Source organism: Propithecus coquereli, unplaced genomic scaffold, assembly GCF_000956105.1.
Source record: "Propithecus coquereli isolate 6110/MARCELLA unplaced genomic scaffold, Pcoq_1.0 Scaffold766, whole genome shotgun sequence".
Lineage (NCBI taxonomy): Eukaryota > Metazoa > Chordata > Mammalia > Primates > Indriidae > Propithecus > Propithecus coquereli.
Window position 1 is genome coordinate 86556 of NW_012153796.1, and position 59859 is coordinate 146414.

General features: G+C 49.3%; 1 pseudogene; it reads right to left on the reverse strand.

The window, feature by feature from the left end:
* Window positions 1–31550: 31550 nt before the first annotated feature.
* LOC105824850 lies at window positions 31551–32862 on the reverse strand (annotated as a pseudogene).
* Window positions 32863–59859: the final 26997 nt, after the last annotated feature.

Genomic DNA, 59859 nt, shown 5'->3' on the forward strand with positions numbered 1-59859 from the left:
GGCTGCCAGAAAGAGTGGGAACTGGCCCTGGGGACCTACAGCAGCTGCAGGGAGGGGTGTGGGGAGGGAGGCTGAGCAGCTCCTTGCCCACAGCCCTCCTGGTTGGCCTTTCTGGCCGGCCGCGGGGCTGCGCAGGGATGGGGGCTTAAGCACCTTCTCAGTGCCTAGTCCCTCTTACGGCACAGTTTATGACCCACCGACACCGGTGTGAATGAGTGTACTCTCTCGCTGTGGGCCACCATGGGAGCTTCCTGAGGCAGCCCTTACAGGGCTCACATGTTAGAAAGTGTCACCACGGACGGCAAGCTGCGGGAGGGTCATTTGAGCAGTACTGGAGAGGGGCTTTCTGCAAAGCGGCAGGCGGGCTGAAGGGGAGCCACAGAATGCAGCTCAGCACCCTTGGTGGCCACAGCCAGCCGGCATCTTTACCCCTAGGGCTGAAGGGGGGAGTAGAGAGAGTGGGTTCCAGCACCTGGACACAGAGAGGGCAGGGCAGGAGCACCGTCTGTCCACGGCGCAAGGCAGCCAACCCTGCAGCGGGGAAGAGGGGAGCACAGACCCCGACCTCGCTGTCCCCGCCCTCCTGGCAGCACTCCCCATTGGCCGGATGCAGCAGGAAGCTAGGGGACAAGGGAGCTCTTTAATATGGCAGGTGGAGCAAGGGTGTGGCAGGACACATGGAGGTCACCTCCCACAGTGGGTACAGCAGTCCCCAAGAGAATCATGGCAGATGCACCTAGCATGCGCCAGCTTTGCATTAAGCACTTTATTTGTATTAACTTATTTAATCCCCACCACAACCCTTTGAAGTAGGTGCCATTACTAAGAACATCCCTATTGTGCTCACGGAGAGATTGAGGCCCAGAGAGCTTAGGCCCAAGTTGCCCAGCTACGCAGAGGCAGAGCTGGGACCTGGATCCCGGCCGCCTAGCCCGGGGTCTGGGGTCTGAGGCACTCCCCTGCACTGTCCCTGCCCTGCTTCTGGGAGCTGCTGGGAAATGTGACGCCTTCCCATGAGGCTCTGCTGGGAAATGTGCCAAGGCTGGGATGCATCCAAGAGTGAAGGCAGGACCCCAAGTAGGATAGGATCCTACTCAAGAACTTTACTGCGGTGAATGGGTAATGAACCGATGCAGAAGCGTCAAACCATCAGCAAATGGAAAGAACAATCGGTTGTCTGTGTCAGCTGATGGCTGGAGGTCCCACATGTGTTTAAACCAGCCTTTCAGCTCCCAATCCCAGCAACAACCTCGGGTCCCAGGGCTGGTCCTGTACCCCAGGGTGAGACAGGCGGCCAGACCCCCGGTGTGGATCCCAGCTCCATCACGTTCCAGCCGGACAGCCCGAACAGCCGCTCACCTCGCTCTTCTCACTCGCAAATGGGAAAAACAATAGTTCCTATCTCATGGGATGGGGTGAGGCTTAAAAGGATAAAGATGAGTAATTAGATTAGTTCTTAGCACATTGTAAGCCCTATGTAAGTGTTAGCTATTGTTGCGAGTGTATTATTATTATTATTATTATACAGAGATCAGCCCTCTGATCATAGGCCTCCAGTCCTGGGCTCAACCCTGGCTGCACATTAGGAGCTACCAGGATGTTTTAAGGATCCCCGTGCCTGGGCCTCCCAGCAGAAGGCTGGATCAGAATCTCTGGGGTGGGGGCCCAGGCAAGGGTAAGAGGAAGTTGCAGCTTCCAGGAGCTGAAATCCAGCAGGAGGGCAAGACAGGAGGAACTGGAGGGCTGGGTTAGCTTCTTCATTTGAATGTGGAATGTGGTAAGGAGTGTCAGGATCAAGGGCACATGTCACCAGGGAAGGGGAGGGAACTGGGGAAGGTCTGAGGACACATTCTGCAAGACGGAAAGGAGGTGGGCAGACAACTGACAGCAACAACAGCAAAGCAGAAGGTGCCTGCCACGTGCCATGCCCGCTGCCTTGGACAGGGCTGGGCACAGGTTGGCACTCAGTAAATATTGGCGAAGGAGCAGATTTGCCCTTTACAACATTGCACTCATAGCTGGAGACTTGTGCATTCTGTTTGTATTGGTTTCCTAGGGCTGTGTAACAAAATGCTGCAAGCTGAGTGGCTTACACAACAGAAATTGATTGTCTCACAGTCCTGGAGGCTGAAGCCCAAGATCAAGGCGTCTGCAGGGTCGGATCCTTCCGGGAGCAGTGAGGGAGCATCCATTCCAGGCCTTCCTTTCAGCTTCTGGCAGCCACGGGCGTTCCTCGGCTTGTGGAAGGCGTCCTCTGTCTTCACATCCCTTCCCTCTGGACATGTTTCTCTCTGTGCCCAGTATCCCTTTTTCATAAGGACACAGTCATACTGGACTGGGGCCCTTCTTATTGACCTCATCTTGATCATCTGCAAAGACCCTACTTCCAAATAAGGTCACATTCACAAGTATTAGGGTTAGGACCACAGCATCTCTTTTCGCAGGGGGTGGGAGGGGCAAAATTCAATGCACAGTATTTCTATTCTAGCCACCATAAGAGCTTAGACATTTTGTCACTCCCTCTACACATCTATCAAGCATCTAACGTGGAACATACCCTGGATGCCGGGAAAGCAAATATGTGAGGGTCTGGTTCCTTGACGTCAGTAGTGCTCGGCCTGGAGGGGCCAACCCATAACTGGGAGGGAAGGGATCCTAGGGGCCGAGGGCAGGGAGAGGGTGGAGGCGGAGGGGAAGGGCTGCTGAGAGCAGCTCTGGCTGTTCTCAGGGCCCTGTTCTAAATCCTGTATAAACAAGCCCTCGATGAATCTATTTGCATTTATTATCGAAGTTCGCTGGCCTGGAGCTCCCCAGGCATTTGAGGAGGTGCTTCTTTTCCCTTAGTGAACAAGAGGCTTTTAAAAAATAACAGACTTCCAAATAGATTCTCCTAATAAATTATTAAAAAAATTCTCTCAGAATCTGAACCTCATGCCCAGGTATCTCAAAATCTCTCCTCCCGCATTCTAATTCTGGCTCACATCTTGCCCATAGGAAAAGCCCGAGCTTCCCTATCTGATTCTACCCCCATCCCAGCATCCGGAGAGTAGGGTTTTCCTTCCAACCCTCAGCCAAAATTCTCCCAGGACAAAAGTCCCTCTGCCCACAGATGCAACTGCACATGGGGCCAGTGCCTGCCAAGCTGTGGGTGACGTTCTTCTTGAATTCTCTTTCCCAGCAAGGTCAAGAAGTCTCTCTGGCTTCCCAGAACGCCTAATGACACAGCTGGACCAGGAACGCAGGAAAGCTGGGGACCCCTGGCATTTCTCAACTCTCTTCCCTCCCTGTGCCACCAGATGGAATGCTGGCTCAATCTATTTTAGAGTTGCTGCTTGAAGTGTGGAGGAAATGCCCAGTCCCAGGGTCGACTGCAGCTCCTGGCCCAATCACATTGCTGTCCTTGTAAGTGTACCACTGGTTCTGGTCCCAGGCCCTCCAGCCTGCTCAGCTCCCTCTGCGAAGGCTATTCATAGCCCACCCTGCCAGAGGGCCCAGGCAGCCAGCCAAGGCCCGCATTACTCACTCTCTTCTTGAGAAGGCCGCAGCTTTCTTCCCAAACGCTTCCTGATGAGAAGATCTCATGCGTCGTGTGCTTTCGCGCTTCTTGTGCTCTTTCCTGGTCCCCGTCTGAGTTGCTTCACCATTCACTGAGCTCTTACCTCGAGAAAGGTATTGGCTATTTGGGTATTGGGGGTTGGGGTCTCTACCCTCAGAGCCCTTATGGTGCAGTGGAGAAGACAGAAAACAAGCCAATAGTTACAATAAAGCCAAAAAATAATACAATAAATACAATAAAGCAAAAAAGTTAGAGTGAGATGAGATATCTTGATAAGGGAACATATGTCTGGGAATACTGAAAAAATGGAAGTAACACAGATGTTGCCCTCCAAGCAATGCACGGCTGTGCAGCCATTAAACAGGGCGTTGAGACGGGCATGGTGTCATGCACCTGTACCCTCCCGCCCTGGGAGGCTGAGGTGGGAGGGTCAGTCGAGCCCAGGAGTTGATAGCTCTAGTGACTGGTATGGAAAGATGCATGAGATACTCCACTTTCAAAGGCCATTGACCAAAGGCCACCAGGAGCACACCCGTGGTCAGAGGTAGGTTTATCTGGTTGCTGCAGTAAGGCAGAGTGGCCAGAGGAATGACAGGAGAGTGCTAGTAATGGGGGGAGGTGAAGTGCCGTGGGGGTTGGGAGAGTGTCTTAGATAATTTGGGTTTGATTTGGATGATTCTAAGGTAAGAATAAGGAAGCAGATTCTGAATTGGATGTTGTCAAGGAGCAAGGGCAATTCGGTGATTGGGTGTCTTGAGCAACCATTCACATTAGACAAAGCAAGGGGATGTTTAGTAGTTTATGCAGCCACAGAATAGCTTTGTCTCTGTCTTGTTCTCTGCAGCGTGGCCCAGCCTGAGCCCCACGGCAGTGGGGCTCAGTTATATTCTGTTAGCACTGAGCATTTTTATATTCAGATGGGAACATCACCGTCTGGCTGCCGGCAGAGCCATTTTATACTTTCCCATTGTTAATAGAAAAAAAAAAAACGGGTTTCAAATTTTGGGAAAAGTACACACACACACACACACACACACACACACACGTATCCAAGTATGATATGTGTGTATGACAGAAATTAAATCAATGATTTATTTTTTTTTTTGTATTGGCAGGGTTTGTTGTATTTTTAAGATCTGGAAATTTCACATAAAAATAAGGATTTCTGGCTTCTAACTGAAAAAATGGGACAATTTAGCAACATTGGGCTTAAACCAATTTCGTTTCTAAAACAACATATACCAGGATTTTCTGGAAAGGAAGGTATTGGAACCTCCCCATCCATGCTCTCAAATATTTAAAAATTAGAAAATCTCACTGGGATGCCTCTGACCCGAATCTACTAGTAATGCCCAAAGAAGAATTCATCAGCAAGGAAAAGGGTGTCTGAGTTCATGGGCTGAGTTCATGTGGCTAAAAGCCCCTCTGGACCCAGGCACCCTGACTTGCGGTGGTGCTTGAGAAAGAAGAGCTGAATGTAGGAACGTGCCCCAGGAGAGCTGAAATCGGGTGCCTAGCGCGGGGTACGATGGCGGCGTCAACAAGGAGGGTCTGACCCTCAGGGCGCATCGCTACGGTAGACGCGTGCATAGGACTGTGCACCAGCAGTGTTCAACAGCGACACCTTGTGGCAATGACAGGAGCAGCAGCATTTGTGTATGATTAAATCCTTGTTCCTCTTTCTCCCCATGGTGTTTTGAAGCAGGACTTCAACTCCTTTGGACTAAGAAAGACTTTGGGGTCCTTGGACAACTCAAGGAGAGTGGAAAGGCTTCTAAAGGCAAGCTAGTGTCCATATCTATAGCGGAAAAATAAAAGATGTTTTAAGCTGGTGAAACGAGTAGTACCAGGCATGATAGTAGAAGAGTGAGTGGGTCAGAGGCCAGGCAGCCCCCAGTAAGCAGATAGCCAGGGTCTCAGGCCTAGTAGCCTTCTCTCCTGCCCCAGCAAGCGGGCAGCCATCCAGCTCCCAGCATGAGTGCCCAGCGACCTTCTCTGTGGTATGGTCAGCCCTGGCCTCATCCCCAGATACACAAGGCCCTCCACGAGCTCCCCTCCACCTCATCTTACAGTGCTTCTTCCTCACTCTGCTCCAGCCACACTGGTCTTCTTGCTGCTTCGTGAGCATGCTAACCTCCTCCCCACCTCAGGGCCCTTGCACTTGCTGCGCTCTTGGCCTGAAACACTCCTCCCAGAACTCTAATGTGGCTGGATCCTTCTCACTGTTTTCACCCTCCATGACCATTCAGAGGCCTTAGATGACCCTGGCTGGTCTCCTAGATTTCAGGTCCTCTTTTGTTCTGAGATGCCTGGCTTAACTTCCCTGGGCAGAATTAACTGCTCCTTCATTAGTACTCCTGCTAAATTTTGCTCACACATCTGTGAGTACTATCATCTGGTTGTACAGTTGGCCCTTGAACAACACAGGTTTGAACTGTGTGGGCCCAATTGTACCTGGATTTTCTTCTGCCTCTGCCACCCCTGAGACGGCACGACCAACTCTTCCTCTTCCTCCTCCTCCTCAGCCTACTCAGCGTGAAGACGAGGACAAAGACCTTTGTTGATTCACTTCTACTTAATAAATAGTAAATAGATTTTCTCTTCCTTATGATTTCCTTGACAGCATTTTCTTTTCTCTAGCTTACTTAATTGTAAGGATACGGTATATAATACATATGCGAAATATGTGTTAATTGACTATGTGATCAGTCAGGCTTTTCTGGTCAACAGTAAGCTATCAGTAGTTAGTTTTGGGGGAGTCAGAAGTTATAGGAAGACTTTCGACTGCTCAGGGGGTTGGTTCCCCTAACCCCTGCTTTGTTCAAGGATCAGCTATATTCATATTTTTCACATGTTTGTCTCCCTTCTGGACTCTGGACTCTCGGGGCATAGCAATGATGACTTTTCAAGGTAAGTCCCTGGGCGGAATTAGGCAGGACTCTTTCTCCAGTGCTCCCACTAAATATGGCTCACATATTACTGATAGCAATTATCTGGTCAATTGGAATTGTTTATTCCATTGTTTAAAAATTTGGGTTTGATTTGGATGATTCTAAGGTAGGAATCGGTAAGTAGGGTGCCTCTGTTGACCTGGAGGGCGGTGGTCATATATTTTCATCTTTGTGTCCCCAGCTCTTAACACATAGAATGTACACCCAATGAGGGATAAAAGAAGAATAAAGATGACTTGGTGGGATTCTCACTCATATCCGTCCTATGGATGGACGCACGATTATCACTCTGCCCGTGACGCCTCCCTCTATAACCTTATGTCAAAAGGTAATTAATATAAGCTGATGTTTTGAAGAATTTCTTTCCTTTCTTTCAGGTAGTAGGAGTCATCATCTATCGAGCTGCTGTACTGACAGACATGATCTCGTATATTAGGTCATATATCAGCACAACTCTTTCTCTGGTTGATGGAGAGGACAGCTGAAGCTCCAAGTGGTGGGGGAGCCAGGATTTGAACCCAGGTCCAAGAGAGGCCAGAGCCAGACACTTCTGCCTGTGTTAAGCCACCCCAGGGGCAATAATAAACCTTTATTCCCAGGACTACATAGCAGGGTCAGATTCAGTGGCAACAACTAGAGTGATGTTCCACCCTGCTCCAATGCAGGCTGGAAGCCTCGGCAGGCCCAAGATTCCTGAGGGGAGGTTGGGCGGCACCCGGGCGGGATTGTGGGCTGTCGGCCAGCGTGGGAAGCCACCGGGCACAGGGGGTGCTGCCGGGAGGCCTCTCGTTGCCAACTAGTGATTGGTGTAGCTGCCAGGGCCCAGACTAGCAGCGGGAAACAGGCCTCCCTGTGACCTTGTCTCCCAGCAGGAGGCACAGCTACGCCGCCGTATTCCCTTTGGGACACACACAAAATGCGGTCCTCAGGGGCTGGCATGGCCAGAAGAAAAGCCCCTGGTCCAGTCCCTGTCTGCCCTGGCCTTGAGCAAATCCCCCATCACCTGCCAGCAGCGGGTGCCCCTTGCCCAGGCTGTGATCCTCCAGGCCCCAACTGCAGCCTCTCCTCTTGCCCCTGAGGATTTCGCCCGCAGCCCAAACGGCATCTGGTCCCTGGACCCCTGTTAGAGCTGTTCTAAGGCCTTTCAGCTGTTTGCTAGGACTTTTTCCCCAGGACTCCCCCAGCACGCCCTCCCCGTCCTTCCGCAAACCTGCCAGGTAGGGGCATGTAGCGATGGCGTGGGCTGAGTACCGGGCACTGCGAACGTTCAAGCAGAGGCTGGAGGGGTCTCCCTTTGCCACTCCGGGCCTGCACTTCTAGGGTGCCCGCACTGCTGACATCGGTGAACCCTGCAGAGGGCTCTCTCCTAGGAGGCTGTGGATTGCGGGCAAGCCACTCACAGATCGCCACGGCCGCCAAGCCCTCATTTGTACCGTGGGAACGTTGACATCTCTTCACAGGATTAAATGAGGGTGAAATGAGGGGAGGTTTGTAAAACCCGTAGTGCAGTGCCAGACACATACACTGTACTTGTTCCTGTGCCATTTGGGCCACCGGTAGATCTGCTACCTTGTGCCGGAGCCGGGGCCCTGGGCCTGAACAGAAACCTGAGGATGGACAGGAAGCCCGTGGCCCCGCTGGGAAGGGGCCCGAGGGCCTGCTCCTTTGTCTCCCTTATTTCCGTGTTCCTCAGGTTTGGGTTTGCTGTTCTCCGACATTTCCAACCTTTGCTTCTGCTGCTCCTTCCCTCCGTACTTCCTCATGCGTCCATTCAACAATTCTTTACTGATTTCCTGACCCTGACTTTGTGTCAGGCACTATCGACAGCGCTGGGAATACAGCTGCGAACAGAGTTTTCATGCCACTTGCATTCGGATGGGGAGAGAAATACAGACATTAACAGAAAGTACCGCAGTGGTGTGAAGTGCTCTGAAGACTGCGTGGCGTGGTGATGGGACCCTGTGACGGGCGGGCAGGGGCAGGGCCGGCTGCTTTGGGAAGAGAGGTGGGGAATGGTCTCAAACCACAGAAACCAGCCGTGGCTATGGACACAGAACGGGAGCTGAGAGGAGCCACTGGGTAGCTGGTCGAATCTCCAGGAATGGAGAATGAGACTCAGAAAGGGGCAGGACCCAGGGAGACCTAAACCAGGCCAGCCTCAGGATAGCCTGCCCAGGAGGCTGCCATCCCACCTGGCACCCTCACTACTGCCCTGACAGATTCAGGACTTGAGTGCTGTCACCTCTAGGAATAATTTCTGACCTGTTGGAGAAGCTGAGGCTGTGCCCCAGGCCTACCCCATAAGGGAGAGAGAGGGTATCCATCCCTCTTTGTAAGGCTGGTTTGACACTGAGTAGCTAGGAAATAATAAATGTCTGAAGAGGTGACATCTTATCTGATGCCTAAATGATAAAGAACCAGTCATGCAAAAATTGCAGGGAGGGAAAGCATTCCAGACAAAAGGAACAGCAAATGCAAAGGCCCTGGGGCAGGGATGAGCTTGAGGAGTTCCAGGAACAGAAGACCATGTGTCAGGAGTGCAGTGAGCCAGGGCGAGACCAGGAGAAGAGCTCCGCAGGGAGCTGTCTCACTTTGCAATACTGAAGTTGCTGCTGCCACAGAAAAGCTCCTCTCCTCCCATCTCCCACCTCCCCACATTCAGAAGAAAGTGCTAGCTCTGGATTCTTTCTGCATCTCAGTTGCGCTCTCTCACACCACATGCCTTCTGTCTGATCTGCCAGGCATTTATGGGCACACTTGGCTCTGGGAGCTCCCACAGTTGTGTTTCCGTCTCTTTCTCCGGGGCCGGACACTGCTTGGCACAGGAAAGGTCCCGGGGTCAGCTGAAGGATTCAATCAGCTGCCCACAGCAAGGGGCCGAACGAGTTAATAATGTAGGAATCTGTGTCAAAAAGCGCTAGTGTTTCCAGCTCTCACTTAAACATTGTGAATGGTCAGAGCCACAGGCCACGAGCAGGTTGTGAGAAAGCACCTAGTATTCTCTGGTTGCTCAGTGTTTGGTCAAATCTCCCATCTCAGAAACTTCCGGCAGGTGGTAAACATTGCAGGGTGCCTGCTCCACAGTCAGTGCCCGTCTTCCTTGCTAATGAAACCCCAGTTTTATGCAGCTGGCAACATATCTAGCCCCGGGAGATGAAGCATGGATAGTCTAAGCTGAGTGGTCTGGTTAACTCCAGCTGAGTAACAAATTACCCCAAACCACAGCGGCTTGAAACAACAATCGTTTTATTTTCTCACATGCTTTCTGTGTGTCAGGAGTTGAGGAAGACCTTGGGTGGGCTGTCCTGGCAGTTTTAGTCAGACATGTCTGGAGATGGGGACACTTGGGGCTGATCCGATGTCTCTCCCTCCCTTCATGAAGGTGTCTCTGTGTGGAATCTCTGCACGGGCTGGTTGGGCCTCCTCACAACATGGCGGCTCAAGGCTCTGGCACATGTGTTCCAGTGAACCAGGTGGGAGATACATTTTTTTTTAGGACTTGGTCTCAGAAATCACACGGTGTCACTTCTGACAGGTTCTATCGGTTGAGTTCCTAAGGTTGGCTCAAATTCAAGGGGACTTCACCTCTCAATGAGAATAGTGACAAGAATTTAAGGATATGCTTGAAAACTGCCACACATGTCAGCCCTACCCTCTTTTGCCACTGATTGGTCAAGAGTTGGTCATGTGACCTTTTTCTGGCCAATGAGACATAAAGGAAAGTCTACTGGAGGTTTCTAGGCGAACTTTCTTGGAACAATAAGACCATCTCCCTTTCTTCTCTCTTGGGATACATTCTTGATGCTTAGAGCTGTGGCAGCCACATTGCAAGCATGAGAGAAGATACTGCTGATAGAATGAGAGGGCAGAGTGGGGAATTGGGAAGCACATGAGTCCTTGATGACATGGTTGAGCTACTACCTCTACCCTGGAATCATTTAAGACCAGACTTGTTGATGTCTGAGAATAATAAACCTCTGCAGTATAAGCACCTCTGCCTGCTGTTACTTGCAGCTGACCTCATCCTAATGCTGACTAGTGTAGTGATTAAAAGCACAGACTTTTGAACAAGACCCTTTTGTGTTTACATTCTAGCTCTACATTTAGTCACTGTGTGACCTTGGGCAAAGCACTTCACCTCTCTGAGCCACACTGAATAATGAAGGAAATAACTGTGCCTACCTCACTGGGATATTGGAAGGATTAACAAGATCATGCATAGAACACAAGACACAGAATCTGGCATGTAGTACATGCTCAGCAAATTCTAGCTAACAGCATGCCATGACCCAAGTGACAGGAGCCACCACCTTCATGATCTCAACAATTCTGTGAGATGCAGGCATTTATTAACATATCCCTGATTTTGAGACAAGGAAAGTGAGGGTCAGGGAGGCAAAGTGATTGACCAGAGGTCGCATGGCTGGGGCTGGCGCTAGGGTTTCTAGGTCTGGCTGAGTCCACCTGTGCCTTCACCACTTTAGTGTTTTATACTGATTCTTACTTTGTTTCTGTAGAGAATGAGCCTGTGAAGCTCTCTCTGAGATCCAGTTTTTAGCAGGTACCACACTTCCCAAGGCCACCCTCTCTCATCTGTGCCCTCCTGCCAACTCTGCTCTGCTAGATCCTGCCAAAAGGTGCCACTTCCCCACCCCAAAGGCCACCCCTATCCAGGCCACCATCCTCTCTCACTAGGGTCACTGCAGTGACTCTTGGATGGCCTCCTTGTGTCCAACTGTGTTCCCTGAGTCCAGACGACTCTTTCTGTTAAGTAGCACACAAACAAGCTTACATCCCTCCAATGGCTTGTCATCACTCTTGGAGTAAAGTGAAAGCTCCCTGCCCAGACCTCCCAGGCCCCCAGTGCTGAGCCCCACTGCAGTCTGTGACCCTCCCACTGCAGTCAAAGCCTCCCCGCGTGTGCCGGCACCGTCTCTTCCCCCTGGGGGCTGGCCACTCTCTCTTCCTTCTAGTCGCACTAGATTGTTGCTTTTGCCCGCTACTCCTGTCTCTGGTCCCTGTAACTTCATGCCACAGAACTTTTCAGTTTGTAACTCTCCACTGGTTTCTTGAGTGTTTTCAAACCCACATTCTCCCCGACTGAGGCGAGGCTGTGGACAGCAAAGGGGTGCAGCTTCGTGGGTAGAAGGATGGGCCCTGGACTCAGACCAAGTTCACGTCCCTGTTTACTACTCACTGCAGGCCCGTCCCAGGGGCAAGGGGCGTAGCTTCTTTCTGCCTTATTTTCCCAGTACGTAGGAAGAGGGTGATGAGAGAATCCATCTCATTGTGTTGATATGAAAATTAAATGAAGCGAATCCATGTGATATTATTGGAGCAGAGCCTGCGTCACAGGCAGGGCTCAGTAATGACGAGCGGCTGACTTCCCTTGTTCTGCTGGCTGTCCCATCCCCCGCCCGAGACTGTGCCCCCGTGCGGTGCTGGCTCCAGAAGAACTTGCTGGGTGAGGGACAAATGGATGACATCCCTTGCTGTGTGCAGTGGCCCCGTGTGGCAGGAAGGTGGGATCATTGCCCCCATTTTGCTGAGAAGCAAGCAGGCCCAGAGTGGGGCAGCAGCCTGTCTGTGGGCACACAGCAAGTGGGGCAGAAGCAAACATTGGCTCACGGCTCTTGACTCCCAGCCAGAGCTGTCCAGAGCTGTCCCCGCTCAGGGGATGGATGAGGCCCTGGGGAGGCCGTGCCGAGTCCTCGGCCATTCTCGAACAGTCAGCAGCAGGGCGTGAGCTCAGGGGCAATGCCAGAAGCTTTCAGCTTATCAAGATGTCCCTTCCCTCCTGTTCTCCCTGGGCAGGGGGCCAGCGTGGTTAGGAGGCATCTAGCCCTGCCTGCAGATGTCCCTGGGGACAGAACTGAGACGGGGAGGCTGCAGGCTGGATCAGGAGGCACCACCCTGAGATCCAGACTCCACGGCATTATCTGAGCACCCAAGGTGTGCCCGGCTGTGTGCTGAGAGTGCCACCCAGCCCGTGGCAGCAGCTGCCTCCGGCCTCTTCCCTCCCACCATAGAGTAAGCCTCTAAGATACAGATCTAACCCCATCCTCCTCTCCACTGCCTCTGACTCCTGCCTGGCATTCAAGGCCTTTCTCCTCATTCATCTCCTTGTCCTCTGAAGCTCTCTTCTTTACCTGTCTACCTGTTTTCTTGTTTCTTGCCATCTGCGTCCTCCATGCTGCAAGCTCTGTGCCTTGTTCGCTGCTAGGCCACAGTGTCTGGAGTCTTTTGGTGCTCAATGGATATTCACCGAATAAATGAATAAATGGATGAGTGAACCATTTGTCCCCTGACGGCTTCTCCAGGAACATCTCCTAAAAGTGTCCCTGCCATGCCCGTCCCGGGTTCTATGCTCCAGCCACACCAATCTGTGCCTTTGGCCACAGGGTTGTCAAAACCACAGGGAGTTTCGGTCTAGGTCCAGTTGCTCATCACACAAAGATCCAACTATTGACACAATGAGAATTGCCAAGGAAGAAAGGGATTTTTATTAATCATACAGCAGGCGTCTTATTAGGAGAACAGAAGATGCTGCCTCAAATCTGTCTCTCCAACTAACGGAGATCATGGGATATTAAAGGAGGGGCCACACTTGCCTTGGGGCGGTCATGGTGCAACTAACAAGGGGCTACGAGCACTGGGGGCAGGTTGTGGGGGATGGTGAGTCTCAGCATCAGGAAGTCTGTTGGGGCCTTCAGAATCTCGGCTCCTTCGTCTTGCAGAAAACCCACCACTTCTTCGAAACCACTCAAAAGGTCAAAGGAGAGGTTAAGTGAGGGGATTATACAGGGGTCACTGAGATTTGTCCAGTGGGGGCCAATTACAACACTGTTCCCTGACAGGAACAAACTTTTCTTGGCCTGCTGACTTTCTCCTATTGATCCCTCAAGTCTCAGCTCTTTCTTTTTTTTTTTTTTGAGACAGAGTCTCACTGTGTTGCCCAGGCTAGAGTGCCGTGGCGTCATCCTAGCTCACAGCAACCTCAAACTCCTGGGCTCAAGCGATCCTTCTGCCTCAGCCTCCCGAGTAGCTGGGACTACAGGCATGCGCCACCATGCCCGGCTAATTTTTTCTATATATTTTTAGTTGTCCAATTAATTTCTTTCTATTTTTAGTAGAGACGGGGTCTCGCTCTTGCTCAGGCTGGTTTCGAACTCCTGAGCTCAAACAATCCGCCCGCCTCGGCCTCCCAGAGAGCTAGGATTACAGGCGTGAGCCACAGCGCCCGGCCCTCAGCTCTTTCTTGACCTTTCCTCACCCCGCCTGCCCCAACTTCCGGTCCCTCCCTCCATTCTCCATGACTCTATCCCACTGCTTTGGGAGTTGCTGTCACCCTCCATCCTCAGTTCCTTGAGGATCCCATGTCCGATTCGCCTCCCGAATCCCAGAACGCAGCCAGGTCCTTGGACGTAGCAGACGCTTAGTAAACACTTGCGGCTTCGCTCTTCCAGCTAAATTCATCTAACGCTCCCACACCCGCGAGTCGGGGCTCCTTTGTGCTTACTGCTGGTGAGCCGCAAGGCACCGTTTGATCCCAGGCGTGGTGTCCGGTGGTCCAGAGCTGAGGCCATGGAGTCTGGCAGTGCTGGGTTTGAATTTTGGGCCTGCCATGTGCCAACTGGGACCCCAGGACAGTTTTCCCACCACTCCATGCCTCAGTTTTCTCACTTGTAACATGGGGATAATGATAGGTCTTTCTCACACGGTTGTTGAGAGAGTCGAGGGAGAGAATCCCCGTAAAACACTTGGCAAAAGTCTGGTACATAGTATGTGCTCGTTAAACGTCTACTGTTAATATCGTTGTTGTTATCTTGACCCCACATCTCATGCACTGTTCTAGCAACCAACTCAGTTACAGCCACATCGAGTAAACTGCCAGGCAATATTAACAGAAAGTACCAGCCCTAAGTCAGACTGTTTTTGACCTTTGGCTGGGAAGGGAAGGTTGGTGACATTTGGGATAAGCTCTGCCTGTGGCTTTGATTTGAGGGCTGGGCAGTTAGGATCTCTGATGGGATCTTTGCCTTTGGGGAGGAGTAGGGAGAGATGACATGGTTGTCTCTGCCGGGTTTATGTCAGTTTAGCCCAAACTGCCACAGCAGCCAGACCCCTAGGGCCTGTCCAACCCCGGCTGCCAGTTAGCAAGGAAGCCCCACTGTGAAATAGCACAAATGTCAATAAATGTGACATTTCCAGGTCATTTCCAGGGACAACCACCTGTCTTATCAAGACCAAAGGGCTTACCAAGCAAAACAGAGGCTTGGTGGAAACAAAAACTCTGGGTTTAGCAGTCACCTGCTCCGTGGCTGGAGTTTTGATATACACAAGCTCTTTCGGTTTTCCCAACAACCCACCGAGCCAGAGGGCCTGCGGAGAAGACCGCTGGTGCTTGCCAGGTAGCACACAGACAGCTCCAGCAATCCCGGCAGGCTGGAGGAGCCACGTGACTACTTCTGGCCAGTAGGGCATGAGTGGGAGTGACAGGGGTCACTTCTGGGCCACAGCAACTGAGAGCCAGTCAGGCACTTTTTTCTCCCCCTGCCCTGGTGACCTTGGAGAACATGCGCTCTGGATGACCGGTTACAAGGCAGAGCAGCACGGCGAGTGAGGACGTAAGGGGTAATGAACTTCCGTGATGTTAGGAGGTATCTGTGACCCCAGCAAAGCCTACGCTAATCCTGACTAATGCAAGGTTATTTTACCTGTTTCCAGATGAGGAAATGTAACCTTCTGGACTGGAAGTGATTGTTCAAGGTCATCCAACTACCAAATGACAGAGCTGGGAATGTGTTAACGGTAGTTGGACTTACAATTTTTTAGGACTCATTCCACATGAGTATTCTGGGCTTCTCTAGCTCAAGATCTAAAGCTGGGATGCGTCAAGAAAGCACAGCCAGAGGCCTCAGGCAGTGGCCAGGGGAATAGGGGCAGATACGGTAGATGATATACGTAAGTAAGGGGCCCCAGCCTCAGCCCAAGACGTGAGGTTCAGACCTAACGCTCAGGATCCAGGTCAGAAGGAGGTTTAGGGAGGGTCTGTCGTTATCCAGACATGAGCAGAATGAGTCCCTGTTTGGCTAAGAGATAAGATCAGCTCTTGCTGAGGTCATTTCCAGGGACAAAATTTCAGAGCCTGGAAATTCAATCAAGGCTTTGAGGAGGGAACAGAGGGGGGCTGCCCAAGGGAGGTGTGCTATAATAAGAATATGTCTGGTCTTTTTTCCCATTCCTGGCACAGAACTAAAAAAACCCTTTGGAATTTCCTGAGTTATAAAAGTGTCTTTGTTATGCTAAGGAGGTGACCCAACATGGCCCCTAGATAGCTTCGGGATGGGGGCTGGTCACCAGAAAGACTAACCATGGGATTAGAGGTTGGTATTGTGGGCCAACCTAACCTCTAGGGAAGGAAGGGTGTTGGAGATCGAGTTCAATCACACGTCAGTGATTTAATCAATTATGCCTACAAAATGAAACCCCAACAGAAAGTCTGGACACCGAGACTTGGTGGATCTTGCTGGTTGGTGAACACACTGCTGTGCCAGGAGAACGATGTGTCTGGATTCCACAAGAAGAGGTCACAGCAGCTCTGCATCCCCCTCTTCAGACCTTACCTGCTTTGCTTCTTCACTTGGCTGGTGCTTATCTGCACCCTTTATAGTAAAACCTTAATTGTCAGTATAGTACTTTCAGTGAGTTCTGTGAGTCTTTCTAGAGCAGCGGTCCCTAACCTTTTTGGCACCAGGAACCGGTTTCATGGAAGACAATTTTTCCATGGACTGGGGGGTGGAGGTGGGGGGCGCAGAATGATGCGGAGGGGAGCAGCTGTGAATATGAATGGCTCCCCTTTTCCATAGACGGCAGTGGGTGGGGAAGCAGCCCAGTCCCTAACAGGCCGAGGACTGCTATAGGTCCGCAGCCTGGGGGTTGGGGACAGCAGTTCTAGAGAATTACCAAACCTAGGGGGTCGTGGGAACCCATGAATTTATAGCCAGCTGGTCAGAAATGTAGGTGGTCCCTGAAACTGTGGCTGGCATCGGAAGTGGAGGCAGTCTAACAGAGTCCTAAGCTCTTACACCCGTGAAGTCTGATGCTGACTTCAAGACATTTAGTTGGTGTTGGAGAATTGGTATCAGAGCATTGGTGGTAAATAGAGCTACAAGTATTAGTCCATTTGGAAGAAGAGTTTGAACAGAAAGATGGTGGACAAGGAGCCCAGAAGAGGGGATTAGGTGTCAGTGTTCTCACCCAGAGATGCTGGGATCTGCTCCTTTGGCGGGTCTTCCTTGCACTGGCAACGGGAAGGACCTGTGCTCAGCCAGAAGGCCCCAGCCAGGGGGGCCGTCCAGTCACTCTCTGTGCATTCCTTACAAGATAATCCTCACCATCACATCACTATCACCATCGCCATCAGCATCACCGCTTTAGCCTGCTTGTGCTGCTAGGACAAAACACCACAGCCTGGGCAATTTATAAACAATAGGTATTTGTTTCTCACAGTTCTGGAGGCTGAGAAGTTCAAGATCAAAGTGCCAGCAGTGCAGTGTCTGGTGAGTCTCTGCTTCTAGGATGGCACCTGTTTCTGCATCCCCCAGGGGAGGAATGCTGGATCCTCACATGGTGGAAGGGGTGGAAGGGGACAAAGGGGTACACTCCCTTCATCAAGTCCTTTCACAAAAGCACCTGCCATTTATGAGGGCAGAGCTCTCATGACTCAATCACCTCCCAAAGGCCACATCTCCCAATACTATTGCGTTGGGGATTAAGTTTCAACATGAATTTTGGAGAGAACAAAAACATTCAAAACATAGCAACCACCATCACCATCACCATCATCATCCCCACCATCACCATCACCATCATCATCATCATCCCCACCATCACCGTCATCATCACCATCACCATCACCATACTCACCATCATCATCGCCATCATCATCCCCACCATCACCATCATCATCACCATCACCATCACCATACTCACCATCACCATCACCATCATCATCCCCACCATCACCATCATCATCACCATCACCATCACCATACTCACCATCACCATCACCATCATCATCCCCACCATCACCATCATCATCACCATCACCATCACCATACTCACCATCACCATCACCATCATCATCCCCACCATCATCATCACCCCCACCATCACCATCATCATCATCATCACCATCACCATACTCACCATCATCATCATCATCCCCACCATCATCATCATCCCCACCATCACCATCATCATCACCATCACCATCATCATCATCATCCCCACCATCACCATCATCATCACCATCACCATCATCATCATCATCCCCACCATCATCATCACCCCCACCATCACCATCATCATCACCATCACCATCACCATACTCACCATCATCACCATCATCATCATCATCCCCACCATCACCATCATCATCACCATCACCATCACCATACTCAGCATCATCACCATCACTGTCATCACCATCACCATCATCACCATCACTGTCATCACCATCACCATCATCACCATCACCATCATTAACACTGATCTAGTGCTTGCCATGCGCCAGGTCCTCTCCTGAATTCTTGTCACACATCCTGTGGCAGCTCAGGGAGGTAGAAACCATAATTATCCCCATTTTACCTGAGGAGCCTGAGGGCAGGAACAGTGAAGTGACTTCTCTCCAAATGCCGGCAAGGAGCCAGCGGGTCTAAAGCCCAGGCTGCCTTGCTGCAGACCGATGCTGTCTTGTCAGCTGCCATGCAGAAGTCATCCGCCTTCCCTTGTCCATTCCAGGCTGGTATGGACTGTTCGTGTCTCCCCAAAATTCCTTTGTTGAAGCCGTAACTCCCAGTGTGGCTGTACTTGGAGACGGGGCCTCTAAGAAAGTGATTAAACGAGGTCGTAAGAGTGGGTCTCCGATCCTGTACGATTAATGTCCTTGTAAGAAGTGATACTAGAGCGCCCACTTGCTCCCTCCCTCTCTCCACACACACAAAGAAGAGGTCATATGTGCACAGCAGCCACCCACAAGCCAGGAAGAGAGGCCTCACCAGAAACTGACCACGCCGACACCTGGATCTCAGACTTCCAGCCTCCAGAACTGCGAGAAGACACATTTCTGTTGTTTAAGGCACCCAGCCTGTGGTATTTTGCTGTGGCAGCCTGAGCAGACTAACACACATGTACACCCAGCAAAGGGAAGGGGCAAGGAGGGAAGTCCCATTCCCTGGGCACCTGCTGACCCACCCGCCAGGCACACGGGCACAGTGCCTAGGGCCCACAAAAACATTTTAATTTCTTTTAAAAATCATAAGATAAATAGTTACTTCTTTCCACATTTAAAAAAGGGCATTTCTAGGGCCCACAAGCATCTGTTATGGTGAGAGGGACCCACGAACGCAAAAGCGCCCAGGGCCCGTGAAGGTCATGGCGAAGGCTGTGTGTGCCTGGCTCCGACCGGGCGATTCCCTGCAGGCGCAGCAAGCCCAGCCTGCTGCCTGTTTCTGCAAACACTCACTGCCAGTGGCCGCTTTTGTGCTACAAAGGCGGAGTTGAGAAGGTGTGGCAGAGATTGTGCGGCCTACAAAGCTAAAAACATTTACTATCTGGCCCTTCGCAGAAAAAAAAATTGCCAGCCGCAGCTTTCTCTCCATTAGCTGAGTTCATCTGTGCCCTGTGAGGCTGGGCACTCTATCCTGTTTCTAGATAAGGAAACTGAGGCTCGTGGAGGCTAAATGGCTTGCTGCGGACCCCGCCGATTTGCAGCGAGGAAGCTTTGACTTCACAGAAAACTCACATTCTTTCTCCCACAACCATGACCCGCCAGGGTATTTGTTTGGTTCGCCTCTTTCCTGAAATGGCCATCTTTTCCTGCTAAATAGGCTGAATGAATCTGCAACATGGGAGGAAAACTGGTCACCACCATTAATTTCAGCTCAAACAATGTTTTCTGGGCCTGGCCTGTTCCTGGGCTTGGGACCACCATCGATACAAAGACAAAAAAGACACATCTTCTGGGGACTAGCACAGGGCAGTGACTATTGCAGGGGGTCAGTGCTGGCTGGGATCGCCCTGCACATGCTGCTCCCTCTCTCTGAGCTTCAGTTCGCTTTTCTAACAGTGCACCCAGCCTGGCTGTCAAGAGTGGGCTCTGGAGGCGACAGATATGAGTTTGAAAGCTGCCATGCAACTTCACCTCTGTCTCGTCTACAAAATTGAGGTGCTAATAGCTCCTACCTTATAGAGCTGTGAGAAGCAAAAGAGCTAAAACAGGCAAATGCGCAGAGTGAAAGCCTGGTGATTATTAGCTATCGTTGTCATCATTATTATGCACCACTCAGATAACTGAGCTTGGCGAGAAGGCCTCACGCACAGTAGGGTCTGCAAGAGACTTGGGATCTAGTCCCAACGTGTATGGCTAGCATGTGACCCTACACAAGTCCCTTTGTCTCTCCCAGCCTCAGTTTCCCCACCCAATCTTTAATTTATCTCCACCCAGCACGGATTTTCCCTTTCCTGGAGATGCCTCACCGCTCTTTCCCTTCTAGGCTGTGTTGTGGCCCCACTGCCCATGTGGTGGGGGCCGCCCTGGCCCACCTGCAGATGGCTCGACGACAAGGTCCTTTGAAAGGCCAGAATCCAGGGCAGAGCCCAGCAGAGCCTGGGAAGGTAAGTAGGAAAGGAAATGAGAAGGATTTGTCGTTGCTTACTCAGCACTCAGGTACGTGCATTTGCCCAGAGGAGAAAACAGAGCCCTTTGTAAATCTGGAGATTAACCCTCCACTTGACACAAAGGGGACCCAGAAGAGCAAGTGCATTATATATCACAGGTGTACAGCACTCTACAGTTTACAAAGCTCATTCGCAGCCAGGACTCTTGATGTTTTATGTTACTTCCTTTCTCAAAATCCTCCAGGGACCCTCCTTCTCAGCAGGAGCAACATGTGAACCTGCTCCCTGGCTTCTGGCCCCAGGACATGCCACCTACCTGCCCACTTGCGCTGTTCACCACGCACCAGCCATACTGGCCTCCTGCCTGTTTTCCTGAAAAGCCAAGCTTATGTGCACCACTTTGGCTTTTATTTCTGATGCAGTGATCTTTGCCGTTCTTTTAGTGGCTGGCTCCTTTTCATCCTGTAACTCTCAGTTGGAACATCACCTTCTCCGGGGAGCAGCGTTCCCCAGATACCCTTGACCTTATTTCATATTCTTTGGGGAACTTATTTGTTTGTTTGTTTATTTATTGTCTGTCCCCCACCCCAGTGGAAGCTCGATAAGGCCAGGGCCTGGTCCATCCCGTCACGGCTGCATCTGCAGGGCCAGGGCAGTGCCTCAAGCGTAGGAGGTGTCAGTGGTACCTGCCGAGGGACTAAATGAATGGTATTTACAGACAGCTCAGAATTGGATCTTCGTTTTCTACGAGAGGAGGCTGAGGCCTGGGAGGAGAAGAAACGTTGAGAGCTTTGGTGAGGGAGCCGGCAGTGTGCCTCTGGCTCCGGGCCAGGCAGCTGAGAGGTTGAGAGGTTGAGTGCACACTTTTGAAACAGGTGCCTGGGTTTCAGCCCTTGCTCTATGCTTTTCTAGCTGTGTGATCTTGGGCAAGTGACTCACCTTCTCTGAGCCTCTTCTTTATCAATGAAATCATCACTCAAATGGGCAGCATTCTGGAGGGAGAATCTGGCGAGTGGATGTGAGTGCTCTACGTGCTAATGAGGGTGTGGCGACGGCAGTGTTCCTGTGTGTCTCAGACCCTGTGCTGCCTTCCCAGAGCACTGGGCCAAAAGGTGGTCAGGTGCTGCAGACTCCACACCTGCCTAAAAAATAACTTACAGCTCCACCTGGGGTCTTCTTGGAGTTTGCAACCATGGTCTCTAAGAAAACATAAAGGGCTCTGGGCTAAACTTATGTATCTACACTTTTAATTTCAGTATAATACATACAACATTTACCATCTTATCTATTTTTAAGGGTACAGTTCAGTGGCATTAAGTACATTCGCACTGTTGTGTAATCATCACCACCATCCATCCCCAGAACTCTTTTTACCTTGCATAACTGAAACTCTGTACCCATCAACAATAACTTCCCATTCCCCCTGCCCCAGCCCTTAGCAAGCACTGTTCTACTTTCTGTCTATGAATGTGACTGCTCTGGGCTCCTCAGATAAGGGAACCGTATGCCCCGCGGAACCTTACATACCCCAAGCCTTTTGTGACTGGCTTATTTCACATAACATAATGTCCTCAAGGTCCATCCATGTTGTAGCATGTGTCAGGATTTCCTTCCTGTTTAAGGCTGAATATGTTCCACTGCTTGTACATCTCACATTTCGTTTATCCATTTATCTGCCAATGGACACTTGGTTTGCTTCCACCTTTTGGCTACTGTAAATAATGCTGCCATGAACAGGGATTACACATATCCCTTTGCGTTCCTGCTTTCAAGTCTTTTGAATAAAGACCCAGAAGTAGAATTGCTGGGTCATACGGTAATTGTTTTTTAATTTTTTGAGGAACTGCCACACTGTTTTTCCCAGTGGCCGCATTATTTTCCAATCCCATCAACAGTGCACAAGGGTTCCAATTTCTCCATATACCTGCCAACACTTGTTATTTCCTGTTTTTTTTTTTTGATAGTAGCTATCCTAATGGATGTGAGATGATATCTCATTGTGGTTTTTATTTGTATTCACTTTATAATTAGTGATGTTGGGCCTCTTTTTCTGTGCTTGTTGGACATTTGTATATCTTCTTCGGAGAAATGTGTATTCAAGTCCTTTTCCCCTTTTTTAATCAGATTGTTTGTTGTTGAATCATAGGAGTTCTTTATATATTCTGGATATTAATTCCTTATCAGATACATGATAAGACAAGTATTTTTCTCGTTATGTAGGTTGTCTTTTTTACTCCGTTGTGTCCTTTGATGCACAGAACTTTTAAATTTTGATGTAGTCCAAGTTATCTATTTTTACTTGTGTTGCCTGTGGTTTTGGGGGTACAGCCAAGAAATCATTGCCAAATCCAATGTCATAAAACTTTTCCCGTGGGTTTTCTTCTAGGAGTTCTATATAGTTCTAGACTATTTTCAAAGCCAAAGAAACGTGTTGAAATGTGAAACGATCTCAGCTCAGCCTGGAGCCCTCTGACTCAGATGTCCAGAGCCAAGAGTCTGGTGACTGGGAGACCGTGCGTGCTTTGCAGGCAGATCAATGCAAGGCAGGCAGTGAGCGTCTTTTCCACCAGCTCCCGGCGTTCCCGCCCGAGGAGCCTCGGTTTCCCGTCAGTGAAATGCGGCTGCCTCATGGATTTGCTGTGAAGGTTAAATGAGAAAGGATGTAAAGCGCTGAGCCCATCTGGTGCCCGAGCCTCCTCCCCACACCTGCAAGCTCAGAACCTTGACTGCCCTGAGCTGTGCGGGTCTCGGCTAGGTCACCGAGAGAACCCGCAGGGCTTCCAGACCAGCCCAATCTCTGCAAACAATTGCTTCCAGAGACGTGCAGCCCAACGCTGGCAGTGTTAAAAAAAAACAATTCTAAACTTTGCAAACAACACTGGAAAATATGAAAGCGGCTGGGACGGATAATCTGACACTTGCTCACGCCGTTCCCGCAAGCCCCGCAGCGCACAGGGCTCGGGTCCCTCGCTCCAGACCCCTCTGCTCAGCGCCCACGTGTCCTGCCCTCCCGCGCCTCGCAGCACTGGACGCCTTTGCTGTCCGATGGGCTCTTTCCTTCGTGCTTCTCCCTGGGACTGAATCGCGTGAGCTCTCGCGAGACCGGGGAGGCCGAAAACGCAAAGCCGGCGCTTGTTGCGGCCGCGGGGTGGTGGAAAGAACCCGAGTTCGTAGCGTTTTAAAAATCCCTTCGCGGAGCACGAGCGAACCTTGCGAACACTGGGCTGAGGAAAGAAGCCAGTCAGAAGAGGCTACTTACGAGATGACAGTCCCGAACGGGCGAATGTAGACGGACGAAAGGGAGACTGCTGGCCACCCACATCGGGGCAAACGGGGACAGGCCAGGGCTGCAGGAGTCTTCCCGGGCTGGGAACGTTCTCCGATGGCGGCGAGGGGCGCACAGCCCTGCGGACGCGCCAGCAGCCGCTGCATGGTATATTCGAATGGGTAAATTGTATGGTATTCAGACTTTACCTCGATAAGCTGTGAAGAAAATCCCTTCACATGCCAAAGACGCGACCAGGCTCTTAGAGGTGAAGTCACTGACCCGGGGTCACAATCCACACGTGACGAAGCTGGGACCGAAGGCTGTCCTGCTCGTCTCGGCTGTGCCGCCTCCCTCAAGGTTGCGGTGAGGAGGCGGAGGTGTGGCCTCGCCTCTCTGAAAATTACGGGGTGTTCGCTAATTAAGAGTATTATCTCTCGGTGATCAGATTTGCTTTCTTCTTTGTTCTTTCTAGTATTTGAGTGTTTTAATATAATTTTTTTTAAAAAGAACTTTTTGAAAAGAATGCATTATTCAAGGAACGTAGGTGACGGTGAGTCCAATGGGCGTCAAGAGGACGCGATGGCTGGCCAGGGCGGGTTCTTTCCGTGCGGTGGGCGCTGCGCTCAGTGCACGGCGGATGCGGTGGAGGTAGTTACTGTCCCATTCCACAAGTGAGAAAACAGGACTTGAGAAATGAAGTGACCTGTCCAAGGAGACACAGCAGGAGATGGCAGGGCAGGGATTTGCTCCCAGGCCTGTGAGTTCCAGAGTCTGCTTCTGACCAAGAGAGACAAAGGTCTGGCTGCTGGCCACACTCATTGGCCATGGTGGTCAGTTCCAGGCTCTGCTCTTGTAGATGAGAGTAGGCAAGGAGAGCAAGTAGAGAGGTGAAGGCATAGAGGGCTGTGTTGTGTAGGAACAGATGGGGGTCCGAGGAGGCAGGGGTTGAGGCCGCAACAGAGTCACTGCTTCCGTTGCTGCCAGGCTGTGCCGGGGTGAGGCCAAGGAGGAGGAACAGAGGGAGCTAGGACTGATGGTCATACTTGGGTGGGAGATAAGTTATGCTCAAACTGTCCAGAGATGGGATGGGGCAGATTTGTGAAGTAGTGAGCTCCCCATCACTGGAGGTATGCAAGCTGAGGTGAGATTTCAATTTGGCAGAGATGGTGAGGAGTGGCTTTATGCATTGGGTGTAAGTTGGATCTGATGATTGCATTAGTTAGCTTGTGCTGGGTAAAAATCCCCTCCCCCCTCCAAATCTCAGTGGCTTACAACAGTTACTTCTCACTTGTTGGTCTTCTGGTCAGCTGTGGCTCAGCTGGGCTTTAGTTTGGGTCTGTTGAGAAGGAGGCGAATGTGGCGATGAGCTGGCACCTAAGTGTAAGTGTAGCCAGTGAGAGATTCTCCATGGTGGGCAAGTGGCAGGTGGATTTTAGGATGATAATGGATTTTAGGATAATATTCATTTTGAAGCAGTTGCCTGTGCTCTGTGACAACAACCACCCTCCATCTCCCTAAAACTTTAGCTAAGTTCTGTTATGTGTTCTTGGCAGTTTGGGGGAAGGAAGTGACCAGGCCAGTGTCCAGTGTGGGGCAAAGACGTGGGAAGCAAAGGCAGGTGGGCGTGAGAACTCAGAGGGAGCGGGAAGCGAGAGCCAAGCCCGGCTGGGAGAAAGGTAGGTATCTACAGTGGGGGTGTGAGCTATTTTCGCTTAACTATCGAAGAATAGACTTAGCCCGACAGGCTGGAGGGACCTGGGGCTCCAGGCGGCTGCCCTCTGACTTGCACGGGGGGTAGTTTTGTACTCTGTGGAAATCCTGTGCAGCTTGGGCTGACCACCAACCTAGCGCTGAGACAGAACGGTGTCCTCACAGTGTTGGGGCGATCAGTCCAGGACTGGGGGACCCTCAGAATATACCCCAAAGCCAGAATGGAATTGAGCGACGTCTGAAATCAGCTCTAAAGTCTGGGGTGTGGACTCCCTCCGTTTGAGGCTGGACGTTCCAGGCAGAGTATGATGGCACCTGCAATGTTGAAAGAACTTTCTAGAATCTTTCAGCCAAGCAAGTCCCCTGAGGCACGAGAAGCCCGGGCAGCTCCCTTGTGGGTGTGCTAGAATACAGCATGCTGGGGTCTGGAAGAAGGATGTGCGCAGTCCAGGGAGGCAGGAAGGGAGAAGTGATCGACTCTGCCTTGGAGGCCCCAGAAAGGCTGCCTGGAGGACAAAACCTTTTCATGGGGCTTCGAAGGGTGGAGAGGAGTTTATCACATGGCGACAGGGCGGGGTGGGGGGTGGGGGAGCTTCTCAGGCAGAGCGAGGAACGTGAGGTGGAGTCTAAAGAGAGATGACACACAGCTTCGCTGGTTAACAGGAGCTTTTTCTCTCTTTTCTCATGTATTTCTATTTCCTGTTAAAAATGGAAAATGTATTCAGATGTATGCTAATTGCACACCCCGCACCCGGAATAGAAAAAGTCGTAGGCAGAGGCTGCAGAATTGTCACTCCTGCGGGAGCTTCTCGCGGTGAGAGATCACAGAGGCTGTGGCTTCCGAGGAAGGAACTCAGGCCCTGGTGCTTTATGCCACCCCTGGGGCAACCACGTGCTGCGGAAATGTCACCGGTGGTGCAGTCACACGGAAGGAGGTTCCAGGCCTGATGCTGTCACTTCTGGGCTTCGCGACCTTGGGCCAGTCATTTTGCCTCTCTGTTTTCGTTTCCAAAATCTGAAATAGGGATGGAGACCTGTTCTCGCCTTGCTTTGTCCCCTCCAGTGCCAAGCACATGGACTCTCCAGGGAGTTTGCTAGCTGGAGCCCCGGCGCAGTGTCTTCCTTGATCAAGAAGCTTCCTGGCTGCCTGGCCCAAGGCACAAGATCGCTTTGATCCCTCTTTCACTCGTTGCGAAAAAGTCCTTTCCACAAGCAAGAGCAAGCCAGTCTGCAAACACGCCCGTCCGCCCTCCCAGGACTCAGGCAGCTTCCTGGGAACATGTCACCACGGCCCACAGCACCAGCTCCATCACCGGGGCCTGGATGCTCACGCCCCTGGCTTCAGGGCAATGCCCAGAGTGGACCTGTCTCCCTTCCACCTCAGGCAGAGCAGGCGAAACTGTCCCTTCTTTGGATCTGGAGGGCTGTGGAATGTCCAGATGCTGGGTTGGAATCCTGGCTGGGCTATAACAGCTTAGGCAAGTGTACTAACCTCTCTGAGCCTCAGTTTCCTCATCACTAAAATGGGAAGGGAAGCATTGACCTCACAGAATTCTGATAAGGGTGACATCAAATGTGCTAATGTATGCGAAGTGACAGATGCATAGTGAGTGCTCATAAACAGCGGCTGTTCTTACTTCCCTAAATGCACCTTCAGACTGTGTCAGGTTTTTCTGAAACTTTCGGCCACAAGAACGCTGACTGGGTATGAACACGGCCTCATGGCGTACGATCTTGCTTGCTTCTCCCAATACCTGTTTTGCTTGTTTGCCCTCTTTTGGCATATGAGGAAACTGAGGCTTAAAGAGGTGAAGTATAGCTGGGTGCAGTGGCCCATAACTGTAATCCCAGCACTTTGGGAAGCTGAGGTGGGAGGATTGCTTGAGGCTAGGAGTTCAAGACCAGCCTGGGCAACAAAGTGAGCCACTGACCCTAAAAAGATGAAAAAAAAAATTAGCCGAGTGTGGTGGTGCATGCCTATAATCTCAGCTACTTGGCAGGCTGAGGCAGGAGGATCACTTGAGCCCAGGAGTTCACGCTTGCGGTGAGCTGTGATTGCGCCACTGCACTCCAGCCTGGACAACAGAGTGAGATTCTGTCTCTAAAAAAAATGAAAATAAAAATGTTATTTTACATGGAAATTAATTCTGATAATTAATACATTATACAGTCAACCCTGATAGAGGCAGCCATATGTTCTTGTTTTGAGTGTAAATTTGTAAGGATTTGGAATCATTCAAGCTCAGTTAGGGTGAGTTTTATGTTTCCAACCTCTGCCATACTGTATATTCCTGTGTTTGAATAACAGATTTGAAATAAATGATAGCACAGTAACCTTAAAGGCAAAGAAACAGAACTTGAGTTTCTTTAATTCTGTCATTCTACACGATCACTTAGAGCTTTAATTTGTGTTTAAAATTTAAAACAGTGGAACAAAGTACACACTATGAGGTGTAATATTTTTGTTTGAGAGTACAAATTTTAGTTTATACATGAAATATATCACTTCCACTTTACTATATTTTTCAGATTATTACAATTTTTTTAAGAGATGGGGTCCCACTATGTAGCCCAGGCTGGACTCGAACTCCTAGGCTCAAGTGATCCTCCCATCTCAGCCTCCCAAGTGGCTAGGACTATAGACACGTGCTACTACACCTGGCCACATTACTTTAATTTAATACTCCTCTCATGTAGAGGAAGGGGTGCTAAAAAATGATCCACTCTGGGTCAAATATGGTAGGTACGCCCCTATCAAGGAATGAACCAGACTGAGGTGAGGTCCCTGGGGGAGCCAGGGCAGCTTCCACCTCCCCTCATCTCAGGTCAGGACTGTCCAGTGGTCTGGGGGACTGACCCTGTGTGCTGTGGTCACATGAAGGAGGCAACAGCTGGTATGACATGAAAACACAGGCTTTGGAACAAAAAAGACCAGGTTTAAATTCTAAAGAGCTCTGTGACCTTGAGTAAGTTACCTCACCTCTCTGAGCCTCAGTGTCATCATCAGTGAAATAGAGATGACAACAATACTTGCCTCCGGGTTTGACTGGAAGGCTGAAGGGGATGATGTGGCTGAGCTCTGCGTGACCCACAGTCGGTGTGTGAGGACTGACGGCCATCAATGATGTCATTTCCCTCTGTCGAGGGCTGGCGAGGAAGGAACAGGTGGGAAGCAGAACAGAGTGTGAGTGGGCATTTCCAGTCTGACCGGTGGTGGCGGGGTGACCGGAAGAACAGAGACTCTGAGTAAGGGCTCAGGCCCAAGTTCTGGAGAGTCTGATTTCTCAAGAGAAGCTGGAAATGGGGGGGTTTCAGTGAAATCTCTCATTTTGAAATGTTGGCTCAAATACTTCTAAAACATGGGAGGTTCAAACAAAATGAACCTGCAGGCTGAATTTGATCCATGGGCCACTAGTTAGCAACCGGTCTAGGAAAAGGTAGATCCTGAAATACAACAAGAAGGAAGTCTGGTGCTCTGAGGAACAGCAGTCCATCTCTTTCCCCCTTCGTATCTTGCTCTCATTATCTACTCTGCGTTTCATCTGCAGATATGCCCAAGCGTGCCGGTAGTCATCTCCGAAAGATCAGAACTCTTTATAAACATAACCACAGTGCCACTACCATACCTAAATATTAACAGTATTTCATCATTTCCCCCATTGTCTCATGTATATATTTTATTAACACAATTTATGGGTTCTAATTTGGTGTTTTCAAAGCATTTTTCATTATGGTCCCCCTCAGGAGCTTTTTCAGACTTTTTTTTCCCAGTCATAACTCCCCGCCTTCATGAAATTTTAATCCCACAGATACACTGTATATTTCTGTAGGTATCGTGGCCCTTTGGAGGGCCACAAACCATTGTAACAGCTAAGATTTTTTCACCCCCCCCAAGAAGCAATGTTTGCTCTACTGGGGGTGGTGGCCCCCCACCCCTAAAAATCTGTGTTCCACTGGGATGCAAGTAAGATCCACACATAACGCTTGGCTGACATGTTCTCTTAGACCCTGCTGTGGGAAAAACTCTCACACTGTGTTTTCCCTCTGCTCTTAAACCGCAACAGTCATCAACACAGAAGGCTTCGGTGGCCAAATGTGGGAAGTTTCCCCACACACCAAGCAATGGACACCAGCTGGGCATCTCTAATTCAATTCCGACACTTCCTGGAGAGAGCACTAGATTCCACAGGGTGAGGGCTCAGTCTCCAAGACTATGCGCCCCCTCCCCCGAGCAGTCGTAAGTTGGGGCCTCTGGACTTCTGAACAATTGGCTTCAAGTTGGGATTCCCACAGCCCCTTCTTTGGGCTCGATTAATTAGCTAGCCCAGCTGACAGAACTCAGGGAAACATGTTTACTGGTCTGCTACTCATACAAAGGATATGGGCCCCAAAATGAAATCATAAGCCCCCCAGCCGATTGAATGGGCCCCCTCTTGGCCAGGAGGACCCCCAAAATACCCTAACGCTGAGTTGCTGGCCATGAAAAAGGGGGTCAGACGTGCCTCATCGTGCCCCCTCCCTTCTTGGAGACATCCTTTGTAGCTCGGTGACAGGCCTAAGGCTTTGCAAGACGAGGCTTGAAGCACACCTGCAGGTCGTCCATTTACTTACCAGATCACTGAGTCTCACTGTATGTCCGGTGACTTCTCTCTGATTAACAGACTTTCTTAGCTTAAAACTTTCCAAGCCTTGAGACAAAGCTTCATTTCTTTAACCAATTACAAATCAAAGAATTTTTAAACCCACCTATAACCTGTAAGCACCCCCCCATTCACCCCCTCATCAAGATGTCCTGCCTTTCTGGACCAAACCAATGTATGCCTTCCATGTGTTGATTTATGACTTTACCTGTAATTCCTGTGTCTCTGAAATGTATAAAACCAAACCATAACCCAGGCAAAGCGAGACCACTTGCTCAAGGCTTCTTGGGCGTGGCTCACTGGGCCATGGTCACACATACTCAGCTCAGAATAAACGTCTCTCAATTATTTTGCAGAGTTTAGCTTCTTTTCCATTGACAGATACCACAAAGGATACAGATGAAGAGACGTGTAGGGTAAGGGGTGGGGGAAGGGGCACGGCTTCCATGCCCTCTCGGGGTGACCACCCTCCAGGAAACTCCACATGTTCAGCTATCTGGAAGCGCTCCAACCCCAGTCCTCTGGGGGTTTTATGGAAAACTGTGTGGACAGGGTATAGGACGGGACCCTCCCTGGGATGAGGGTTTTATGACCCACAGTCAGAAAACTGGGGGAAGATTAGAGTCCTGCCTTGGGGCAGGTCAAAGGAGGGCAGGAGAAGGTCAGAGAGATTCTGTTTTCTGAGGCCTGCCACACCCAGCATTGCAACGAAAGACTGTAACAAGGGTATGGGAGTTATGAGCCAGGAACTGTGGACAAAGACCTATATATGCACATCATGACACCACAGACCCCTTTTCAGGTTCCCCTTCATCTCCTCTCTCTCTGTCTCTCTCAAGTTTTAAAAGCGTTTCTTGAAAAGAAATGCACCCGTTTGTCTCATAGAATTTCACCTAGTCTGAATTTTGTCCACTGCATCTCCCTGGTGCTGGTTAGCATGCTCCCCTGTCCCCTGCATTGCCTGTGCGGGTTTAGTCAGGATGGGGGTGGCTTTTTTCTTCTTTCTTTAGCAAGACTACATCTCTGATTGATGGGAGCAGAGACTGAACCTGGTCCAGACCCGTTAATTCTTTAGGGGTTTCTCTTCCTTTAAGGTAAATGGTTTCTAAGAGTTAATTCCTCAAAAGACTTAAAATTTTAGCATTTCTTGTTTTTTTTTTGAAGCAAAGTTTTAATTTTTATTTTACATATTTATACATAAAACTTTCAAGGAACCTTCTGGATCCAACGGAATGTTAATAGCACATCTAAGAAGGAACTTCAGGTAGTCAACATTCACAAAATGTTGAAAACTGATTAAAATATATATATTACGGAGAACTGCAGCATCACTACGAGGCAGGCGTGTATTTTTTGACTTGTATAGCACCGTCATTTACAGCTCTTCTTTAAAACTACAGCAAAGAATGGAAGTAGTCAATGGGAAAATACTGCTCCAACTTAAAATCTCTGAACGAATGAAAATAAAGTTAAAACTACTCTCTTTGATTAACCATGATTTGTGACGGTGTCAGTACTGTACATTTTTGTAACAATATTTTATTAAAATGCCTGATATTAAGTGGCACAAGTAGAAAATTAAAACAAATGATGACGCAAAGGCCAATCACTGGACATTAAGCTTCAGACATTATCAATGACTAACACTGATATTTGTTTCTGTGCCACCTTTAGCAACAACAATTTTACAACCACAGAAGAAAAATAAATTCTAGCTTGTTCTCTGGTTGGATGGCTTCATTTTACTTTGCAGGCGTTTTCTCTGCCATGCGCTTCTGCTAACTTTCAGCATGTCTGGTCAAGACTTCAATGTCCGCCAGCGTGGCATCTTGCTCTGTGTGCAGCTCATCTCGGATGAGAAGCAGCTGGACCAACTCTTCATTCAAGCTTTCTATCTGGGAATGGAGACCATTGACTATCACTTGCAGCTGCCCAGTAGTCATGTCTCTCAGGTCAGTGGGTTTTAAACTTCTTTTCATCAAGCACTCACTTACATGAGGCACGTGTGGCAGAAGATCAGCAACGGGAGACTTTTTCCCGTTCTGTTTTTCCACTTCTACTTGCATTTTGGCCATTGGTTTGGCCACGGCGAGGGCCATTTTGGCTTCAGCTTGCAATTTCTTTTGCCTTGTGAGGAAGTCCATGTCATCCGAGGATTCAGAGTCCTCTTCAGTAGTGTCTGTATCAGAATAGGAAGAACTCTGTTTGCTCATGGGGGACCAGCGGGTGTCCAAGCTGGTTTCAGTCTTACTGTCATCAGCATCACCGTCCTTATCACTGCCACTGTCGTTGACAGAGCATGTCTGCAGGTTCGTCCCACTCTGCAGTTGGGAGGAAAGGCTGGCTTCCCACTTTTGCTACAGCTGGTATAAATTCCTGGGCCATCATCAAAGAAGCTTCCAAGTGCCAATTTCTGTCTGATAGACTCTCTCATTTTTCTGTGCCTCCTGCTCCCGGAACTGCAGCCCGGCCAGATGCTTCTCCAGTGCCTCCCAGCCCATAGGGGGCCTTGGGAGCTCTTCGGGCACGCACGTCTGCTGTCTGGGGGCTGAAGGCAGAGGCCCCCAGCTACTGGGCAGCGGCCACCTCGCCAGCCCCTAGCCGGCTGGGGCTTCTGGATTGCCCGACGGGAGCCCCGGGAACTGTTTGGCCGGCCACCACCACATTGCCTGAGGTCCTGGGGGTCTTGCGTGTGGAGGTTGCCACTGGGCACTGGGAGGGACATGGCAGTGGTGGTGCTCCTGCCCCCTCTGCCACCGCCACTGCCGGTCCTGGCGCTTACGTACCCTGGCTCCTGGGCCCGGGTCATCCCGGTACCCTTGCTCGTCGTGCTCATCCTCCTCTTCCTCCTCCTCCCACTGGCACCCACTCATCAATGACTTTCTTCTGGTAGCCCGGGAAGGGCTCCTCATAGTCCTCCAGGGCAGACGCCAAGTCCAGGCTGCCCCCTGGTGACGACAAGGACTTGCGCTTGGAGCCAGGGGTCACTTTGGTGGAGCTGGACTGCGAACCGGCGCGGCTGCTGCTGCTGCTGGCGTCACTGCCTAGATCCATCTAGCATGTCTTTAGAGTTTATTTCCTGCAAAGAGTATTTTAAAGCCACTTAATCTAAAATACAAAAGCTATAATTAAAAGCTTAGCTCTGGTGAAATAATACCTGTAAAATTTACATATTTCACAGCCCACTACAAACGGGAAAGGAAGACCCAATCAGAAAAATGCCGTTCTTCTGCCTTCTCTCCCTCCTTTCTTCCATTCACAAGGTACCAACTAAGCACCTGTTGTGAGTGCTGGACTCTCTCCTAGGTGCCTGGGATCCTGGGGTCGAGCCAGCCAGGCAAAGCGGGGCGTTGACCTTCCCAGAATGGCCCTGCTCCTTCTGCTCTTGCAGGTTTTGGTTTTTTTCCTGCGGCATGGACAAGAACAACAAAATCAGACCCTTGGCTTGGCCAGGAATCCAGAGGCATGTTTCGGGAAGAGCCCTGGCTTCTACTCTAAGCCGGTCCAGGCTGTCTGCTCTGGGTCCCTTCTCGTGCCCTCCCTGCACCACCCACGCCTATAAGCAGGCATGAGTGACCGTGGCTTGTTGTGAGAGGAAGGGCCAGCAGTCCCTGGCTTAGGTCCACCCGTAGCTTTTGTTCTCTCAATGCAAATGTCCTCCCAGGATCGCCAAGCGGCCAGTGGAGATGCCGTCTGGTCTGTATTTCCATCACTTGTAACTTCCTTTTGCTTCCTTCTCGCAGATGCCTCCGGTCAGGTCCTGGGGGTCAGGACTCCATGCTCAGCCCCAGACAAGGACAGATTTGGTCCTGGTCTTGGTATCTCCAGTCCTGTTCTGTGCCTTCTCCTTACAACAGGTCTCCAGCTCCCAACACCACCAGGCAGGGAAGGAGGCTGGGTAGGGATCTGCTGAGGAAACTCTTTGGGGACTGACATTCTAGATGTATCTTCAAGGTATTTTCGGGGGTGGGGGTGGGGGGAGGATAGCTCCTTAAAAGCCAAATCCATACTTGGAAGGGAAATAGATCCACCAGAGGCTGCAGGGCTGGTTAGAGTGGAATCTTTAACACAAAGCCATATGGTGCAGGGCAGGGTTTATTTAGCCCAGGACTTGCTTCCAAATGCAAATGGAGCAGAACTCCATCCTGAAGGGTGGAGGGAAGTGTGGGGATCCAAGTGGGGCTAAGAACGGGCATCTGTCTTTCCCCCAGGGCTGGTGTCTCCGGTGTCTAGTGGGCGCTCGAAGCCAATTCTTTGAATAAGTGAAGATCAATTAAGGTGATGTATAGAAAAGTGCTTTTACGATATATAAAATGCTATAATAGAATAAAGGATTGTTTTTATTAAGGTGAATTTTTACCTCCACCTTGGAGGATGAGGGTGGAGTCAAGAATGTAGGGAGGGAAGGGACCTGTTGTGTGCCAGCTACTTTGGAAACATGCGCCTTGTTGAATTCCTATAACCCTTATATGAAGTAGGAATTCTTATTCTGTGACTTGTCAGACTCTACAAATTCGTTTTGATTTTATACATTCCAGAAATATACTAGATTGGGTGCCGGAGTGAGGAAAGCCTTCCAGACAATTCTGCCAATCTGTTTGTTTCTTCGTTGATTCGTTCATTCAGTAAACACGCATCGAGTGCTTGCTCCAGGTCGCTTTGCACATGGGGCATTGGAGCTAGAGAGCCGGGTCTACTGCTGGGTGCCCTGGGCAGGTCACCTCATCTCGTAACAGAGAGAAGGCCTGAAAAGGGTGAAAATGTTTTCTGTCTCTTCAAACCGCCTCACCCTTTTTGAGAACTAAAACCTGCATCCCTGCCTCAGGCCAGTGGTCGGGAGGGGCAGGGGAGTGTCCTTTGTTCTTTGTGCCACAGGAGATGGCTCAGGGGAATTGCCTGGGTGCAGGGCACAAGATTGTCATAGCCAAAGATGCGATTATGGAACTAATCAGAATCTTTAAAAACTCTGTACTTCTGCTCAAAAACAGGACATTGGAACTTTGAGACAGGAGTCTGCCAACCTCCTCATTTGCTGGCAAATTAATAAACTTCTCCTCAAACCACTTGCCCTCGTTCTTTCTATGCGGCCTTGAGGACAAGTGCCGAACTTTCGGTAGCAACCTCTCTGGACTTCGGCTTCTTTACGTGTGAAACGAGAACAGTAGAACTGGCTTTACTGGTGTGCTGTGAGGATTCACTGAGAACCTGGCACATAGTAGGGATTCGGTAAAACAGCAGGACAGGACAGCCCAACCTGAGTTTTCCTGTACTGTGTAGACCTGGGGTTCTCATCTGGAAGATACCATTTTCTTGAGGGGCATTTTGGAAATGGGGGGCAGCGTTTTTGTTGTCACAAGAATTGTGAAGGCTTTCAGCATTTAGGGGAGGGGGAGAAGGATACCTGGGTCCTGCCATAGGCACAATGGTCCCACACAGCAAGGCACAGGAAGAATTGTCTGCATCTCTCCAGACTTTAAAATGTCCCACCAGTCTAAATGGTACAAAAATAAATCAGTAATACTGCAATGTTTTTAAAAGGAAAAGGTTATACAAGATGTTATGTGAGCTCTCAGTAACTCAGGAGAAGGTTCTTAGGGGGAGAGAGAGGCTTAAAATGAAGAAAAATGTTGTCCTGAGTTGACTGACCAACTTCTCTTTGATGTGCACCTGTCTACTCACCATAGACCGTGTTTCCAACGCTGTATTTAGTTGAAAAGGGCTTCCAGCCTGCAGTGCATTTACTGCAAAAGTCATTATTGAACATTTGTAGCAGAGGAGATTTGATATTTCTTATAACAGACTTAGAACCAACTTGTTTTGAATTAGTGGAGATATATGAAATGCAGAAATCTCACTAAATTTCATTTAATAAATATTTCAAAAATATTTAAGATTACTGCTAGTCAATATAATTTTTATTTTCTTGTGGGCTAATAAGAAATCTATATTCTAAAAAATTACACATAAAAATGATGTAGTTTGGCGTTGCCTGTTATTTTTCATTTTTATTCTGATGGGGTTTTCAGGTGACCAAACACTTTTCTAAAGTCTCCAGCTTTATTGTTATTTTTCCTTTTCCAATCCATACCCCATGTGCCATCTCCTGTTAAAAGAACAACTTCAGACAAATTAACTTTAAGAGAATTTAACTGAGCAAAGAACGATTGTGAGTTGGACGGCACCCCAAACCAGAGCAGGTTCAGAGAGACTCCGCACCGCCGCGTGGCGGGAGAGAATTTATGAACAAAAAAGGCAAAGGAGGCTCAGGAAACGCGAGCGAGGCGCGGAAACAGCTGCCTGGGTACAGCTCGGTGTCCGTCTTGTTTGAACACAGTCCGAACATCGGCCGCCTGCGAGGGGCCGGAGCTGGCCGCTGGGACGGGCGGAGACCTGGCTGTCTGGTACAAGAGCAGGTTACGGTGTGTTTGCACGTGCAGGCGGGTCACTGTGTCTGAGGACACTTAAGAGGGGTAAGGAGACGGCTGTCGGCCACACTGAATCTGCCATCCTCTCTAAGGAGCCAGAGCCCCAGGGCTTTGGGACCGAATGGGTGCCTCTGTGTCACTGCGATTTCAAGACAGGAGTTGTGTTCGCCGGGGCACTTCCTCACCACCCTGTCCTTCGTCACACACAGGGAATCGCCGTGACACTGCACTGTGAACAAGGCCCGCCTGCTCTGCGAGGATGTCACGTGTGCCCGTTTTGCCCACGTGTCTTGGCATGCTGACCAAACGTCAGTGAAGGTTGTTTCCCTTCTCTCCCTGCGCTGGCGCCGGCTCCCCCAGGGCCGCTGTGCCGCGGCCCGCCATTGCCCTGCACCGCTCTGTCTCACGTGAGGATTCTCAGCACCTCGTGCTCTTGAACCCAGATCCGTACATTAGAAACAGGGACCAGCGTCTCACTCCTTCACTGTGTCTTCTTCTGTGTCGTCGTGCTCGAGCACTTGCCTATCAAAATATGCACTATTGAATTATTATTTTTTAATATTTTCTTATATATGTGTGTATATTTTTATGTGTGTGCATACATAAATCACATGTATAGGTAAATTATATTATCTAAAATTTCAGGATAGTAAAGAGAACACTTCTTCTGTTAATTTTTTTTCCTTGATACTTAATAGATGTCCATATTTTAAGGATACACATGATCATTTGATACATTCAAATAGTGTGTAAAGATCAAATCAGGGTAACCGAGATCTCTATCACCTTAAATACTTAGCTTTTCTTTATGCTAGGAACATTTGGATTGTTCTCGTCTAGCTGTTTGCGAATATGCAGTAAATCAGTGTTAACCACATTACTATGGTTATTGATCTGTTGAACTAGGTCTTATTTCTTTTATCTAATTATTTCTTTTATCTAATTAAAGGGAGCATTTTTTAAAAACCTCAAATAAATTTAACTTACCCTAAGAAATAATCTTCCCTGACAGCACAGATTGTTTATGCTCCTTTTATATTTTTCTGATTCACTATCAAATATTAATTATAGAAAGGGAAGGACTGTGCGTCACTGTGCGGAAGAGGCCCGAGCGCCACAGACCTGGACGATCCTGATGACACGGTGCACCTGGGACAGAAGCTTCAGCAGCAGTCCCAGCATCCCTCCTAGGGACACGTCTCCCCCTGCCCGGCCTTTCCGGCCCCAGGGTGACAGGCTCACTGCGTCCCTCCCTGCTTACCAACAGTCAAGGAGAGCATTCAGCGTAGACAGTGTGGCCACTTCATGTTTGGACAAGACGGGCCCAGCCACCAGGTCCCTCTCCCCTACTCCGGGAAGGCTCAGTGGTTGGAGGGACCCAGATAGCCTTTATATCAAGCCCCTGCCTCAATACTTAGGAGCATTTGGGGTCTCGAAATGGCTGAAGCAAGAAGGATGCCTTGCTCAGTGCTTCCGAACATTCGGTGTTTGGAGGACCATTGTGTGATATTTACCACATCCTGTTGATACCGTGGGAGGCTGTTCAGAGCACAGAATCTAGATCGGGGCTGCCTGGGTTCAAATCCTCCCTCTGCCACCTCCTGTGTGACCATGGGCAAATTACTCAACCACTCTGTACCTCCGCTTTTCCATCTGTGAAACGGGTATAATAACAGCACCTACTCCAATAGGGTTGTTATGCAGCTTAATGAATTAATCCGTGAATGGTGCCTGGCCCATCGTAAGCAGTATGCAATTGCTGGGTGTACATTGTTTAATTGCCATTTTATTAAGATCAACTTGCTTTTGAAAAGCTTAAGTTTAGCTTCAGCCTAAGAAATAATTCTCCATAGCAGCACGGATTGGATATGCTAGTCATACATTTTTCTCATTCACTTTCAAATAAATGCATGACTATTAAAATGGGGACTGTCAGTCTGCAATGTCACATGTCGAGAGGGCAGAAAAGCCTGGTCCCTTCCATCCCAGAGAGGAAGGCCCACCTTGGAGCCCCCAGCGTCTGGAGCCCGGGGAGGAGCAGGCACTGCTGAGCAGTTCTCAAATAACTGATCTGACAGCTGAGGAAACTGAGTCCTGGGGCTTGTCTAAGGCACCACCCAAGTCCCCATCTCTGCCCACAGGCCGCCTTACCCCCCACCCCCACCCGGGGTGAGGGGTCACCTCTGTATTCATCACCACACTCCCAGGTGCCGCCTGAGCTTCTGAGGCGAGATTGTTATTCTGTTTTTGCTGAAGTCATGCATTTTGGAGCTATTTGGCTTCTTTCACACCCACCCCTAGTGGGGGTGGCTGTGGGAATCGTGCTCTGGCAGATAATTAAAATTTCAAATGAGTAAGGAGCCAGGAGGCCCGCATCTTCTGCTAATCAGCTTGGAGGGAGGGCCACAGCTGTGTGGCCGGGGAGAGGGCCTGAGAGGACGGGGCACCCCTGGACCTGCTCTTCTGCCTGCCCCCATCTGCTCCTTTCCCCGGGCTGCGGTTGGCCTCGCCTCTGCTTGAGCCCCCTCCCCTCCCGCATGGCCTGCGCCCGGTCCTTGCCCAAGGATGTGGGACTCTGCCTGTCCTGGTGGCTCCACTGCCTCCCCCAAGGGCCCTCAGAATCAGGTCCCCAGACTGGCTGCAGCAGCAGCACCAAGAACGTGTTAGAAAAGCAAACTCTTGGCCCCACCCCAGACTTACTCAGAAATTCAGAGGTGGGATCCAGAAATCTGCTTTCAACAAGCCCCTCAGGGGTCCTGATGCTGGCTGCAGACTGTGGTTTGAATCCAGCCTGCTGATATATTTGGATTGAACTTGACAATTTTGAATTTTTAAAGACATGATTAGACATTTACATATTATGAGATTACATAAAAATAAATCTAGATTTCCAGCCTCTCTTGCAAACTCAGGAGGTCTGACAACCTGAGCTCGCATTCCACGTGGCGACTTGGGCTGGAGCCAAGTAGCTGCCCTCAGTCGGTCCCCGCCGCCGTCCCTGCTCCCGCGGGTGGCCGGCAGCTCCCCTGTGGACGTCCGAGCCTGGACACTGCACCCAAGCCTTTTTAAGGGAGGCTCTGCTGTGCCCAGACTACCTGCTTTGAGGAAAGCCGACCTAGGGACCCTGTCCACTCCTGGCGCTGTCAGTGCTGGCGCTGGTGAGAGGTCAGGAGTCAGAGAGCAGCTCTCCAGAGTGGGCTGAGGCACAGCTGTGCACCCCCAAGCCTATCTGTTGCAAGCGAATGTTAATCTGCAGTGGCACCTTGGGGACCCTGGCAAGACAAGGTCAGCTGCCAGAAACCTTGAGCTGTCCCTTACTGAGCGTCTGCCGAATGCTGCATCTCTTGGACCCAGACCCCATTTTACTGGAGTTTTTCAAAGTGTAGTGCGGAGTCCATCTGTATCAGCACCACGTGGGGAGCTATTCAAACTGCCGCCTCCTCGGCCCCATTCTGGAACTATGGAATCGAACTCTTCTGCACAGGCCCAAGGACTCTGCATCCCAGTACACTCCCCCGGCTGGTTCTGACTACACTACAGCTTGGGAGTAGCCGTGTTACTCAGCCCTGCGGTGGGGAGCAGGCCAGGGATCTGCTCCTCGTAGCTCTCCAAAGAAGGTGCAGAACTAGTAGAAGCCCTTAATCCGGGGGCTGCTGGCCCTGCAGGGCTCCGGTCTGAAAGGCAGTTTTGAGGCAACTGCTGCCAGGGGCGTCTCCCACATGCAAGGCTAACCCTGGACTGCAGGAGGGTCCTTCCCTTAACTACCCTTTTCATTCAGTGCAGGGAGGGGCAACCAGCATGGAGAAGAGAACCAGTCACACCGGGCTCCTCCCCGCTCCTCCCTGGGCAAGCTGCCTGCTCTTGGATCCCTGGTCCCCTCTCCTGTAAAGTGGGCGGTCATTAGTGTCATGGGTGCTAGCCGTCTTGTGTCATCTAAACGCTATCAGTCTTTACACTATTTCGCCTCCTCTGGTATCAACACTTCCCTTTCCTGGGGGAGCCCCTTCCCCATGTGCAGCCCCTCCCCCAGCACGCACACCAGGACGGGCATCTGAGCACAGGTCAGACGAGGCCAGCGACAGCCAGCACTGGGCCTTGGGTTGAAACCATGGGAAAAGAGACATTCTCCTCCGTGGTTGGGAGCTGTGGGGATGAGGGCTGGTGGCCAGCTTGTCCCCACAAAGGGAATTCTGCCTGGGAAGGAAGCCAGCATGGGAGAAAACAGGCATGAGAGAAGAGAGATCAAGAGAAAGTCCAGATGACGCCCTGTGAGTCCCCGGATCCAGTCCAGCCTCAAAGCCAGGTCTCCTCCAGGACCAATGTGCCAGTGCAACCAGCTCCAGGAATCCCTATGTGTTTTTTATAATCCCCTCCCCTAACTAAGAACTTGACCTTTGAGTTGTTTCCCAGAAATGGTAGAATCCTGGCCTCAAGTGATCCTCCTTCCTCCGCCTCCCAAAATGCTGGGATCATAGGCGTGAGCCACCGCACTTGGCCCGAAATGATGGATTTTCTGCAAGACAAAGGAGCTGAGATTCTGGAGGCCCCAGCAGACTTTCTGATGCCAAGACCCCCGCCGCCCCCCACGACCTGCCCCCAGTGCACGTGGCCCTTGTTAGTTACACCATGACTTGCCGCAAGGCACGTGGCCCCTCCTTTAAAAACCCATGATCTCCTGCTAGCCAGAGACAGACTGAGGCAGTTTCCTCCCTTCTCCTAACAAGATGTCTGTCGTATTAACAATTCCTTTCTTCCTTGGCAATCCTCATTGTCTCAATAATTGGATTTTTGTGTAAAGAGCAACTGAACCTAAACCTAAACCCCCTTGCTGTTTCCACACCACCAGAAGATTCCCTGTTTCTGCTAAAGTTAATCTGAGTTGGCTTTCTGTTGCTGAAGGAATGAGAGAAGTCTGATACACCTGGCAGCTCCCAAGTCTGAAGCCATGTTTGACATCGTATTGCTGTTGCACACTCAGCACCTGTGACTGTATCAGGTCCTCTTTGCTACTTCTAGTTCGATGCTGGGTACTTCTCTTTTCCCCTTTATTGTTTCACTCCTTACGGCTTGACCCATGGTAGGGCTGCAGCCCGCTCAGGCTGCGTGGCCAGCTGCGCAGAGAAGAGCCAACACGCTGAGGCCGCAGCAGTTGCAGTGGAGAAAGAGTTTAGTATTGCAGTTGCCACGCGAGGAGATGGGAGAATTTCCCAAATCTGTCTCCCTGAGAATCTGGGAGAAAGGGTTTTTAAAGACAGTTTGGTGGGCAAAGGGCTAGGCAACTGGGTCTGCTGATGGGCTGGGTTTGGAGTAGAACCATAGGGGTGTATAAATTCCCTTCTTGTGCTGAGTCAGTTCCTGGTGGGGGGGTCACAAGACCAGTTGAGTCAGTTCCCTTGGTGCGGGCCACTGGTCTGGGTGGGTCAGCTGATCCACTGGACTGCAGGGCCTGGGGGACATCTCTGAAGCTAGCCTTGGGTTTCACAAGGTGACATTACTTATGGGGAAATTAACAATTTTTGTGACCATCGGCTATGTGACTTCTGATTGGAATTATAAAAAGCAAACTAGGGGACAATGGCTGATTATTATTATTATTTTTAGCTATGCCTGTGCCTTTGCAGAGTTTTGGCCCCTACCATAGTTCTCACCTTGCACCCCTTTATTAATTTGTAAAGGGCCGTTTCAGCGGCAGACTGCAGCGTTGTGTGCTCGTGCTGAGAAGGCATGTAGTCGCCTGAGTGACTGGTTGCTTTTAATTGGCTGCCTGGAGCTCTGGGTTAGAAATCAGAGACAGAACACCGGGTTTGATTAGCGATGTCTGCCATGGGCACTGTGACTGAGTGCAGGTGCGCAGGCTACATCCTTGTCAGTGTGAATTACTCTGATTGATGTTATCCATTCCAAATCAATAAAAGGGAATTATAATGACTTCCCAAAATTGGTTTCCAAAATTGGTGCCACTTCTCTGCCCCATTCAGGAATTGGAGCATGGGGAGATTTATGGCCAGAGGTGACTGAGGCACCTTTGGTAGAAGGGAACTCACAAAGGACGTGGGGCAGGTGACCGGAGGTCACCTCTAGCCTCTGCCACTTGCTGGCTGATCTTGAGCAAGTAACCTCTCTATGGGCCCCACTGACTGAGCCCGCATAGGAGGGAATTGAACTGGAGCCCTCTGAACTGTGTGCCGGAGGCACTGCCCTGTGCTGTCCTCCCCCTGGATTAACACTCTGGTGACATCAATCTACTTGTCATTCCCCAGACATATGATTTTGCCTCTGTGCCTTTGTGGATGTTTGTCCACTTGTGAGATGTCACCCTGACCAATTCCTCATCATTCTCCAAGACCCTGCTCAAATGTCCCCTCCTCCTCCCCGTCAGGCAGAGGGTGTCAGAGCCTGCATTTGGGTTGAGGCTGTGCCGAGACTGGATCTGTCGCCCCCACCAATCTGTGAGTCACTTGACGGCGGGTGCAGGTATGATTCTGCTCATGCCCCGGCACTTGGCATATGACCTGGCACAAAACGAGTGCTCAGGCAGTGTTTGTCAAATGAATTAATGTATGACCGCTTTACAGAGAAAGGAGGTGGCTGAGCAACTGAGGGAAAGGGCAAAATCCCGAGAAATTATTTCTTCCTCCTTCCCTTCCTCCTTTCCTCTCTCCTCCCTCCTTCCTGCCTCCCTCTCTCCATCTTTTCTTCCTTCCTTCCCCCTTCCTCCCTTCTTTCTTTCCTCCCTCCCTCCTTCCTCCCTCCCTCCCTGCTCCCTTTCTTCCTCCTTGCCCTTCCATCTAGCATCTCCCATAGAATTTCCAAGCAGAAAGAGCCTTTGCGATCAATGTCGCGGCCTTTGGAGGTAAAATCCCTGCCCCGTGGGACTGGCCTGGGCTGTCTGGGCTGGAGAAGGTGGGAGGCAGCCGGGTCTCCGGATCTGCCTTCACCTTGGAAGGCTGTGCAGCTGCTGGTGATTCTCCGAAGAGTCAATCAGAGGCACTGTTTACATGCTAAAGCCTGTTTTTCTCTGAACTTCCTGCAAATTGGACTGAATGTGCTAAATACATAATGAATCTGCTAAACTCTTTAATGCACTTGCAGTACTTATTGATTTCCTTGTTGATTACATATAATTTGCTGAACTGATTTGGCTGTGTGACTCGAAAGGCATTTGGGAAAAAAATCTCTGTAATTTGTCACTCAACTCATCCTGGACTTTGCAATGAATACAGAATGATACATCTTTTTCAAGTTTCAGGGTTGTCGTCCAGATTATCTTCAACGGATGGCACTGCATTCAATGCAGCAACATTTTCAGTGAGCTCCAATTCTGGGCCAGGCCCTGTGGGAGCCCTGGGGTTTCGCAGATGAGCAGGAGTGCGTTCCGACCTGGGTGTGCGCGTGGTCTAGTGGGGAAGGGAAGTGGTGGATAGACGAGCCTGCGACTGCTTCCAAGTCAGAACAGGAGCACGGAGAGGAGCAATTCAATTCAGTGGTGAAAGTCAAAGAGATCTTCAGAGGGAATTTGCCTTTGAGCTGGCAGGCAAGGCACAGCGGATGTCTGCTGCTCCTGCCTGCCCAGCCTGCCTTTGCCCTTCTCTAACAATTGCACCCAGGTTTTCTTAGAGAACGCCCCTGCCCACCCCTTATCCCTTGAGGTGCTAGTGGAATCAGGTATGCGCCCCCCACCTCACAGCCGAGATGTGGCTCCTTCAGACCTTACCTGGGGATCTCAATGTGCCACAGCATCTTACAAGGACAGAAGGCAGTTGGAGCTGCGACGTCCCAAGACTGTCCTGAAATTTCTGCCACTGAGATTCAGGCTCTACCTGGGTTCTTTCCTTCTGGAATCTCAGCCAAGAGTCCTTTCTGGGGTCTACGAGCTTCTCGGTAGCCAGGGTGGGTTTCCGTTGCTCATAATCCAAAGCCCCTAAGTGATACATTAGGTAGGAAGCACCTTTCTCTCCACTCCCCTTGAGGAAGAATCGATCCTTCCTCCCTGGCAAGACCCGTGGCTATCTGCCTGTCAGGGCTGCGTGTCCATGACTCCCGTGTTGTATCTCCATCCCTGCGTTTCCCACTGAGCTCTCAGCTTGTATGTCCAACTGCCCCACTGCCACAGCTGCTCAGGTGTCCAATGCACACCCAAACTGTGTGCCTCAGTTCCCACTCCCTGCCCCCCAGATAGCTGCTTCTTCCCCTGTCCCAGTAAATGACACCACCATGCAGCCTTCAGCTCAAGGGGGTTGTCCCCTGTCTACTTGGTCCCCTCTCTGCCGATCCATCCCCATGCATGCACCGGTCCTGTGGTTCTACCCCTACTTCCGTTTGGAACCCATCCTTTTCTTCCCACGTCGATTCCACCAACCTAGACTGAGGCTTCCTCTTACCTGGGCCCTGCAAGGTCTCCTTAAATCCAGTCTTAGACTCCATTCCCCCATACACTCTTCTGCGGACAACCCTTCCAAGGCACTCGTTGTATGTGAGACACAATTTGAATTTCCCGCTGTGGCCTGAGCGTCTCACTCCATGTAGCCCCTTTCTGCTTCCCTGTCTTCACTTCCTGCCCCTCTTCTCTGTGTCCAACCCTCAGCCCAATGGTCTTCCTGTTCCTGGAACCCACAGAGCCCATGAGGAGTTTGCACTGGCAGGTCCCCCTGCCTGGGGTGTTCTTACAAGCGTTCTTGGATCTGGCAGGGGGTTGGGACAGACCCTGCTGCTGCAGCAGTCCCGACACCATGAAGACAGTTGCCAGGAGAAAGGAGCCCAGAGCCTCTACCGCTTGCATGAGACCAGTCAACAAAGCACACACACAAGTCAGGCAAGGCAGGTTATTGCTCACACATGGCAGCAAGGATAACCAGAAGCCAAGGATTCGTGGTGAGCCAATCTCCCAAGGCTCTGGAAAGCAAGAGCCCTCAGGAGATGCAGGGCAGAGGAAGTGTCACCTGTGCATGCCCCACTTTGCACCACAGCTGAGGAACCCCAGAGCACTCTGCCCGGGGTTTATATACCCTGGGTGCCACTGGACCCTCTGAGCTCAAGTGTTGCAGGACATCTACTCCAGGAGGAATGAAGACAGAGCCCAGGGTGTCCTGGATCTGAATCTCAGGATTCTGCCTTCTCTGTGCGTTCTGTTGGAGACTTGCAAGCAGGAGGGGAAGAGCTGAACTGGCCAATGTCGTTTGGGGCCCTGCCCACCTGTGCTTCTCCCTCATCTCCTCTTGGTGACTCCTTCTCATCATTCCGGATTAGCTGCTCAACTCAAAGGTCATTTCCTTAGCGAAGCCCACCTCGATCACGCCAGGCACATCTCCCACCCTGCTTCCAGCAACTGTCTCACTTTATGCTGTTTTACTTTCCTCATCACACATATTGCTCTCAGTTATCATCGTGCTCATCTGTTCAGTTGTCCAGTGTCTGTCTTCCATTAGAATGAGGGCCCCAGCAGCAAGATCTTGTCTGTGGGCCCACTGCTATATCACCGTCACCCTGAGCATCATGTGTGTGCAAAAATTTCTGTCGTGCAAACCAGTGAGTGAGTGAATGAACAAATGCGTGACTAGCACATCTCTCAGTGTTTTGCATTTGCTGGATTATTTTATGCAACCATCTTTCCTACTAGACTGAGCTCCTTGAGGACAAGGATTGGCTCTTTTTAAAAGTTCAGTATTCTTAGCACTCAGCTGACGGCTGACATATAGCAGGTGTTTGCCTAGCGTGTGTTAAAGGGATGCAAGAATCAATGGCATTTGTGGCAAAGGAATAGCATGCAGGAAAGGATGGAGGCTTAATTTCTGTTAAACAAATTTACACACTCCATTTTTGGACAAGCACCGAACACAACTCTTTTTGTGGTACTAAGAGTGCGTGCAAGCAGGCACACACAGTGTTGCAGGGAATGGGTGAGGCAAAGTTCTGTTTGATTAAGTTCTTACAATAAACCCTCCCCTCCTACCCAAAGCAACACAGCAGAAATGATTTCCAAGGATCAGAGTCCTTAGGGAAAAAAGATGGAAGTCAGGACTTTCCAAAGAAAGAGAAATGGTAGGAGGGGAAGTTGAGAACTCTGATAAAAGTCCAGACTTTGTAAGATTGAAGGGTTAAAAGGACTCAATGTTCTTCTAGGCTAGGGGTTCTCAAAGGTGCGCAGGCATTCAAGCCACCTGTAGATCTTAATGAAGGGGCACATTCCCCAGGCTCATCCCCAGAGATTCTGGTTCTGTAGGTCCAGGGTGAAGTTTAGATCTGTGAATCTACATTCCTTAAATCACCTCCTGGTGATTCGGATACAGGAGGTCATTGACCCCAGAACATAGAAACCATGAGCTGAACCAAACCCTATTTGATGCCTTGAATTCTCCTTGTACAATCACTTCTGAAGGCTTTTCATCCTCCCTGTGATACTTCTAGTGATGGAAACTCACTGTCTTTGGACATCTAAGGCTGTGAGAAAGTTTTATTCCTATGGAGGGAGGGGCTGCAGGGAATGTCATTTGAGGCAGAAAGTGTAGCATATATAAATGCTTCTAGTAAGGAAAACGACTGGTTTGTTGCTGAAGGATGAGTGATATAAAGCAGCTGGAGCATTAGATGGCAGGAAGATATGAAGAGCCTAGAAACCGAAATCGCAGGTTGAAGCTGGACCAGGGAGACCTTGGATGCCAAATGGTGGAATTTGAACATCGTTACCAGACACCGAGGACTTGTTGAAGAGTTTTCAGCAGGCAACATCTTACCTAAACCAGTATAGGTTGGGTAAGATTACTGTTTGGCATGGCTTGATCCAGGACCCAGTTTCTTTCTCTCTGCCTTTCTTCTTCCTCAGTGTTGACTTCTTTACCAGGCCTCATATTACAAGATGGCTACAGCAGCTCCAGCTCCTCCACTTTCTCCCTTATTCTTCTCTAGGTGGGAAAAGCCATGTAATATTTCTTAAATTCACAGGAAGGGTCAAAGGGCATCTCATTTGCTCTACCTGGGTCATCTCTGACTCAATTACCATGACTAAGGGAATATGATATTTGATCAGGCTTGAGTCATATGTCTATTGGAAGCAAGGGTGGAGTCAACTCTACAGGCAACAAAGGGACTGACCATGAAGGATGGCTGTTGCGTCCCCTAGAAGGAGATCTGATGAGTCCATTTAGAATTATTTATTAAAAATCTGAGACCCACTGTGCTCTTAGATGTTTGTGTTAGGTGAGGCAGGGGTGGAAGGTCCCCCTGTGGCAGGGGACCCAGGTGCCGGGGAAGGTGAAGGCGCAGACTAAGGCAGTGGAGTAGCAGAGCAGGAATGTTCTGGAGACAGATCAGAGTGCATGATGCTTACAAGGTCAAATCTTGACTCAGGCATTTACTTCCCAGGCGACCTTGGGCATGTACTCACTTCTCAGCACCTCATTCTTCACCTGTAAAGTAGAACATGAAATGTTTCCTTCAGAGTTGCTGTTGGAAATTGGTGAACTTGAGCACGGTCCCTGGCCCTTAAAAACTACTCAGTAAAAAGTAGCAATTATAAAATTCCTTGATTCTATGGCAGCATTGATTACAAATGAACCATTGGTTTGATAAATTTTTGGAGAGGAAAAAAATAAAGCCGCCATATGAGTTGTAGGAAATACGCTGATTTCAGAAATGTTAAAACGTTGTGGGGCTGAGTGGGGGGTGAGGTGTCTTAGAGTTGAGAAAATGAATGATAGTGGTGATGATGATGATGATGATGATGATTTGGAGGCGGGTTGTCAGTGGGTGAGAGCACAGGCGTGGAATCCACAGAACGGCACATAAACCCCAGTTCTGGCGCTCACTAGCTACCCAGTGTTGAGAAATGTAAGCCACAGAAGCGATTCGCCAAGTGGTGGCTTTCAGTCCTTGCCCTTTCTGTGCCTCAGTTTCCCTTTGATTCTCTTGTCCCATGATACTAGACTGCACATTTTTTGCCTTCCTTACACATATTTGTAGTCACCTATTTTTCTATAATTTTTTTCATAATCAAATTGTTTTTGATAATTTGGGAAAATTTCCTCCAGAAAAGTAGAAGGGAAAACATCATCCATATTTCATTTCTACCCCCGAAGACAACTCCTTACCATTCTCTTTTTCCTTTGGATTTCCTTCTGTCATATTTTTCTGTGTGTAAGGTTTTGCTGTTGCTGCTATTGTAATCATCCTGTAACTCCAATTTTGTATCCTCTTTCCCTCCTGGTGATTACCAGCCCTGCCTAAATAGAAATTTAATGACCGTAAGATATTTCATCATGTGTTCAGAATTGGTTTACTTAATCATACTCTATTTTTGAACACTAGGTAATTTCCAAATTTTCACTAGGGATTTATAACATAGCAATGAAAAATTTTCTGGGCAAACTTATTTCATATTTCTAATAACATCATGGGGAAACAATCTTGGATGCAGGAATATTGGGACAAGGGTTGAGGTATGTTTTAGGTCCTTGGTTGCCAATGAGCTTTTCCAGATCATTTTAGAGTGCTATAATCTCGCAGACATCTGTAAGTCCTGCTTCAAATGCTTAGCATGTGTGCAAATTCACTTGCACACACACTCACGTGCAGACACATTTAACATTTGCCATGAGTCACTAGGACTAGGAAGAGTGGGTCTTTGTAACTAGGGAAACTACCCCTCAGAAACATGCCACCCCCAGCTCCCTCTTAAGGCTTTAAGGAGGAGGCTAGAACAAGAGCAGATTGGAAGTGAAGATGCCTTTTATCTTTCAAATTCTGGCTCAGACATCGGATTTCAGCTTTAACCCTGTGCTTTCCTCTTAAACAAAACGTGGTTCCTGAGCCCCGAGTCTTCTCTCCTCCCTCTCTGCAGAGCCCCCCCGGGCAACTTGCTTGGGCTTCTCTGCCCATTTCCCCTCCCAAGCCTTCTAGAGCTTTCGGCAGGCACCCTCCGCAGAGCAATTTGCTCCTGAAACGCCTCTCACAGGGTGCAAAGAAATACATTGGGATGTGAGAATAAATATTAAAAGTTCTCATATTTTTAAAAGCTTTTTGTGAAAAATAACACATATTCAGAAAAGTAGATACAATATAAAAGTACAACTTAATGAATTATTCTAAAATGAACATCCATGTAACCACCATGCAGGTCAGGAAATAAAAAATAGCCAGTGCCCCAGAGGCCTCCTGCACCCCTCTCAATGACAGCTGTCCCGCCCTGCTAGCGGTCACCACGGTCCTGACTGTCATGGTGGCAGCTTCGGTAGTTCTCCTTGTGCTTTGTGACCAAAGCATGCACCCCAAACACTGTAGTTTAGTTTTGTCTGGTCTTGAGTTCTCTATAAATTAAATTAAGAGTGTGTATCCTTTTGTATCTGACTTCTTTAGCTCAAAAATACCTTTTTAAGATTGATCGAGGCCGGGCACGGTGGCTCATGCCTGTCATCCTAACACTCTGGGAGGCTGAGGCGGGAGGATCTTGAGGTTAGGAGTTCAAGACCAGCCTGAGCAAGAGCAAGATCCCGTCTCTATTAAAATAGAGAAAATTAGCTGGGCGTGGTGGCACACACCTGTAGTCCCAGCTACTCGGGAGGCTGAGGCAGGAGGATCGCTTGAGCCCACGAGTTTGAGGTTGCTGTGAGCTGTGATGATGCCACTGCACTCTAGCCCGGGCAACAGAGTGAGACTCTGTCTCAAAAACAAAAATTAATAAATTCTTATCCAAATATTAAAAAACAGGTTTCTATAATTTCTTCTGAAACTTTTTCTGTTGGATTCACTATACACATATGTATGTATATGCGTGTGTGTGTGTGTGTGTGTGTGTGTGTGTGTGTGGCATCTTGGTCCTTTACACAGTTCTGTGCAGTAGATGTTTAGGTTCCCAGCGTAGATGAGCAAGAAGTCCGAGAAGCCGGTGGCATGCCCGAGGCGGGGCAGCTGGGAAATGCCAGAACGGGAGTCGGGCGGGGGCCTGCCTGCCGCTCTCCAGAGCTCTGGCTCCCGAGTCCTCTGAGGCCCACCGGTTTGCTTCCTTCTCGACAGACTGGAGACCAGCACTTGTTCAACGCCACTCTCCAGCAAGGGCAAGTGGAAACTCAGAGAGTGGAAGTGGGCTCAGGCGGCTTGCCCAGGGTCCCCTGGCCAGTGACAAGCACCTACTTCCCCTCCTGCCTGTATCTTGGTGGTGGCCAGGCTGGGAAGCACAGCGGTGTCACAGTGACCCATCTTCCTCCAGGTTCTCAGAACACTATGCCTGGATGCCAGGCAGGCCCGCTAGCTTCCTGCCCAGCAGGGATGTTTTTCGGCCCTGGCCGGATGTGGCCGGGCCTCTGGGCTCCCTGGATTCAGCTGCAGACAGTGCACTCACTGCTAGGCGGAAGCCTTTCTAAACATCCTCTTTTTTTCCTAGAAACTTCGAGCCCTGCCTTCCAAAGTGCCTGTGCCATAGCAAGGTGTTTGACGTGCTTCCAAGAGGCGCTTCACTGGTCTTCGTGACTTTCTTGGGAGAATCCATTTTTGGGTGGCCAACAAGGACTCAGACCCTGAAGACTGGACTCTAGGCCTGGGACACAGCCCCGGGTAAAGTGCAATGGCATCATCGTAGCTCACTGCAACCTCCAACTCCTGGGCTCAAGCAATCCTCCTGCCTCGGCCTCCCAAGTAGCTGGGACTACAGGTGCACATCACGACACTCGGCTAATTTTTCTATTTTCAGTAGAGACGGGGTCTCGCTCTTGCTCAGTCTGGACTTGAACTCTTGAAATCAAGCGATCTTCCCGCCTCAGCCTCCCAGAGTGCTAAGATTACAGGCGTGAGCCACCGCACCCAGCCTCAGATGTGTTTCTTGCCTTGGATTTCTCGCTCCTGGGGTTGTGATTTGTGATGCAACACCAAGTCCACAAGTATCTGGGCCCTCTTATGGGGTTGCCTTTGATCACAGGACCTAAATTCAAAATTTCCTATGGAGATCCAGTATTCAAATATTCTCCTCAAACCACAAAAATGCCCCCTGTGACTTGGCCATTTCACCGTATAAGGAAAGAAGCTACCATTTGGCCTCTGCACACATCATCTGACCAAATTCCCACAAATGGTCCCATTCTACAGATTAGGAAATAGAGGCGTCAGGGCTGGGGGAAGCAACTTGACAAAAAGGGCGCATCTTTGCTATGTGGCAGATGCACAATGATTCGTTGATATTCACTTGACACACACTTACTGAGATCCTACTGCGTGCCAGGCACCATGCTAGATCCCTGTTCTGGGAAGCTTACGTTCTACAGGCGGAGAGCGGAGAGAGGAGACAAGCCGAGTGCAGGCTGTGGAAGTGAAGGAGGCACACACGGCGAAGAGCCAGGGAGAAGCAAGGAAGCCACTGCCGAGAGCCCGGACCGGGTGGCCTCTCAGAGGAGGCGACGTTGCCTCTGACACCAGAGAGAGGAGGGGCCGCCTACGACAGATCTGTGGGGAAGTTGACCTTCGCCCCCGAGATGGGGACAGGCTTGGCAGCCTGAGGACCAGAAAGAAGCCATGTGTGCCTGGGGGAGCAGCGGATGAGGGCACGAGGGGAGGTCGAGGCAGGTGGGGGACAAATTGCGCAGGGCCCTCTGTGCCCCGGAAGACTGAGTTGGATTCCAAGTGTTGGAGCACTTCACCTAGGGCAGGGACACCGTGTGATTCACGTTTCGAAAGGAGCACTCTGGGTGCTGCGTGGGGCGAGACAGGGCGCGGCCAGGCCAGCTGATGGCTGTGGCTTCAGCTCAGGGGCGGCCGCTTGGCCCAGGCAGGGCACTGGAAGAACAGGCAGGCAGGGCAGGGAGAGCCCCTGCAGCTCCTGGGGTGCTTTTTGCTAAACTGATGTACAAATTACATCCCCTAAAATTCACCCTCCCTCAGTGTGTGTTTCAGCACAATTCGGTGTGCAGCCGCATCCTGTGAAACCCACCTCTCTAAGGGGACAGTTAACGGTGCAGCCATCACCACCAGCTAATCCCAGAACCTCTTTGTCACCCCCAAGAAACCGTACGCCCATTAGCGATCACTACCCATTCCCTAATTTCCCTACCCCTAGTAGCCGCTAATCTCACCTGATCTGTCACGGACATTTCATATATATATACAAGTACACAGTGATGGCCTTTCGTGTACGGCTTCTTTCACTTCGCACTGTGTTTTCAATTCATCCGTGCTGTAGCATAAATCAGAACATCGTTTCTTTTTATTGCCAAATAATATCCCATCGTATGGACATCCCGTTTTGTTTATCCGTTCGCCAGTTGATGGACACTGTGTTGTTTCTGCTTCTTGGCTATTACGAATAATGCCACTACAAACATTTGGACTCAAGTTCTTATGTGGCATGGGTTTTTTCCCCCTGGGTGAAACATGTTTATTAAGAAACCACCTGTGCACACCTGACCAAGAATAAGAAATCCAATGAAATTACTTGCTGTCACAGAGAACAAAAGCTTCAAGGAAATGACTTTACACACTTACTTGTAATCACGATTCCATGGTCCCTCTGCAAAACTTGAAAATCAACACTGATAATCTCCCTCCTAAAAGTTTTCTTATTATGGGATAATGTTTTCAGATATGGTACTTTCAGAACAAAAGTTAAGATGTTATTTTTACTTTCATGACATTTAGGTGTATTAGTGGAGGTATCATAGGAGATGTTTGGACGGTACAGCAAAAATACCTTTGTCTTTTTGATGCCCAAAGTCAAGTCCAGAATTTGCTATTTTGTGTGTGCAAACATTGAATTTCAGTCGTTATTGCTATATCTAGAATAATTTGCTTTTCTGATCGAGACTCCAAGATAATAATAACATCGAATTTTAAACAGAATAGTTACTATGTGCTAAATGCCTTACAGGAGATTATCTCATTTAATGCTCACAGCAACCTGAGAAGTTAGGGTTTATTATTACCCCGTCTCTCAGAGGACATGTGTTCCCAGTTCTCCCGGATAGAGTCTGAGGAGCGAATTGCTGGGTCATGTGATAACTCTATATTTAACTTTTTGAGGAACTGCCAGACCGTTTTCCAAATCAGCTGCACCGTTTTACATTCCCGCCAGCAGTGAGGAGGGTTCCAAGTTCCTGCATTCTTGCCAACACTCCTTATTGTCCATCTTTTTTGTTCTACTCACCCTAGTGGGTGTGAAGTGATATCTCATTGTGATTTTGATTTTTGTTTCTCTGATGACTAATGATGTTGAGCATCTTTTCATATATGTATTGGCATTTGTATGTCATCTCTGGAGAAATGTCTATTTCAGTCTTTTGTCCATTTTTTAATTCGGTTATTTGTTTTTTGATTATTCAGTTGTAAGAGTTCTTTATATATTCGATATACAAGTATTTTATCAGATAGGTGATTGGCAAATATCTTCTCCCATTCTGTGGGGCTTTTCAGTGTCTTGATAGTGTCCTTTGAAGCACAGAAGTTTATAATTTTGATGAAGTCCCATTTATCTATTTTTGTTGTTGCTGCTTGTGCCTTTGGTGTTACATGTAAGAAATCACTGCTAGTCCAAGATCATAAAGATTTACCGCTATGTTTTCTTCTAAGAGTTTTACAGTTTTACGTTTAGGCCTTTGATCCATTTTGAGCTAATTTTTGTATATGGTGCGAGGTGGGAGGCCCACCTTTATTCTTTTCGATGTGGATAGCTAGTTTTCCCAGGACAATTGGTTGAAGACTCTTCTTTCCCCATCTCCCAGGGTTCTTAAGAGGACCGGATAAGAAACAAGAGGGGGAAATGGTGCACAGATGGAAGTTTCCCCGTGATACCCCATCTTATGAAGCTCCACCCAGGCCTGGGCCCTCCGTATCTCCCTCCATTCCTGGTGAAAGCACGGTTTACTAGAGAAAGGGGCTCAGAATTCAATAGGAAGCTCCTCGCTGCCTGAGGGCCCCACAGTGATGTCCCCAGAGCCTGGGACAGGGGGCTCTGCTGAGTCCAACAGCTTCACTTTATTGGGAAGCATTGGCAGCTTGGAGAGAGGTGACTTGCTCAAGGTCACTCAGCCAATTAGCCGTAGCCAGGTCCAGAGCAACCGCAGTGCCGCTCTGCTGTGGTCTCTAAGCAAGCACAGCAACAGCCCTGCCTCCCCTGACGACCGGAGAGTCCCCGGGACACCGGGCTACCTCTGAGGACTTGGGGTAGGCAGTCAAGGGAATGAGCTGATTTTCTGGCACAGACTCAGCAGGAAATAGAATAATTAACACTTTCCCTTTTAGACTGAGCCTAATTGAAACATGAAAAATAATTACAGCTTTTTAAAATGCAAATTTCTAAGTCCTTTCTCTTTCTCTCTCTCTCTAGACTGTGTCTTCCCCCACCAGGAATGTTTGCCTCCCCGCTGCGGCTCCCCCCACAGTGCTCTGACTGAAGGTGCTGGGCCTTCGCACAATCCCTGGCGGGGGGGAGGTCCCTGCAGCTGGTGGGATCAAAGGTTTCCTCCAAGAGGGGGTTTGGGAGTGGGCCTTACATAGGAGGAGGCTGTCCTTGCCAGGAGGGTGCAGGAGCAGGGGAGGAACGCCTGCCGGTGGGGGAGCAGCAGGGCAGAGGCAGAAATGGCTCTTCCAGTGACTGCACTACTCTGAGATTCAGTTTCCTCTTCTGTAAAACAGGAGTGTGTGTCTGTTGAAATGCTTTTGGCTGCAAGTAACAGAATACTCAACAATAGTGGCCTAGCACTGGGGTCATTACCTCCTCACTTGACAAGGTATCTGGAGGTCGATGATTCCAGGCTTGGTGTCCTGCACTTCCAGGTGGCTTTTCCGAGAACCTCTTTCCTTCTCCTCATGGCTGCAAGATCACAGTCACAGTTCTGCAGTCCTGTCGGGGGAAGACGGGCCACCAACTAGAAAACAAGTACATTCATGAACGTGATGTGTAGTGAATGCCATGCAGATGGACAGAGAACGGTGGCAGAGAATGCCAAGGGGTCCCACTCACATAAGGAAACAGAGGAGACATCTCCGAGGGCTCTCATTTAGGCTAAGATCCGAAGAGAAAGAGCCAGCCATGAGAAGAGCTGAGGGAAGAGAGATCCAGGCATTTAAAACAGCACATGCAAGGGCCCTGGTCCAGGGAGCACTCAGCTTCTTACCTCTTTAGCTTGTGACAACTACAGCAGGACTGCTGGGGGCCTTCATGGACAAAGCACAAACGGGCACAGAAGTCTCGGGCAGGTGCTCATTTCTAGACTGGTTATCCAGGGGGTTCAGAATGCACTGGCCTTAACTTCCAAATGAGAACAACATTCTTATGGTGCAAAAACATCCCAAGTGAGAGCAAGGAATCTGAGAATAAGGTCCCAGGGAGACCCAAGTTCACGAATCCCCTTGTTTCTACTCTTGTCCTTCTACACTTTACGTTCCAACCAGAAACCAGAGAGATAGTATAAAAACATCAATGAAATAATGTCATTCCTTTGCTCGAGACCCTCCAGTGAATCCCCATTGCATGAGAACTAAACCCACAACCCTTCCCATGACCGACAAGCCCCTGCACCATCCAGCTCCTTGCTATTTCTCTGGTCCCATCTCTCACCACCCCCGTCATTTACTCGTTCCAGCCTTACGGGCCCACTTTGCTGCTCTTAGAATCTGCTAAGACCTCCTGCCTCAGGGCCTTTGCACATGCTGTTCCCTCTGCCTGGAATCCTCTGCCAGGGGTCCACATGTCTCGTTCCCTCACTTCATTCAGGTCTCCATTCCAATGGGTCTCCTCCCCAAAGAGGCCTTGCCAGTGTCAATTCCATCGTTCTCTGTCACCTTACCTTGATGTGTTGCATGTTTAGTTGCCTGTTTATCGTCAGCTTCCTAAGGGCAGAGGCGTTATCATTTTCACTGCTGTGTCCCCAATGCCTGCGATATCCAAACAGTGCCCAACACCTGGAAGACGCTAAATAAATGAAGAAATAAAGAACAGAGACCCGAGTTTGACACTGTTTAGCTATTTGATATTCCCAGCTTCTAATTTCTGAGTATGGTGGCCCCATCCATAGGCAGTGACTTCAGGAGAAGGGAGTGGCATGGAAAGAAAGATGATGCTCCTTGTTGGCACACAGTGATGTTGGGATGTCACCGAGGCATCCAGCAGTCTGGAGATGTCCTGGAAAATCAGCAGGAGGGCAGGCTGGGACGGAGGCGGGGACTTGGGAGTCAAAAGCACAGGGACAGCAACACAGACCCTGGGACTCTACACACGGAAGAGTGTGAGGGCGAGAAGAAAGGGGCCAAGCACAGAACTGGGGGGCTTTGTGTCCTGTGTAGACTTGGGGGTGGGGGACAAGAGGAATGAGGAATGAGGACTGAGCCACAGCACTGAGAGGGGGAGGAGGAGAGCCAGGGAGGCCTAGTGATCAGTGGTGAGGTCTAGAGGACACTGAGAAAGAGGAGGCCTGAGTAACAGCCCTGCTTTCGGGCACAGCTAGAAAGTAAGATCTGGGAATAGATGTCTAAAACCAATCATTGTTTCGGGCATTCTTGGGAAAATAAACTAGTATTTCAAAAATAACTATAAGGTTTAAAACTAAAAGCAGACAAGTTATTCCCAGTGCAGAAAAGACTGTTTTTGATCAGAGCAATGGTGTTTGGCATTTTTCCCAAGGTCCCAGACCGGGGACCTCTGATTCCCGCAAGGCATTTATTAGTCTCCCTCTTTATTTCATGTCTATTTTAGAACATTTTGGTTAAGAAAATAATAATAAAAATACTTTTTATTATGAAGAATATCAAACATACAAAGACATAGAGAGGAGAACAGTGTGAGTGGCGTCCCCATCCGCTCACCCAGCTTGCCTCAAAATTAACATTCTGCCTTTTTTGCTTCTTTAATCCCTATCCCAAGCTCTTCTGAGAGGCATTGAAATATTTTAACTCAAATTCAAGACATTATATGATTCCACCTGTAAATAAAAGAATATGAATTTCTGAAAGATAAAGACTTTTAAAAACTATAACCTTAATGCCATTATCACACTCAACAAAGCACTACTGTGTTCAGTATTCCTTGGTATCACATGATACTCAAACTGTGTTCAGTAAGGCCCACACACTGCGTTTGGTTGATACGTCTCCTAAGTTGCTTCTAATCTATAACAGCGCCTTCTTCTCCTTTTTTTTTTATAATGCTTTTGATTTGCTGAGGAAACTAGGTCCTTTGTCCTGTAGAACTTTGCATATTCTGGGTTTAACTGATTGTCTCCTCCCGCTGTTTTTAACATGCTGTCTATCCTCATAGTGCCTCTAAACTGATTAGAGCTGGAGACTTGATTAGATTCAAGTTCATTGTTTTCTGTTTTTGCAGGTATGACTCGGCGGTGGTGCTGTTTACTCCTTACTGCCTCATATCAAAAGGCCCGTAAGGTCCGTTCCATAGTTTTCAGAATGATTAGTTCAGATGGTGTCAGTTGGTCTCAACGTAAGAAAGTTCACCATCAAACCATTAATGATCACTGCGTAGATTGTGTATTCTCAACTAGGGAATAATGTCTGTAAGGAACAGAAGTTGGTTGTTGGAGGAGAGCAGAAGAAAATCTTTTTCTTCTAATGTATAACACACAGGTACCCGCAGAATACATAAACGGATATACAGTATATCTGTGGCATTAAAATGTCATGGGGGGAGTGCGATGGGGGAAAAAAATCTAACAAGCGTCCTTAGGGGGCAATAATGAAAAAGCTGAGAAACACTGACATGTTTGGGGATCTAAGTTCCCATTTGATCGTGTGGTATATAACACGTGAGGGCATTTGGGTTTGGTCTGTGATGCTGAGACCTAAAGCAGGAGCTCAGTCCAACACAACGGCCTCCTATAATTTTTGTTTAACAATTCCTCCATTCTCTCACTTAGGCGAGAGCGGGACCAGAACTCAGGACGTTAGCACTACTCACACTTACCATCATTCTGGGTTTCTGGTCTCACATGCCATGCATAAGTTACACTGTCCTCATAATCACACATTTTTTTGAGTTTTCATCATTCCCGCTGAAGAGAGACCATTCGACATTCAACAAATGGCTGCATGCAAGCAATCAGAACTTCTGAGAGAATACAGTGCACCATGGAGACTACTATTACGACTAGCAAGAGGATAATACCAAGAATTTGGAGAGTACTTTTTAGCCAGAATTCCCATGAATGAAACCAACTAAAATCAAATAGACAAAGAATGAGCCAGATGAGGACTCTACCCATTTTAAACAAAAACCTCTTTGTTAATCTTTGCAACTGAGTGTCTACAGTATACAATGTATTTATCCATGTGCAACAAGTATCAGCACTGCACAGACCCCTCCCTGTTTAACTAGTAGGGAGCTATTCTATTATCTAGTGTCCCATGACTGGGATAAATTAAAACAGGGAGTGAGAACAAGTGGACCTAGAAGTCTGACTCTGTAAAAGGGACCACTAGCATAATTTGAACAAACAGTTGCATTAGGAATGTTGCTTAAATCAGCCACTGGGTGGACTAAAGGACATCTTAGGTCACATAAAGATTTGGGTTTGACATGACACATCCAACACTCTGTCAAGTTACCATCAGAGGCTACTTAGTGTGAAATTCTAATTACAGAATTGTCATTCCAAGTGAAAGAAATAGGCATAAACAAGGAAAAATTAAGAGAGGTAAGATTCTCATTATGATGGGGAGTCTAGTTCCAACATCATGGAAAACGCTTTCCACAGCAAGAAGTCATCAACTTTTCATCCAGGTTTGCAGTTTCAATGCTCTGGTTATGGCATTGGTGAACTCTTTGTGGCTCCCCCATCAGGAATGAAGGGTGTCCCCTGAGATTTACATGGAGTTGTCCAGCTCCAAACTATAGGGCTTTAGGAGTAGAACAGCTCTTGTTCTTAGTGATTCCATAGGATGCAATTGGATTGGAGGAACCTAGAAGAATTCAGGATCCAGTCCTGTCTACAGGTAGATAATGAAAACTTGAAAAAGATAAACAAGGCTATAATCCAATGAGAAGTGTACTGTAGTTTTTCTTCTGAAACATAATTTTTTTCTCTATAGTCACCCCCATTTCTACCAAAGATAATCAAAGTGAGACAGACTAATTTGTCTTCAAAATCAGTGTAGCCTCAGCAAATTTGGCCTGATTATTTACACAAATGCAATAAGAGTATCGATTGAGCACATAGGCTGTTTTTTTAGTTTTCTTTGCTGGAATTTTTTATAAGGAATCTCCAGTTGGACTTTTACAAACTGCTTGAAGCTAGGAAGCCACACCAAGGCAGACTTCAGACTTTGCCTGCCACGCCTCTAGATTCATTCCATGTACGCTCTCAAATAGGACGTCCCAGTCAAAGCCTTGGGAATACAACCAGCATTTCCAATTGTGTACTGTTATAAAGAGAGCAGATTCTACTAAACTTACACAACAGATGTATTGCCATAAAAATAAGAATACTCATGAGTAGTTTCCAAATTCTGGAGGGATCAGGTAAGGAGAAAAAGTAAATGTTCTAATTCTGTTCACAAAAGCCTACTTTACCAAAGTGCTGTAAGTTATAAATAGCATAAGAAAAAAATTTTCCTTAAATCTACAAGACATCAAAAGAACCAGCAGTGTTTCAAATTAAAATAAAAAATGTAAAAATCCATAATTAGTCTTCATTAGTTCATTCAGTCT